Source organism: Eumetopias jubatus, unplaced genomic scaffold, assembly GCF_037043125.1.
Source record: "Eumetopias jubatus isolate StellerSeaLion01/CBP00866 unplaced genomic scaffold, mEumJub1_p1.0 scaffold_6, whole genome shotgun sequence".
Classification (NCBI taxonomy): Eukaryota; Metazoa; Chordata; class Mammalia; order Carnivora; family Otariidae; genus Eumetopias; species Eumetopias jubatus.
The window spans coordinates 116,136,182-116,208,270 of NW_028274812.1; the positions used below are offsets into that span (position 1 = coordinate 116,136,182).

Below are 72,089 nucleotides of genomic sequence, written 5' to 3' on the forward strand. Positions count from 1 at the left end.
CCATCTCTCCCTAAATAATGCCTTTGTAATTCAAAATATAAATTTATAAAGAGGGATTTTTAAAGCCCATTTTTCTTAAGGCTTGAATTAATCGCTTCATTCTTCTGAAAGCTTTTGTTATTTGCCCAAACGTGGTGTCTCTCCCAGACTCCTCCCCTCTGTGGGAGCCTCACACCAGCCTCATTCAGGGCTGTCTGCCATGTGTCTCATGAATCCGGTTGTAACGAGCCTGTAGGCCTGCATCCTGTGGGCCACGGGTGTGTATCTCTGCACCCCAACACGTAATTCAAGAATTATTGGCACACTGGAGGTATCGTGTAACATACAATGTTATATTAAATTAAGCACTTTACACTCTAGTGACTCCAGTAAGAATTTCGAAGGCCCTGTGAAGGCGGCGATCAGGACAGCCCTGTCCTCCAGTCACACTGCTGTGACACTTAACTCCCAGCCAAGCTCAGGAGCCAGGCAGGAGCAGAGACAGGACAGGGGAGGGGATGGGGGGAAACTGTCCCAGGGCCGGCAACGGAGCAGTTTGTCCCTGGGGACTCTCCCTCTGCTCTTCGAGATGTCCCTTTCCAGAAATGCTGAAGCCATAGCCTGTGAGAGAGGGGGGCTGGTACAGAAAAGGCCAGCACAGCCTTGAGATGGTGTGGAGCCCACAGGAAACTCTTGGCTAGATCCTTGTCCCAGGATCCTGCCACCATTACTTGGCTGGCTGTCCTTGGACAAGTCTTTTTTAATCTTGCTGCTCTGTTCGGTCATCTGCAAAATGAAGACCAGGTAGGCGCTAGGATCCCTTCCAGCTCTAAAAGGAGCTAGGCCCAAGTTAGGCCTGTGTGTCCCAGCTATCTATAGAATGGGGACGACAACAATGACAGAGGAGACATGAGCATCCTCTAGTCTCAGATTTGGCAAGCTTGATAAACAGGTGCCAGAGACACGGGCAGACTTCTGCCGCATGAGGAACAGATGCTCCCAAAGGAACAGGGCCACCGGAAGGCTGAGCCCTGGGCAGGTAGGCTGGACCTTCTACAGAATCAAGAGGCTGGTGCTGTTTGGGAGGGAAACAATGTCGGAGCCCATCCTCACTCCCAACCCAGGGGTCCAGGAGACAGACAGAGCCCTTTCCAGCTGGGAGCCTGCAACAGCCAGACAACCCATTCTTAATGGCTCCTGCTTTTTGAGGAGGGGGTGGGCTATAGGAATTAGGAAGAGAGAGATGGGCCCCCACTGATGACACCAAACACAGCACAGCAACTGCTGCCCATTAGAACATTTATTTCTCAGAGAGAAAATAAGTTTCAGACAGTCATATTATAGTAGGTAAAATTAACTTTTGTATTCTTTACAAGCATAGATTTTTCTCTGTTTATTACCTCTCTTATACCATCTGTTATAAACAATTCTAGAAAGCAAATAAAGTCACTTTCTACAATAAATAGAGCATCGTGTGCTTCACAGCAGACGCGACTGAGACACATAGGCCCCATGCCACAGCAGGATCTGAGCCGCTTCCCATTCTAAAAGAGCAGTTTTAAAAATGAGACTCAGAGAGAGACTGAAAGAGTCAAGGAGACTGGAAAAAAAAAGAGACTAAGAAAGAGAAGGTGTTGGAGGGAAGAAAGAGATAGACAGAGAGAAAGAGAGAGAGAAAGCCCCGAGATCTTACAACACAGGTTGAGACAAAGGTCACAGAGTCCACAGCTGACCGACTACCTGGGGAGAGGGGACGCATTGGCTCCTTTAAATAAACCACACTGTGTGCATTTAAAATACTCAGCCACACAACGGAGGACTCAAGTAATGGAAACTATAGGCCTGAATAATTTAGAACAGTATTTTACAATTATATACACCATGTCCTTCCCTAGCCATATGCTGTATTGTATTTTTATTATTGTACAAAATCCAAAACTCCATCCTTTATGTTATAGAGAGTTTTGTTGGTTCCCTTTTAAACTCTGGCTCGTGTCCGAAATGTATAAGAAATTGTGGTGGTTGGTTGGTTGTATTTTTAAAAAGTCGAGTGTGTAAAAATGGCAGTGATCTCCCCAGTGACTTTGTTTTGTCCAAAACTCCCCTATGAAAAATTTAAAACAATTAAAAAGAACGTCAGGATAAAAATCAACACGGCGATCAGTGGCCTGCGACCTGGCCCTGCGACTTTGGTGCTTAAGAGGTGAAAAGAATCATCCAGAGAACAGACACTGAAGCCTCTGAAAGTTGTGTTGGTTTGTCAGTCAGCATTCCCCGTTTCACAGTTTTTTTTTTTCCTTCCATTTTTGAGAAGGTGAAGGTGGGGAAGGGGTTGAAAGGTAGAGAGGGAAGGGGACAGAGGATGTGAAACAAAAGCATGGTGTCCCCTGGGGTTCGGGATCGGGAGCAGCAGAGGCTGGGCAGGGCAGAGCACAGGCAGGGAGTGGCTGGACTGCGGGCACCACCATCCGTAGCTGCGAAGAGTGAGGCCCACGAAGACAGGATAGGAGGAGTGAGCAGCAGACCCAGCTGAAGAGCACGGCTGCACCCCATAGCCCTCGACATCCAAGTGGACGGATGGACACTCGCCTAACCAGCCTGGTCTGACACGAGCCCGCCAAGCCTCAGCCCGCCACTCGGCACACAGGGAGAGGGCCAGAAAGGCCCCGACTCCATTCAAGGGGCAAACTTTCACAGCCTGGCCTTAGCTGTGTGTCTGCAGCAAATAGGGGGTGGGGGGAGATGTGCTGGTGGAGGGGTCACCCGAATGGTAGGCTGCCCTCTGTCCTGGGCCCTGAGGAGCCAGGAGGAGGCACCCACCTAGCATAGCAGCTGGCCTCAAAGGGAATGAGACATAAAAAGAAAAAAAGACCAGTTTGGTGATGGTTTCTGTCCATTTGGCACAAAAGAAAGGAAAGGAACATGGGAAAAAGAAAGATGGCACTGGTGCAGAAGATGGGACAGGGAAGAGGTATGAGAATGCGTGATGGAGGGGAGAGAGGGTGAGCTCTGTGAGCTTCCCCGCGGGACCCTCGTGTATCCACAGACCCTCTGGGGTCAGTGTCAGAGCCTTGCTTGCCCTGAGGTGTAGTTAGCTGGGAGTGGGGAGGAGGGGACCAGGCACACCTTTGAGAAAGAGCCTAGGACCTCTTGCCTTCTGGGCTCAGGTCCATCTCCTTGGCCGGGCCTAAGCCTCACAGCTATTTCTACTTGTAACTGGTTCTTCAGTGGACTAGCCCCGGAGCGAGCTCAGGTGGGAGTTTTTGGCACACAGCAGGCCTACCAGGGGAACCACGCAGTTGGTCAAAAACTGGGGCCTTGCCCGTGGGGAGGACACAGCCCAGTCCCTGGCCTGCCATGGAAGGGGGAAGCTGCCGGCCATACGACTGGCTGGGGCAGGAAGAGGCCTCTGTGCCTCATGGGACAGAGGCAGGGCAGGCCGACGCAGGCCTGGCCCTGCCCTTACAGGTAGCTGGAGGTGACGAAGGAGTGGGGTCCCCGGACCCGGCTCAAGTGGATCATTGCGCGGTCGTAAGCCACCTGCACTGACTTTCGGATGCTGGTCTTGCGGCCTTCCAGCATCTTGAGCTTGTCTACGGTGTCTTCCACACCCAGGGGCAGCACTTTGTCCCTTGGAAGCCACTGCCTAAAATACAAGCACAATAAGAGGCCTGGGCTGTGGTGGGTCGCATGAGGGGGCTCCTCTGGGCCCACTTGCCCAGGACAAGCAAAGCCGGGGGAGGGGATACAGCAGGAGGAGACTGGGACACCCCAGGCAGGAGGCTCCAAGGGACCTGTTTTGCAGCCATGCCCTTCCCTGAGCCCCACAGCACTCACTCTGCTTAGAGGGCCATCAGGATCTGGGAGCCAAGAGAGGCCCATGTTAGCGTTAGCCCTCACCCTGCCTTAGGGCATCAGGGAGCTATGGCTAGGAACTTGGGCTGATACCAGGAGTCAATGATTCCTTGGTGGTGCCCACACCTGGTGTGTGTTTTATTTTTTAAATCCCCACGTGAATCTAACATACGGCTAAAAGCTAGCCTTTGGAGCCTGATCTTGGTTTGTATCCCAGTTCTGGCTATGGGGTCTTGGCTTTCCGAGCCTCAGCTTCCTCAGCTGCAAAATGGATTGGAGGGGATTGGTGAAGATTTAATGAGAATTAAATGAGATTATGTATGTAAATCAATCTGCATAAGGGCACGGAGTAGACAATAAATGGTAGCTATTATTATTTGAACTAGTTAGCCCTACCTCCTCATTCTATAGAAGCAGAGGTGAAAGAAGTCTCCTGCTGCTAAGAGAAACTTTGAAGGGCAAGTAAGCCCTTTGCCATGGACCCTGCATTGCCCAGAACCACCCCACCTCCACATCCCCCCACCCGAGGACTAAGACACACATGCCCACAGCCACAGGGAGGCTCTTGGCTGAGTCCTCTCCAGGAATCACCTTCCACCAAGGGAGCTACCTGGCCCAAGGTGACCCCCCCCACCCCCACCTGGGGGCAGCCAGCATTCAATGACTACTTGACACGAGGGTACAGAGGCACAGACCCAATTCCTGACATCACTAACAAGCCCCCCAGCTCCAGAGCTCCCCTGAGGATTAGCAGAGGCTTCTGTAGCAAGTGTGATGCCATTCAACAGGTCCTTCCGCCCAGCCCTGCACCCCTCATCCCCACAGCTCTCCCCAGTAAGCGTCCTGATAGAAATCTCCATCTTGGTGTTTTCCAGGGAATCCGATCTGAGACACTTCTCAGTTACTATTAAAGTGTCAGGGGCAGGCCAGCTGCTGGTAATGCCTCACCTTAACCTGGGTGAAGGCAGGGTCACAGAGTCCACAGCCCCTCTGCGGACCTCCCCAGTGTGGCAGTGTGTGCACAGCCTCCCAGTCGGGCCCCTCAGCCCACACCCTGATGCAATCTCCTGGCGGTGGCACCCACTCACCAGGTGCGCTTGTTGTCAAAGAAGAGGACAAGGAAGAGCTTCTCTCCAGCCTCGGCCTGTTTCTGCTCTCCCAGCTTCAGCACATCCAGCGGGGGGACAGGGATGGGGACACCATTGTGCAGGAGGCCCTCCCGGGGCATCTTGGGATCGATGATCTGGAGGCAGGAAAGGAGACTGCACTTAGCTGCGGGTGGAAGGGCTGAGCAGAGCATACTGCGCCAGGACTCCCTGCTGAACTGCCCACCACCAACCTATGCAGGGCCTTAGCTAGGTCCACAACCAAGTGATGAAGGGGGCTGACCTCTTCTGTGACCCCCCCCAGGACCCCAAAATAGAAGTCTTGGCTCTCCTTTCCCAGTTCATTGGCCTAATCCTCCAGCCCTGCCCAATCAGTTCTTCCGATGAGGGAGCTTGCTCCACGAACCCTTGGGGCCCAGAGTTGAAACAGAAGCAATGTGAATCCAGTATGGGGGTGTCAGAATTGAGGGGGTTATCTGTGATGTCCAGGCCAGACTGGCAAATTCCTTCTTCCCTACGTCCCATAGAGGAAGGGAGTGGAGGCCATTTTTTTCCCTTGTCAATTTCCCTTTAAAACCTCTGCAATCCACTTCAAAAGCTCTGGGGCCTTCCTAGACACCATGGCTATGAAGGAGGTTCTGTATCAGCAGCAGGGCCCATCTCTTTGGTTCTACCTACCACAGCCCCTGGTTACACACTACTTTCCTGTCTGACTGTAATCTTCCTGCTGTGTGGACTAGGTATATTTGTGGACACCTCCATGTAAGATCAGAAAGAAGCTGTAAAGACTGAACTCAGAGGGTTGCTGGAGACGGGAGAATGATATGGCAGGAAAGAAGGGCCACTGGAAGAATTAATGCTCGAAGCTGCAAGCTCCACAGGGCAGGGGCTCAGCAAAATGTCCGGTGGCATTGACAACCGTGATCTCTAGCTCTAGGAAGCACTGACAGAGTGACCAAAGCTCCTAGTTATTCACACATCGCCATCTCATTTCATCTCCTTGCTGATGTCGAGAAGTCTGCTACAGCTATCAGCTGACAGAGGAAAGCACCAAGCACAGGAGGACATGGCTGGCCATGGCCACGGCGGCTTGAGCCTCTGCTGCCTGCTGCCCTCCACAGCCCCCGTTTCCAAAGCAGTGGAGTGATCATCTCTGTGTGCTGAGGCCAGAGGGGCTTGGAAATGTATTGAGGAAGCAGCTTTCTCCAGAGATGAACAATCTTAGTTTCTATACCCTGTCCCAGGAGGCCTTTTCTCATAATAAACTGCTCTGGCTGTTTACCTTTGGGTGTCTGCCAGCTTCCCTACTTCCCTCTCGAGATAAGCAGCTGAAAGCAGGTGTTCTGGTTCAGCGTTTGCTCTAAGGAAGAACCACCTCTACCCTGCCCCCAGCTGTGTAATCTGGTCAAAACTCTTATCTCCCAGCCTGTCTGTCCCCCCTGGGACTGAAGCTAACTAAGGGTCCTAATAGGAAACACCACACAAGCCCTCCTGAGCTTCCTCAATTGAACAAGATAGCAGGGGCTACTCTTGACTAAGCCATGCTGGTTCCTGCCTTAGAACGGGGGGCAGATGGTGAAAAATGTCTCCCCCACCCCCACCCACCCGGCAGAAGCAAGGTGGGTAAGTTGCCCCTTGAGGAACTTCTCAAGAGAACTTCTCAAGTTCTCTTGAGGAACTCTTCTCCCTTTTTAAAGAAGATACAGGCAAATATGTCCCAAAATAACAAATGGACCACTCGCTCAAATGTTATGCAGACGTAAAACAACATGGCTTGTGATACACTTTAACACATTATCTAATAAATGTGTACATACACTATTATCATGGCTGTACTACATAAACAAAGACAAGAAATGATGCAAAACGCTTACAGTTGACATGCTAGAATGGTGGGGTTCCTGCTGTTTTTCTCTATTTTTCCAAAACCTCTATAACACAGATACATTATTTTATAGGGAAAAAAACGCTTTTTCTTTAAAAGCAAGAGCCAAAAAAAAAAAAATTAAAAACTATATATTCATTATGGACACAATTACATATTTAAGTATGCATCGGAGAACAACTGGGAGAGCACAAACCAAAATAAAAACACAGGCTGTGTTCAGGGGGTGGGTTTTCTCAGGTGGTGGCTGAATTTATTTAATCATGAAAGAAAATGTATGATTAAGAAGATAATTAAAAAGGGGAAAAAAAGACTAGTTTTAGACTTTTGTTGTTGTTGTTGATTTTTGCACTGTGAGACTTAAAAAAAACAGTATCAAACCTGTACAGCTTTAAGCACTTCCTTGACAACTATGTTGGGGGTCTCAGTGACAACAGAGCACAGAGTCGTGTGAAGGCAGACCCCAGGCCCAAACTCCTCAGCAGCTGGATCACAGTGTGCACCCCCCCAGCTGCCACTGCTAAAGGGGAAGTGAGGTAGGCAAAAGGCATTCCAATGTGGCCCCAGCAAGCTGTATGACTTCTTAGAGCTGTAGCTTCCTCCAGTCCAAAAGGGTCAGAGTTCCTGCCCTCTTGACCTTAAGACGCTGCTATTAGATCTGAAAGAGCTGCAAGAAGTCCAGAACTCTTGTATACATGCAAGCAGTTGGCAGAGTAGTTCACAACCCTGACTACAGATCATCTGGGAAGCTTTAAAAAATATTTATAGCTAGGGGCACCTGGTGGCTCAGTTGGTTAAGCATCTGACTCTTGATTTCAGCTCAGGACATGATCTTGCGGTCGTGGGATCGAGCCCTGTGTCAGGCTCCACGCTGAGTGTGGAGCCTGCCTAAGACTCTCCTCTCCATCTTCCCCAACCCCTCTCGTGCTTGCTCACTCTCTAATAAAATAAAATTAAGTAAAATTTAAATTAAAAAAATATTCATTGCTTAGTCTGGCCTTATTCTCACTGGGTTGCTCTGAGATGGGGCCTCAGTATCTGTATTGTTTAAAAAACTCCCCCATGATTCTGGCACACCCCAAAGGTTTAGAATCACTATCCTCCAGCGCCAGATAGACATTACCTTCCCAATACAGAGAGAGTTCTAAGAAATAACAAAGTGGTAAAAATGGAATTTTTAGCTATTGCTACTATGGAAAAAATGAGAAATTTTAGCTACTACTGGTGGGAGTAGACACTAGAACCAACTTTCTAAAGGGCAGCTTGGCAATTTGTATTAGAATTCTGCAGACCTTGACCCAAGAAGGCACCCCTAAGAATTCACTGTACAGAAATAATCATGATTGCACAGAGTAAAACTATAGTGATGTTTACTGCCAGCTATTTATCATAGTGAAAAACTCAAAACAATCTAAATGTGGTTAAATAAGGTGCATGCATACAACTGAGGATAATGTAGTCATTAAAGGGATGTTGATAAAGAATGTTTAATGGCACAAGACATGCGTGTTCATGGTACACCGTTAAGTGAAAGGGAGGTTAAACAGAGTATGGTCTCATATTTACGCATTAAAAAAAAAAAAAAGCTGAGTGGATATACACCAAGAGGTAATCTCTGAACAGATGAGACTATGGGTGATTTTGAACTTAGTGGCTCGGAACACAGGCTTTGACAACACACAAGTCAAACTTTGGGTTCAAATTCCAACCCTACCATTTAATAGCTAGATGACCACAGGCAACAGATAGATCCTCAATTTTCTTCCCCACAAAATGAGAAAAACCGTATCTTCCTCAGTATTTCGAGAATTTAGCATGACAAATGTTTAATAAATTCCCTACGACAAGCATATATTACTTTTATGCATAAGCAAATAAACAAATGCTATTAAATCCTTACAAGCCCTAGTCTCTATCTTCGCAGTCTTACCCTATTTTGAGTGTGCCAAAGCTGGGGACCTTGATGGTTTGACCCACCCAGGCTGGGCTAAAACCTCCCTCTCTTCTGCGGCTAAAGGTACCCCTGACTCCCACCATACTCTGCTGGCTTGATCCAATCAGATAAGCCCCCAAGGCAAGACAGGGGCCAGAACAGCCCAGGGGAGGGAGGAGGGTGGTGTCTGGGGCAGACTCACCAAGGCAGGGTAGGAGGGATAGCCTCGGCACTTGGCCCACACCAGCTCCAGGGGCTCCAGGTCTCCGCGGTCTTCAAAGGGCATCAGGAGGCTTCTGCCTGGGGGTGGGGGAGGGGAGGAGACAGCACCCAAAGGGGACTTGGAATGGCGCCCAGGAGGCCTGCCTGTGGCCTCCATTTCACTGGGGCAACCCAGGAGTGAGTCAGTCACATCCCCTCCACCCTTCCTCTTCCCTGCCCTTTCCTTAATTCTTAGACTAGACCAGGGGTCGACAAACTTGTTCTGTAAAGGGCCAAACAATAAATATTTTAGGTTTTGCAGTCCACGTAGTCTCTGTTGCAACTACTCAACTTTATTGTTGCAGCATGAAAACAGCCATAGATATTCTGCAAAGGAATGAGTATGGCTGTGTCCCCACAAGATTTTATTTTTAGACACTGAAATTTGAATTTCATGTAATTTTCATGTGTTACAAAATATCATTCTTCTTTTGATTTTCTTTTCAATCATTTAAAAATGTAAAAACCATTCTTAGCCTGTAGGCCCTACAAAAAACAGGCCATATGTTAGTTTGCTGACCTCTGGACTAGAACCCTAGGATGGTATTCCTTGGAAAAATATGACTGCTTTATCACCAGGACCCCATGAAGAGAAATAACAACCCAGCTTGACAAAACCACAAACTGCTCTCTGGGCCTCCCTGCGTGGTGGGCCTCATGATAGAGGCTTCATGGAAAAAGATGGCTGGGACAGACATCCCAGTAAAACCACTTGCTAAATGAGTTCTCTTCTGACAGGGCCACGCCTGGCCATCCAGGTCACCTGGATACACAGCACTCAGCAGAGCCAAGTAGGTCTGCAGGTCCTTCATGGGCATGCTTTTCTCAGAACCTTACACTGCGTGTCCTGCCTGGGGCAGGCACCACATCTCTCCAGTTTACTCTGTTCTGCACCCGATGCACTAGCACACGTGGATGGACTTCACAAACACTCCTGAACAGAAAGAGGAACCTTCCCTTCCCCTCCCCACGGCTATAAACTGAGAACTCAAGGTGACAAAGCTCAACCAAGGAAAAATGCCCAAACCCTGAAAAGTGGAAATTATATTCCTAAGGAACTATTACCACCCTCATTTATGATTAAAAAAAAAAAAATGTACTACTAATAATGAGGTATTGTTTCTTTTTTAGGATTTTATTTATTTATTTAGGGGGGAGGGAAAGAGAGCACATGAGCAGGGGGGTGGGAGGTGCAGAGAGAAAGGGAAAAGCACACTCCCTGCTGAGCAAGGAGCTGGACACAGGGCTCGATCCCAGAACTCCGGGATCATAACCTGGGCCGAAGGCAACCGCTTAACCGACTAAACCACTCAGGCGCCCCGAGGTATTGTTTTTTTTGCATTAGGTCAATAGCAATAACAACAAAAAGATAAAATCCAATACTAAAGAGGAAGGCTGCGGGGAAATTGGTGCAATTACACACTGTTGAAGAAACTGCAGACCAGTCTAATCCTTAAGAATGTAATTTGGCGGGGGGCATGTGCGTGGCTCAGTTGGTTAAGCATCTGACTCTTGATTTCTGCTCTGGTCATGATCTCAGGGTCCAGAGACTGTGCCCCGAGCCAGGCTCCGAGCTGAGCTAGGAGTCTGCTTGAGATTCTCTCCCTCTCCCTCTGCCCCTCCCCCTGCTTGCACGTACGCGCTTTCTCTCTCCCTCTCTAAAAATAAATAAATCTTAAAAAAAATATATAATTTGGCGGTATGTCTCAAGAGCCATTAAAAAAAATGTATGAATCATCTGCTTCAGTACATTCCGTCCATGGGAATTTATTCAAAGAAAAATAACTTTAAAAATGAATAAAAGGATTTTGAACAAAAATACACATTTACTACATTATGTATAACGTTAAAAGTTAGAAATAACCAAATGTCTAACGATAAAAGAGTTAAGTAAATTATAATGCACTGATTGAAAGATATATTGTTCCAATAATATGAGATAAATAAAGATTGTGTCAACATGAAAAAAGTGTGAGAGAACGTTGAAAAATGCAGAGAACGAAATGTTCTGGATTAACATTTTGTTAAAAATGTGCCTGAAATAAACAGAAGGCCACACAGAGAAATGAAGACAACTGTGTTAAGGTGATGATGAGACAGTAGAGGGTCGAAATTTTTAAATTTCCTTTCGCATCATTTTATAAGTATGTGCTTTTAAAAATAAGAATAAAATGTCACTACCAGAATCACAATGAACGTGCCAATCCACTGCCAGTTTTGCGCTAGATGCTGTTCCAATTCACCTAGATATGAGCCCTGCTTTCTGGGCACTGACAGTCAGACAACAGTGAAACACGCAGGCATGCATTCCTCAACACACATATGAGAAAGAAAACTGATGCTAAGGGAAAGTAAAGCGCTTGGGAAAAGGAAAGAAGAGAAGCCCTGACGCCTGTGTGTTATACGGAAGCTCCACAGACAGGGAAGCCAGAGCACCCCTCCCCCCACAGGAGGGCTGCACTCGGAGAACAGCCCGCCCTGTCCCCACTCCACCTGAGCACAAACCAGCCCTCTCCTTTGGCCCTGCCTTGTCTGTTCTTGAATCCCCTGGTCCATGTATTTCACTGTTTGGACCAGCTGGAGTAGAATGTCTCATGAGGACAGGGCTGAAAGCACTGGATCCCACGAAATCCCAGGGCAATGTGTGATATTCAGCAATCCAGGCTATCACTGATTACTCCAGTGAGGGCAGACTAGCAATGACTCTGGAAGCTACAAATACACACTTCTCTCAAGTACAGCAACTCCACTTCTCTACGTAAGTGTGTGCTCGCCAGCAATACAAAATGATCTATGTACAAGGTTGCTCACTGCAACACTGATTATAACAAAGAAGTGAAAACAACCTAAATGTCCATCTGTGGAGGGCTGGCACTCCTAGATAATGGGACATCAGGCAGCCAATAAAAAGCACAGAAGGATCTCCAAGATACATTATTAAATGAAAAAAGGCATGGTTTAGAGGAACATGTGTATATTAGCTTCTCTACTCTCTTAAACATACACACAAGTTTTGGCTTATATATGTATAAACTTCATCTAGAGAGACACAAAAGAAACTGCTAGCAGTGGTTGTTCTAAGGAGGGGACTCTTGGCTTTTCATTATGCACCCTTTTGTACCTTTTTGATTTTTGTTATCATGGGCATATATTACTATTCAAACTTAAGATGAACTTTAAAAAAAAAAAAAAAGAGTATGAATGACCTGGAAGGGGGTGCCATCTGCATGCCCAGTGCTTGAGAGTTTGGAGGAGCCACGGGTCTGGCTGCAGCTCACAGAACTGGTTTTTTGGAAGGCCTGGGCCCCCTCAGATCCACCGTACACCACTCCTCACCTGAGCTGCTGTAGTCAGAATCTCCATTTACACCTTCCAGGAAGGGGACGCGAGATAGGGCTGGCTTCCCACGGCTGCGTTTGGGGGGCGTCAGACCACTGCATATAGAGCAAGAAGGCAGAGGGGGCGAAATGAGCAATTTCAATGAATAACACACCCATTGCTGCTCTCCCATCTCTGAGAGGAGCGGAGCTACAAAAACTCTTCAACAAGAATGGTTTCTCACCTTCCCCTAACAACTCGCACTAACCCATGATACGCTTCTGACCACAAAGTTCCCATGAGGCTCTGAGGGACCACTTCATCCACGTGGAAGGACTCTGGAAGGAGATGCCTGCTTCCCTGCCCAGGGACTTTTGGCCTTCATCCAGAGGAAAGGTCACTCCAGGCACTTGTCAATCCTTACAGGGTCTAAGCAGCCTATTCATGAGGAGGGCCAGTCTCACATCTGTCCAGAATTCTTTTACTCTATGGTTCACGCTGCTTCTTTAGAAACCAATTTATTTTTGAGGTACAAAAATGTGCCTCTTTCCCAAATTTTCTATAAAGGACATGTCTTACTTCCTTAATTAGAAAAGACATTTTTTAATTGAAAAAAAAATCTACTTCTCACTTCCACTTTGTGTGTGAAGTGTTTCTTAGACAGAGATGGATTTTTTTTAAACAAACAAGCAGACCATTTTTTTTCCATACGGTTACTGCAGAGACGTAAAAAAAAAAAAAACCCATATATATATGTATTAGACAGAGACTAGAAGGTAATAAAGCAAAAATGAGAATGGTAATACCAGAGTAATGGTATAACTGGAACCCACCCAAGCATCTGTATTTTCAAATAGTTCTCAATGCAATTCTAATGTTACGACCATAGCTGCGAGCCTCTGGGCAAGAATGATGTGGCTAGGGCTTGTTCCCACCCAAACTTTGAAAAATATCACTGCTATACAATTTTTTCAATGAAAAAGAAATGCTTAAAAGATGGGGCAACAATCTGAGGAAGAGCAGAAGTGCTTAGGACACCCCTGGTGGGATAAAAGGAGGCTGGCGTCAGGACTGGCTGGACAGTAGGATACTCCCGTTTTACTGAATCATAGCTGACTTTATTATAGTCTTATTCAGAAAACCTCGCACAACCAGAACCCAAGGAATCCTAATCCTTCAGTAACTGGCAGGTTGGTAGTTTTTTCCTGCTAGTCAAAATTAGGACCTGTTTGGAAAAAAAAAAAAAATTAACACCTGCTTTACATTTCGGTTTCAGTTCCCACTCAACCTATAAAAATCTGCCACTGCACCTAAGAGACTCAGAGGCCTCTCAAAGTTCCTATCACGGATCTGGGGAGACATCTTCAAATATGACAAAAGAGGGCACGACGAAGTGGTTAAGAGGAACTCTGGAGCCAGACTACCTGGGTTCAGAACCTGGCTCTTCTGTTCATGAGTTCTGTGACCTTGAGCAAGTTACCCACCCTCTCTGAGTCTGGTGTCCCCAGGTGCTGCTGTGAGGATTTAGTACATTAATACACAGACAGCACCCAGTACAGCACATACCCAGTACTCAACAAATGGCGGATGGTAGTTATATAACAAATACTATTATATGAGTGGCAGTAAATTTTAATGTCTCACTTTAAATATTATAAACTACTAATATTGTACTATCAAATGATGAGCTCTGAGGAGGAGGAGCTCAACAAAATAAGATGCACCACCACAACTAGGTCCATATACTCCTGTTTCATAGAAAAAGCACAAAGTGACTCAACCTGGCCTGCATTTCAGGCCTCTTTCCAAGTTACGCAGATCTAAGCAGCCAACCCAATCTGTAATTATTTTGTTTACTGGTTTAACATTCATCTCTCCCTTCTAGAAGATAAGCTCCATGAAAATACACCTTATCAGTACTTAGAACAATGCCTGGCTTGAAATAGGTGCTCAATTATTAATAATTGAGTAAGTGACCCATAGAAAGCGGGCACAGCCCCAGTCTGCTCAGAAAATCATCAGGAAATATAAAACCTGGGACAGGTGGGGAGGGGGATGGGATTAGTGAACACAGGTTCTTTCAAGGTTCTTTCTAATTCTGGGATTATATGATTCCAGTCTAATTAGTAAGTAAAGGGGCACCTGGATGGCTCAGTCGGTTGAGCGGTTGACTCTTGGTTTCTGCTCAGGTCATGATCTCAGGGTCCCGGGATCAAGTCCCACATCAGGCTCCACGATCAGCAGAGTCTGCTAAAGTTTCTTTCTCCCTCTCCCTCTGCCCTTCCCCGCCCCCCATGCGTGCACTCACTCTCTCAAATAAATAAATCTTTAAAAAAAAATAATTAGTAAGTAAAATCTTCCTTTATGTACTTACCACCCTCCTGTTTTAAACCCTGCAATTCCACTGAGATCCACTGAGTTAAAGAGGAAATGCCTTTCAAGGGCATTGCTCCCACAATGAGCAGGGCTCTAGAGAAATCGGTGGCATGGACTGGAGTTCTGCACAAAGGCAAACACATGGCCCGACGACAGGCTAACCAGAGGCTGGCCTGGCTTCCCTCCTGTGGTTCATGGCTGGGACGAGAGCCCTTCATGGAGCGAAGGGCCAAACACACCTTCCACTTGACTAAAGTCAAGGGCTAGGAGGGGATAGTTTGATAATCCCACTCCTACCCCACCCCGATGAACTGGGTTTCCAGGCATCATTATCTTTGAAGAGAGTTAGGAATTCCAACCCAGGACCGGGGTGAAAACATCTTGTAAGATTTTGAAAGCTCTGCTTCCTCTATGCCTAATGACTGTGTTTTCTCCCATCCACTGCCCCTGTATCTCTAGAGACCATGGAGGAAGAAAGCTAAGGTGATTCTGAGGCTTGGTGGGAGGAAAAATCTCAAAGGAACCACACGCCACGGCAGGGGTCCTCCTGTAGCCACTCCCCCCCCCCCCCCAGGAGCCCAGTAGCCAGGGTAGAGTGAGTATCTAACAAAACACACACTCAACCTGCCTTGGAAGCACTTCAAACCTAGACGCAGTCTTTTGGTGCTGCCCTGGGACCTTTCCTCCCCTACTCTGAACCCAGGATCCATTCAGTAGCCATGTTGGGGGACCATGAGTTGGCCTTCAGGACAACTTGTTTCTCCTCTGTGGCACTAAGGGTCTCCCATTTCCACGAATCCCACACTTCCTGGTGTCTTGCACAGCACCCATAACACAGAGTAGGGATTCAATAAATTCTTGGACTTGAAAGAAACTTTAATGTTCTGGTCTCAGAAATCCTCCCTTTTGGTAAAAGAATGGAAAAAGAAACCCACCCTTTCCCAACTCAAGGATGGCAGAAGATCTAGGGCCTTTGAATAAATGGCTATTTCAAACTTCCTATCTGCTCATGTCTTATTTGCACACCACACCTCTAAAGACGCCTTTGCTACAATGCCCCAAAAGGCAAAGGGCAAACCCATGTCTGTAACTGGGTTATCAGAGTGGCCCAGCGGGGTGGGTGGGGGATTGACTCAAATGTTAACTTAACTGGGCAACAGAGATCTGGCTATCCCTGTCCTCTGGAGCCAAACTCAGCTCTACAAACCCTGTAAAGCATCAGCAGCACTCCTCCCCTCCCAGTCAGATCAGGCCTGAGAGGCAAGGGTCACCCTGTTTCCTAGGAGCTACCAGAGTTACAGACCAGAGGCCTCAGGAAATAGGAGGGGTGGGGGAAGAAAGAACTTAGATAAGCAGGAGGAGGTTCCATCTGGAGCTGAACAGAGAATAAAGGGAGAGGTGGCAGAGCTGCCAACCAAGCTTTGGGAACAACTGTTCTTACCTGCAAGCTTCAAATGCCAGTCCACCACTGAGACCCAAACTACATTCGGAGTCAGACCCGCTTTCGGTGTGTTTTCCAAAGCCATTGGTCACACCTGCCAAGGACACACAGAGTAAGCTTTGGTGCGGAAACCCCCTTCCCCTGACCCACACTGTCGTCTGAAGCAGCCGCCTCGGGAGGGCTCAGTGAGGAGGAGTGGAAAGTGTGGCTCTTCCTTCCCACGTGGGAAATGGGGCTTGGGTGGCGGAAAGAACCTGGTGAAGATTTGGGGGAAATGTTGCCTAGAGCAATGAGCAGACACTGCATTTTCCTTCCCATCCCACTGGTTTAATTTTAAGGAAAACACAGCACACAGCTCACACCAGTTACTGTCATTTGGCTACAAAAGGAAATACCAAGACATCCCTACTCCAGCTGGCTCCTAAGTCCCTGGATCTGCTTCTAATTTCAAGCCTCAATTATCAGGGAGTCTCCTCTGCCTCTTGGGGAGCCCACCCACCTTGCCTCTTCAGATAAACACTCACACACCCTATCCATCACACAGCTGGCAACAGCTAGCTTCATTCTTTTGGGATGGTGTCAGGAGAGGTTGGGGCAGGGTAAAGCTGTATCAGTCCCACCCCAAGATATCTAGCAAAGCTAGTCAAAGCTGAGGATGGGGGACTTCAACAGATCTAAAGCAGACCTGACCTTGCTGGCATGAGGAGTCAGAGTTCCCAGGGTTCTAGACTGGGATCTGAAATACAGGTCCCTTTTCCTCTTTAACTTCTGTTTCTCCGTTTCCAAAGATAATACCTTCTCACAGAGGACAGTATTACGTATGAATAAGAGAAGGTCTGTTTACAGAAGGGGGCCCTTTGGAGGCAAATGAAGGCTGTCTGGTCATCCCAGGGACATGATGCCCATGAGCTGCAGAGGCTTCAACTCTCCTCTCTATTACCTGATTCCTAATCACAATCCAGAGTCCTACAACTCTGGCAGCTGAGCCAAGAGCTCAAAGCTCTCAGTCACAGATACCTTGGCCAGAGAACTGTGGGGCAAGTTACACCTGTAAGAGCAGGTGCCTGAGCCAAGATATTGGACTCTAACTTGGCTGTGCCTCTAACATTATGGCTTCTGTTTAAATCACGAAGCCAGCTGCATCTCAGCTGCCTCAGCTGCCAAAGATCAACACCTGTTTTTGTGACACTCCACTAAGGTTGTACAGAAATATTCCTGGGTGCCAGGCCTCTGGAATGGTGGTGGATGAATAGATTCTAGCGGGTTCCCCAAGCAGTAGGCCCTCTCAGGTTGGATGAGCCTGACATCCAGACCTATTTTCTAATAGCGGGATTTTTCATTTTTAGAGCACAGCCTTCTCAGTGTTGTCTGGCTGCTCCTCATAGAGCAGAGATGACCACCGTCATGCTACCATCGACTGCTGCCAACCAAGTACTTCATACGGGATATTTCCAATTCTTAGAGCCCTGCAAGGGAGGTATTACCTGCCTCCTACTAGAAGTAAGGAACAAGCTTGAAAGGTTAATTAATTTGTCCAAGCCTACACAGCTCGTCAGAAAATGGGATGTGAACCCTGGTCTGCCTAACTCCAGGCCTCAGACTCTCGATTCTATATACTAATCTACTGCCCTAATACACGGAGGCTTGGGCCAGATGGGGAAGGGAAGGTATTGCTAGAAACAAAGTGTTAGGTGGGAAGCCAAAAAGCATGTGCTAGCCACACAGCCCAAAGCCACCACATAAAAGGACAAAAAGAGCAACACGAAAAGCAAAAGCCAAGAGCAGGCCTCTCCCACCAAGCAAGCTGCCCTCCCCCATCCCACTAAGACTAAACGACACTGTGTGCACCTCCAGGCCCACCTCACCCATCCAGCAGTGGCTCCTGACACGCCAAGAAGCCCCTCTCCAAACTGTCCCTCACAGGCACCCTGTCCTTGTTCCCATGCACGAAGGCCTGAGCCCTTGGCTCCATCTACTCCCTGATATTCTGCCTCCTCTCACAGGACCAGCTCACGCCCCGCCTCCTCGTGGAGCCTTCCCAACTCCTCCAGCTCCTACTCCCTGAACGCCCCCAGCAGTGCTGTCACTGCTGTGTTAGCAGTGCTAACACATAACCACGTACGGTCTGGCGCTCTAACATCTCTGCACCTCAGGACACAATCTGGTCTCCCCCCGGACTGTGGACTCTTCCAGAGCTGGAACTCAGTCTGACTTACTGTATGACCCCCTGTGACCAGCTTGTGCTGGACGTGTAGTAAGAACTCCTAAGGGATGGAGCCCCTGTTACCTACCTCTGGAGCCTCGTCTCCACCCATATCCCAGCTAACTCTGCGCAGCTGCGCTGGTTTCCGCACTGTTGCCCAGGCACGCAGGCGTTTCCACCTCCAGGGCTTGTGCACTTGCTAGCCTATCTTTTTGAAGTGTTCTTCCCCTAGATACCCAAATAGCTGACACCTTCAACTCCTTTAGATCTTTACTCAAAGGTCCCCTCCTCAGGCCTCCCCTGGCCACCCTCTCTAACACCATCCCAGTATCCTCTACTCCCCTTCCCTGCTAGATTTTTCTCCACAGCTTCTAATACAAGATGCAATCCACTCATTTGCTTTTAGTCTTTCTTCCCTACAAGGGAGATTTTTGCCTTTTGTTCATTGATTCCCCGCCCCCACCCCCAGTGCCTATGACAATGCCTGACAGAAATATCTGATGAATGAACGAACTAAAGTGAAGGTAGGAACCACTTTACAGTGGTTACACATAGCTTTGCATCCCCCTCAGGGCCAAAGAGGGCCCCAGACACAATCTGGCCATCTCAAGTTACTTTCTCAAAGCCTTTTCCTCTAGGCCCCTACTCATGTGCTAGGACCAACTATAAGGTATGGAGCCCTCAATGCTTCTATGGGTGTCCAAAGAGGCCACTGGGGAGGCAGCCAACTAGGGGAGGTGCTGGCTGGCAAGGCAAAGCAGGAAAGCAGATGAGAAGTAGAGAAGTCACAGGCGTGGTCACCTGTCTCCTCCTCCTGCCGGGGGGACCTCTCCCCTTCACTCTCACTACAGCTCCTGCTCCTTGGCCGTTTCCGGGAGTGCTGTTCATCCTCGATGCTGGCCGGAGAGGCAGGAGAGCCCACTGCACCGTGGTCCTCGCCATTCTCCAGGGCCCTGTCAGGGCTCCTCTGGAGCTTAACCCCATTCTTGGCCTTCTTGAAGAGGACTGAGGTGCGGCGGCCCACGCCACTGAGTGGGGCACCAGCAGGGGCATCAGGGGCCATGAGAGAGACTCTGTTGATGCCATTGTCACTGAGCAGGCGTTGCAAGGGCTCACTCCCAATCTGCAGAGGTGATTTTTCCAAGAGCTCATCTTCTTCCACCTTTCTGGGCTTTAGGAATCGGCTTGGAGGTTTGCTATCATTAATGGGTTTCAGAGTAGGGGGATCCGGAGGGGAGTCTTGCTCAGACAGGGAAGGTGCAGGCCCAGTGGGCTCCAGGGTTGGTGGGGGAGGCAGTTTGGAGTCATCTGTTAGAGAAAAAGAGAACCTGCTTGAACATTTTAGAAAAAGTCTGCCCCTACAAACCAGATACTGACACTGCTAACCAAGAACCAAAGGCATGGGCTATTATAAACCTTGAGGCATATCCCAGGTCTCCTGTCTAAGGCAAAGAGAATGTAGGATTAAGTTTTATCAGCATTAGTAATTCTAAACCATGTGTATTTGAATCACCTAGGAAGTTTCTTAAAAATTCCAGTGTCAAGGTCCTACCCCAGACCAAATGAAACTAAATCTCTAACGATGGGGTATTTTTTTAAAAAAGCTTTACCAGGTGAGTCTGATGAAATGAGTGTTACAAACCATTACTTCACACCTGAGAAAACTGAAAGGCACCTGGCTTCATCAATACTCAGTCAAGTTCAGCTTTACAGATTAGAGGTGCACAACTCTTACTCGACTCAAGTGTTTTCCCTCTGTCAGTGTATTTTGTCTCCTATCACCCAAGTGAAGCAAGCAGGACAGAAAGAGTAAGTTTACAAATGCGGAAAAATGAAAGCAAGTAAGTTACCTCAGTGGTTCCCAAACATGTCTGTTCGTTTGCCACTGTGAAACTTTTAAAAATTAAAACTTCCAAGCCACAGCCCAGACTTGCTTGAGAATTTTGTTTTGAAACCCTCTGGGAGGAGCTATTGCATCCAGTCGCTGGATAGGACTCTGCACTGCCACAGGCCAGGAGTGGGATACAAGTGGCATGCTGACTGCCACATAGGGAGTCAGGAAGAGTGACTGCCAAATGGGACCTCCCAGCCATGTCCTTATTCTCAGTCAACCTACAATAAAATGGGCCATTCCTTGCAATTTGGCCCTTTACCCTCTGGAGATAACTCTGAACATTTCTAGGCTGTGTGGATAACAGACCATCCCCAAGCTATAGGCTCAGCTCCCAGGACCTGTACGAGGAATACAATTCTGTCCCCAGTGAAGGGGAAGAATGGAAAGCAGCTCAGCTTTAAGGCTGGGTCTCTGAGAATCACCTCTGGATGTCTTTTGCAATCTGGCCTTTCTGCTTGGGATGGGGCTGTAGACTTGGCCAGCTGGGGTCAAAGCCATGAGGTAGCTCAAGAAGCCAGACCATCTTTAGGGTCTTTCTTCCTTTTCTATCCTCCCACCCCACAACCTAATCTGGTCTAAGGGCCTATCTACACGATGGTCTAAGGTGAGCTAATATTTAACTAGTATGTGCAATACGACCATATCACGTACAAGATACTATAAATACTTCTTTACTGGTTAGTAAAGACCTGCTGGGCCCCAGCCTCTAAAACTCCCCAAACCTGTCCACAATCTAGCAACTAAACATCCACGTCAGTGGTTCCCAGGAGCACACTCCAATACCACAGCCAACATCTACTCTGCTGAATTTTGGTCTCTACAGATTATTAAATATTTTGGATATCATCCCTGGATATACATGGAAGTGTGACCCCTCCAAGGGTTTTTGCTTGCCCACAAGGGTCAGACCTAAACTCAGGGAAGGATGGTTCCACTATGGGATTTCAGCTCAACCCTCACTCCGTTACCTTGGCCTCCAACCCCCCCGACTGCCCCTGTCTCTCACCTCTGTCCCCATCGTCTTCTGGCTCCCCCTGTGGGGCCTGCTCCAGCACAGCAGCATCCCCCTGGGGCCCTGCTGGCAGCTCCCCATTAGACACAGTCTTGTTCAGTGATGGTGGCTGTGGTGGTGGGGGTGGCTGCGCCAGCTTCTGCCGAAGGGCATTGATCTCCCTGCGCAGTAGGCGGACGCGGCGGGTCCGGGCCCCACTGGACCGCATGGCGCTCACCAGGTCCAATTTCTCCAGCAGCTCCTTCAGCTGCACCTCCGGGGACAAATGGGCCCGGTTCTCCGGGATGAGGATGTTGTCCACTGCCAGGGAGAAGGGAGGACAGAAGGGGCTGAAGGACCTGCCCAGCCCAAGGCAAGGGGAAGGGACCGAATCCTTCGGATGCAAAATATTCTCCTGGAATACCTGGGCCAGTGGCTTCCAGGAGTGTCACTGTGGGGCCTTGGCCCTGGTAACACCACTGCCCGGAGGGCAGCCACAGGCACAAGGTCAGAATCTGGGAAACATCTGCAGGAAGCAGTTCACAGTCATAATTACAGGCTCCGTGGAGCAGGCACGAGGCAGCTTGGCAATCCCCCGGCCTGAGTGACTGGCTACTGCCATTGAGAAGCAGGCAGAGTGCGGGGCTCAGAGGCAATTCCATTTTCCTGCTCCTCTACCTGCACTCTTCTCAAAGAGCCAGACGTACACGAGCATTGCACTCTCCCTGCCCCAAGCTCCAATGCCACAGAGAGGGCGTCCAGAAGAGGAAGACCCCTGGTAAGCTTTTAGCTTTTTCAAACAGACAGCTAGTACCTGATTCCCTATCCTGCCACTCAAGAAATACTCGGCGAATTAGTTAAACTTTAACTCTTGGAACTACTGCAGCCACAAGCAGGTATATCCCAGCTTGTGCCTACCCTCAGCTCTCCTCCTCGTGTCTACCCTATGTAGCTCCAAGGCCCACCCCGATCCCTGGCTGTCTGAACTCTGTCCCTGTGCCTCCTCCTGGTCCCTCTTCTCCCCACCCACCCAGGCTTCTCACCGTCTTCCCAGGAGAAGCGGTAAAAGTCCTCCAATTTGGGTGACTCAGGCAAGTGGGTGCCCCTCTCGGGGTCATAGCCGATGTTCTCTGCCTGCCGCCGGGCATGCCGCAGGATGGCCCCTCCCAGGTCCCTCAGGCGGACAGCTGCTCGGTGGAAAATTGTGTCTTTAGCATTATACTTCATGCAGTTGGTAACTATAAGGTTAAAGTCCTCCTCAAACTCCTCCAAGGTGCGGTACAGGTGAGACTCCAGCTTCCGCCTCATAGTAGAAAAATCCATTGGCTTGGATATGAATTCCAGGTAATCTGGAACCTAAACATATAAAACCTGTACAATTACAACAACCATTTACTAGCCAAACAGGTGCACCCTTCACCGGCACTCTTGCCTCCCCGTTTTCTGGTTTGGCATGCTGGCTCAGGCAGAGCCCCAGGGCCCTGGCCTTCCCTTGGTCTGCTCACCCCTCACCATGGGCAAGTCTACTAGCTTTGCCAGAAACCCCCAGGTCTTGTCCATCCTGCGGCCCAACCCCTTCCTGGCCTACTCAGACCCTGTTTCTAGTTCAGGAGGGGCTCATTGCTCAGAAAGTGGTGAGGGAACTTGCCTCACTTAGGTTGACAGGTTCGGCAAAGATATGTGCCGGATCCTTCTCCTGCAGCAAGTCCAGTGTGGTCCTCAGCAGAACGTTGAAGGGCATCAGCTCCAGCTCCATGGCAGCCTGCTGGACCTTGACCTGTGGAGGTGGAAAGAGATCAGAACACCCCCTGCAAAGAGGCACCCGACTTCTTGATGACTATCACCAATCATGTTCAACAAATTTTCACAGGATATTAAGCTGACCACTATATGAGGAGCAATCACCCAGCTCTCAGCCTAGAAATAATGACCAACAGCTACCACTTTGTGACTGTTTCCTATGTATCAAGCACCATACCAAAAACTTACAATACTAAGTTAACACTTTCATAGTCCTTCCTAAATGCCAAGTGACATTCTAAACATTTTATGTAATATAACAAGTATATGAGGTAAGTACAGATGAGGTATTTTACAAAGAGGCACCGGCAGCACAGAGAGACAAGGTAACTGGCCTGAGGCTACCCAGCCAATAATGGGCAGAATAGGGACTCAGTCCCAGATAGTCTGATTCCGGTGTGTGCTCCTGACCACTCTGCCACGTTGCCTCTCTACTTAGATTACCTCAGTTAATCATCATAGTAACCCCGAGGGAGAAATGGCTATTCTCCCCATTTTACAAATATGGAATCTGAGGTTTGGAAAGAGTATGAGGAGTCACTAACCCGACAAGACAGAATTTGAACCCAGGTCTGACTTCGTTCAAAGAGCGCACTGATAAGATTTAAAATGTGATTTGGGCCAGAATTCTCACTTAGTATGCTGAGATATTGATCCCATCGGCCCTTGGGGCATCGGGGTTGGCCCAGGGCCTGGAGGCTCACCTCCTCAGGCAGCAGCAGCATTGTGCATTTACAATAGTATGTTGCACAAATGTGATTCTCTACGTATGCCCTAACGTTACAAGGTTGGGAAGCCATGGATTAGGCTATGAAATGTTCCTTCCTCCTGGTGACATCAAAACAGGCCTGCCTGCCTCCTTTTCCCTTTTATTTCTCTGAACCAGAGGCAAGAAGCAAAGCTCAGCTGTGGGACCAGGCCTGGGATGGCAAAGGCAGTTTGAATCCATGGAGAAGGTCCTGAGATGCCCTCCATGCCACCCACACACACAAGGTATGGCAAAAGCTGCCCAGTCTCAGAGGTGGAAATGGAGGCTTACAGGCCTCTGCAAGAAGGACTCGTGCTGGGGCTGAACAGTGAAGGAGGGTTTGAAGAAAGAAAGGAACATCTTTAACCCAGGCCTCTGAGGCATACAAGTAACAGCTGCTATTCCTAGACTAGACAGAACAGTTTTGGCTTGTCATTCATTCCAATTAATAGTATTTACTCTCTGCCACGTGCAGAGTGCACCAGTGGACACTTCAGGGAGGCAAAGACTATCAATAATGATGAGGAGCACAGCAGCTGACATTTCTATAGCCCCTACTTCGTGCCAGGCACTGTTCTAAGCTCCTTATATATAAGACATCTCCTCTTCACAACCTTATGATGTGGGTTCTATTAATACCCCCATTTTACAGTCAAGGAAACTGAGGTATAAAGAGATTAAGCAACTTACCAATGTCACACGAGCACTAAGTGACAGAGCCAGGACTTAAACCCAGGTAGTCTGGTGCCACAGCTCATATTCCTAACCCCTGCATTACACTACCTGCCTCAACATTCCCCATGCTTAGAGGCTTAGACCCTCCTTGGCTAGATTGGAAAATCTGAATGAGTCAAGACCATAAGTGTTTTAAGGGCCAAGTGAAAACCCTCAGAAGCTCCCAGGCCAGCTGTGATGCCCATCAGAATGGCCTGAGAAGCTTTTCAAAATACTCAAGACCAGACTCCGTCTGAGATTTTCTGAGTCAGCAAACTCCAGGGATGAGCCCAGGCATATAATAAGCCTCTGCACGAGGCCACCAGATGCTAAATCCCCGCAGTTAGAAGCCATGTGCAGCATCATACTCAATACAGATTAGCAGGCCTTGGAGCCCCCAGGGTTGGGCAGGAAGGGAAGAAACGGACACCAGGCGGAGGCTCCTGGCTCTCCTGATGCCACACTGACAGTGGGAGAAAAAGACCTTGAACAAGAGCCCTGGGGCTGGGGGCTCTTCCCCACCTGTTCCCGCTTGAGCTTCTCTCTTTTCCGAATCAGCTCAATCAGCAGCCTCGCCCGCTCCAAGTCGTGCCGGAGCTTCTGCCAGTATTTTAGCTCTTCCTTCACTGCACTTGTCTTCTCGTCCTGCTCCCGCTGCAGGAAGAAAGGGAAAGGAAGGAGGAGCTGGAGGCCTGTCTCCTGCCCAGAGTTCTCTCCCTATTTCAGACTCACAGGGTCTCAGCAGGTAAGGGCCCTGCACCCTGGCTGACCCACGTTCCTGAGAGCCCTTCCGCCTCCTCTCCACCCCATGCCTTCCTCCTGTGCTCCCCGAGCCATGCAGCAACATTTCTTAACTGCCCTGTGATAACCACTGCTGGAGTGAGAGCTGGGACTGCTCCCCCTACCCCTGCCCCCGGCCCCGAGGATACCAGGGTGCAGCTGTGCCCCTCAGGGCTGTAAAGAATTTCAGAAGGAAACTAACATACACCTTGAGGTAGAAAGAATTTCACCCTAGAGCCGCCACTTGGCTAGAAAACAAAGTGAAGTTCTTACTACAAGCTTGTACTAGCTGACCTGAACATACTTTAAAATACCACCAGCACCAAAAAATGTGATTCCTGCCCTAGAAGAGGTTACAGTAGAGTTGGGGGAAGAGGCCCAGTTTTGACACACAAGGGCACAGTAGCACAAATATAATAAAAACTCAACAGATAAACTATTGAGAGGATATAAAATAGAGAGGATCTGAGTGGGTTGGGGTTGGGTCAGGGAAGGCTTCCCACAGAAGCAATCTTACTAGGGTTTCACAATGGTGATGGACATAGGTGAACACAACAGTAAGCAAGGCCTCTGCTGGAACCAAAGAGACCACAGGGAAGAAGTGTGAAGGCAGAATTAATGATTCTTTGCTTGGTGAAAAAAATGGCCTGGCCAGAGCAGATAAGCTGGAGAACCACAAAAGCCAAGGAATATCCAGGATTAGCTGATAAGAAGCCTCAAATCCAGGCAAAGGAACCCAGATGTGGCCTGCCCGGAGAGGGGGAATATGTTCTGGAAAAGGAATATATTCTGGCAAATGGTGTGTAAGATAGTATCAGTTGCACAGCAAAGAAAGAATTAGAGGTGGGAGAAATAGAAAAAGCTATTGCTGAAATGGGGGGGGGCATGGGTGAGCAAGGGAGCTGTAGACTGCAGACAAAAGACCATATACTGATACACTCCCCCCAAAATAGCAATAAGGGATGACTGACTGTGGCTTGTTATGGAGGGAAGAATCAAAAGTAACTCCAAGAGTAGGAATGTCTGAGGTCAGGAGGGAGAAGGTTCCATGTCAATAATGGGGAGGGGCGCCTGGGTGGCCCAGTCGGTTAAGCGTCTAGCTCTTGATTTCAGCTCAGGTCATGGTCTCGTGGGATGGAGCCCCATGTTGGGCTCTGTGCTCAGCGGGGAGCCTGCCTGAGGATTCTTATCCTCTGCCCCTCCCCTTGCTCTCTCTCTCTCTCTCAAATAAATACATCTTTATTTTATTTTATTTTTAAAGATTTTATTTATTTGTGAGAGAGAGAATGAGAGACAGAGAGCATGAGAGGGAGGAGGGTCAGAGGGAGAAGCAGACTCCCTGCTGAGCAGGAAGCCCGATGTGGGACTCGATCCCGGGACTCCAGGATCATGACCTGAGCCGAAGGCAGTTGCTTAACCAACTGAGCCACCCAGGCGCCCTAAATAAATCTTTAAAAAAAAAAAGGAAAAATACGTTTACTGAGAGGAAGGAAGATAATGAATTGTTTCCAATATCTGAATTCTAGGAAACAACATCTACATGGACATCTGTGGTTCCCCTGCCCCAGAGGGACTGAGGGCAGAAAAAAGGGATGAAGACAAGACAAGAAACGTGGAGCTACTGCCATACTTATTTACAACTGTAAGAGCGCATAAGCTCTCCCAGTAAATGGGCAGGCAGTGGAGCCCCTGGGACTATTACTACTGAGGAGTAAAAAGTCGAGTCAGCACAAGGTGCAGTCAGCCAGATAGAGGAGGAGGGAAATGGGGCCATAGAGAAGCTCTAACACAAGGTGATCCATGGTGTCAAATGCAGCCTAATGGCCAATACGGTGAGAACGTGAGGTAAGGCTCGCTGGGCTGGGTGGAGGTGGCTGATATTCTATGGGAGCCTACAAGGGAGCAGGCAGACCACTACAAGGAGGGACCAGACGCAGACTTGCACTTCAGGACTTTAGTTACAAAAGGCAAAAGTGAAATCAGAGAACTCAGAGGGCATCAGAGTCATGTAAAAGATTGCTTCATCTCCGGGGTGGCGGTGTGGAAATATTAAAAGGCAGAAGTAATGGAACAAGTGAAGAGGGAAAAAGAACTAAAGATGGTAAAAAAAAAAAAAAAAAAATTCAGGAGGCCTCCAACCAACTCAGAAAACACTAAACATGCAGCAGCTTTCTGTGGCTAAAAGGCCACCACAACTGGCCAGGCTCTGTGCTACAACTTAGATGGCACATTTGTGTGTTTTCTATGAAACATTTTTGGCAGATGTCAGTATAGTGTCTTAAGGAAAGTACTCCTTGTCCTAATTCATTCAACGCAGCCGCCTGGCCCTCATTCAACCCACTTCTTCCTTTCTGCCATGTCTACAAGGTTTTCCCCACATATATGGAAAGCTGGGCTTGATCTTCACTCTCTCCTAGAATTCGCTTCAAAGTCAAGCCTCTCCCATCCAGAAGGAGCTGCTGTCTGGTCCCAAGAGCTCTACGTGCTGGAGGTCGTTCCTGGGAGATGCCACCTGGAGGGGTAACCGCCTATAGGCAAAAGCTCTGCAGAGGACTCAGGGAGGGTGTCCCAACCATCCCTCCTTCTCCTTCACACTCCACGTCCTCCACCACCTTCAATCACTTCACCTACCTGCTCGGCGTTTCTTTGGGACTGCAGGTGGGAGTGCAGGCGCCGGATGAGGGGGACGCCATTCCGTGCCTGCCGCTTTAAGAGCCAGTAGTTGTGAAGCCGCTGTATGAACTGGTTTTTCCTCTGAAAGGAGAGACCACTACAGATCTTGTTCAACCTTGAGCAGAGGCACAGGGAAGTGAAAGACAAGGTCAGTGGGCAGCCCTGATTACAGCCTCCTCTTCAGACCCTGGTTCATTTCCGAACCTTATATATAAAGGAAGATGGAAGAAAGTGGCCAAATGCCTCACCTCAGAGAAAGGCTTAAAAAAAAAAGACAGCAAAGTTAAGCAGCTCAGATTCAGCATGAGATAGATATATCACTTGATTTTCCACATCCTACCTTACAGTCCTGATTCTCCGAAAGAACCCTCTCCCAGGAACTCTGTTTCCTGCGGTCCTGGACTCCTGAGAAACAGGCCTGTGCCCTGAACTCTTGATAAAGGCAGCAAAACAGAGCAGGAACTTGAGTAAACCGTGGGCAATGTGGTCACTCCCTCCTCTGCCCTGTGGCTGGGAGGGTCTCTCCCAGACCAGGGAACAGTCCATAGGCAAGCTGGAAGGGAAACTAGTAGAAGTACACCAGGCTACTGCTTTCTGAGCTCACATGCAACACCCTGGAACTGTCTGACCTCTGGCTTTTCATTAAAGATTTCAGCAGCCTAAAAATGTCTAATTTTAAACCGAATGGAAAAAAAAAAAAAACTGGGTAAGAGGATGGAGAATCTGAAAACTTAGCTGGCTAAACTAACCCAACAGAGAAGTCTTAAGGTCAGGATTTAAGACAATAATACGTGGGGGCTGGAAGAGGGTGGGAGCGAAAGGGGTAGGAATTAATGAGAGCCTATAATCTTTATCCTAAAAGCCCTGTTGCAAGGTGGATAACATTAGTCTCATGGTAACAAAAGATGGAAAGGCAGCTTAGGAACAGAGGCTGGATGAACTGCCAAAGTCACTAATGCAGCTAGAAAGATGGTGGAGCTGAGTGGGATGTGAATCGATGATCTCTCTGCTACACCATCCTGCGTCCCAAAGTTGGTTCTCCACAGAGTAAGCAAGGCCTCCGTGCCCCTGTTGTGTTTCCTCCACTTTTTCTCTTCATCTCATTCCACTGAAAGGAAGATAAATGTAGCTAAACAAGAAAGCAGAAGCTAAGGATGGGCATGGTGGGCTGGGCGTTGCTCACCAAAGCCCTGTGCCTTTCCACAGTCAGACGTTCCTGCCCCAAAGCCAAGCTTATAAAGTCAAGGCCTAGGCCTTTCCCCAAAGAACAGATCCCCCACCAATGCCCATGCCAAGCACACCTGCCCAGCTGCAGGCAGCCCCTCCCTCTACAACCTCTTGGCCATGGAGGGCTCCCACAGCATCTGTGCAGGTAGGGAAAAGAATAATAAAATAGCAGCAGCAGCAGCAGTAGCCACCGTTTATTGAGCGCTTACTATTTACCAGGTACTGTGCTAAGTGCTTTACTTCTACCATCTCATTTACTTCTCACAACAACCCTATGAGGCTCGTTTACGAAAAAAATAAGGCTTAAAGAAGAAATCTGCCAAAGGTCCCACAGGTAGTGACAGGAGCAGGATTCAAAAGCAGGTCTGATTTTTTCTTAGCCAGCATGCTATGCTGGCCCCTGCAAGACACACCTATCAGAGCAGACATGACAACCAAAAAGTCTAGTCCCAGGGTACAGCCACCCAACAGATGTTACTAATCATGGAGCAACTCAACAGCAGGGAAGAGGGTGGCCTACAACAGCTCCGTGCCTAGAAGACATTTCCAGTTGACTGAATTCTAACTCCAGCCATGGCTCGCCACAAAAGCCTCTCCCTCCTGTTCTTCTCCACTCTTTGTCTCGTTCCCAGACTGACAAGTCTGGTTGTCTGTTCCCCTTACAACAACTCATTCCCTGCTACCCTCCAGCACTCTTTTCTCCCCATCCTTTTCAACAAGAGAAACAGACAACAGGAACAGAGCCTGGAGGCATCATGAGCCCCAGCTTGTGGTTAGGTTCTATGCTTCCCATCTGGTTCCAGCCCTTTGAACAGGACTTGGCATATAGTAAGTGCTCAATAAACACCTCATTGAGTGAACAAAAGGAGTGAACAACTTTACCTCCTGTGGCTGCAGTTTCTTCATCTGGGGGTGTGGGAGAAGGTGCAAGGACTACATTAGATCAATAATCTCCAAGATTCCTTCCTGCTCTAACACTGTTTACTTTCTAAAGAATATCACCCTTGAGATGAGCTTCCACTGGAAAATCTTTTTGCTTTTCTGCCCTCCAAGAGCTACTTCTCTGATGGTTAAAAATAGGTCCCTCTATAGACTTAGTAGGGACCAAGGTGGCTTAGTTATACAGCTGAACCGAGTGATCCTCTTTCCCCTAAATCTAAAAGCTTCTTGAAATAGCATGTCTTCCCCACACCACCACCCCCTCACACAAAGCCCCCATCATTCCCAGAACAGAGCTTTCTGGATAGCAGACACCCATACTGACCCCCTGAAACAGTGGTTCTCAGTTCTCTCCCCATGGGGGTTTTTGGTAACATATGTGGGGAGTGTTTGAGTTTGTCACAAAGACCATGCGATGAGGGAGGGGATGCAAATGGCAGTTACAAAGATCAGGGATGCTAAACACTGAGAAATGTATGGGACATTATTCTAATAATGAAGAATTATCCTGTCCCAAATGCCACTTGTACACCTGTTGAAAAATGCTGCCTTAGACACCCTTCATTTGGGTTTCTAAGCACCTTAACTGTTTGTCTCACCTTGAAGCAAAGGAAACACATTGCTCTCAGGGCACCATCGAAACCACAAACCAGACAAGGGTCCAAAGCAGAAGTCTAAATTTGAGGGCACAGAAGAGAACAAACGTTCACCAACCATGCTTGGGGAAGGAGGTCCTGGCTCAGGGCCAACACCAGGCCAAGAAGAAACCATCAGTCCATGGGGAGCCCTCCTGGGCAGGCTTACCTGTAGGAGGGTATCTGTGGGACAGTGACCATGGGGACAGTGGAGGGCGTATCTCGGCCCATTTCCTCCGGCTCCTTCTTGATCTTCTGCTTCAAAGTCATCTTGCTCTTCTTGGGCACCCCCTTAAGGGGGCCACCTACCCCGCCTTGGCCTTCATCTTCCTCCTCCTCTTCTACGTCTTCCTTCTCTTCCTCCTCTCCACAGCCCTCCTTCAGCCCTTCCTCCTCCCCAGCCTCACTGAGGTTCCCGGGGGAGTCACCCTTCCTCCTAGCAGTGGCAGCACCTGGCGGTGAGTGGGCCTCACAGTAGGCAGTCTTGCGTACTGTGAAGATGGTACCGTTGAGGCTGGTCTCACGCATGGGCTCAATCTTCATGAAGAGCCCAGCCCGCTGTGCACATGTCACATGGAAGGCTGTGTAGCAGTTCACCTTATGGCACTGGATGGCTGCCCCCAGCCCCTTCTGCTTGCAGATATAGCAGGTTAGTTTCCAGCGGGCAGGTGGGATGTTGTCGATGCCCTCAATGGGCTCCAGGAACACGGTGTTAGCGAAGCAGACTTCAGGGATCCAGATGGCACACACCACATGCGCCCAGTGCCCATCGCTGGTCTGTTTGAAGGCGCCGCCCTTATTGGGGCAGAGGACGCAATCCACGGGCCGGGAGGGAGACTGTAGGCAGCAGCGGCATAGCCACTGGCCCTCAGGGATGTAGGGGACACCGTAGCACTCCTGGTGTACAGCCAGGTTGCAGATGTCACAGAAGAGAATGACGTTGCTGTTGTGGCATTCATCGTCCAGGCACACACAGCAAAAGGCGTCTTCGTCAATAAGTGACTGCTGGGCGCCACTGCTGCGACTCTCCAAGTACGACTCCTTCTCAAGCCGGTCTACCAGCAGCTCAAAGGTGTCTGCTGACACCAAACTGTGCCCATCTACACGCCGCTTCTCATTCACCATGTCCAGCCAGGCAAGGTCCTCCTCATCCATGTCATACTCTACCTCCGCATCCAGGTCTTCAGGTGGCTTCTCGATGTAGCGGTAGTAGGCAGCAGGCAGCGGGGGTGCTTCTGGCTGGCTGCCTGAGTCCACCATGCGAAAGCTGGGTTGCGGGAGGTGGAAGGAAGTGCCGGATGCATGCTTGGAACAGGACTCCTTCTTCTTGCCCTTGGAGGAGGGTTTTTTGGACTTGCCAGGGAACTGAGGCTGCTCACTGTTTTCCTTGTTGCTATTGCATTCGGTGATATCCTGGGCGGTCAGCTCATCCTCTGTGATGATCTTGAGTGGGTCATAGATGCTGATTCGGTGCAGGCGTCCATCAATGTCCACCTCGACGATCCGCTGGGCCTGGGCATATGTCAAGGTCTCCCGAGTAGGTGAGCACTTCAGACTGTAGGGGGATGGGGAGCGCCGGCCCTCGGCATTCTGCCGCGACTTCCGGCGAGGCTTCCTCATGGCACCTGGGAACCAAGGGGACAGGCCTAAGGAGAAACCAGGAGACTGAGCTGAAGGTTCAGGCATGCACTCATTCACCCATCCATCTGAGCAAGTGGCCACCAGGAAGACTGTCTCTTCCTTCTCTCTGAACATCCTGCCCCTCAGACATCCACACAGCTTGCTCCTTCAAATTTTTTCACAAACATTGCTTCTCAATGAGAGCCGCTCTCTGACCACGCTTATCTAAAACTGCAAACCTCTTTCCGCCGCCAGCAATCTTACATTCTACTTTATTTTTCACTATTAACACTCACCATTTTTTATTATGCTATCTAATTTGCCTATTAATCATGAATGTTTGTTTCCTTCCACTAAAATGTAAGCTCCATGAGGGGAAATATTTTTGTCTATCTTATTCACTGCTGTATCCCCAGCACCTGGAGTGGTGCCTGGCTCCTAAGTAAGCACTCAGTAAGTACTACTTGCATGAAAGGAGAAATCCAACATGCATGATCCCTGCCCTCCAGGTGCTTCATCTAACTGAAGACTCAGAAAAGTAAAAAGATCATTACAATACAACATGGGGAGACATCTAAAGTTCTAATGATGTACAGAAGGCTGTGGGATAGCTAACTATGCAAAAGGAGGGGGGAGGTCAAGGGTTCTGAAAAAAAGAAAACAAGAATAGCATCCACTTTCAAGCTCTGTACATGACCAGCGGCCCCATCAGAGGATCAAAAGCTCACAGGTCTAGAGCCTCTCCCAACCCAACTGACAATGATCAAAACCCCTATCTCCTGACCACGCCCAGGAATGAAGAGGCGAAGGTACCTGAAATGTCAACTATGTACAGTCTACAGACTTCAAACTACAGTATGCAGGGTTTTCTCTGGAAAAGGCAGCATTCAGGATCCACTGGCTAGTACATCGCTAGGCAGAAGCACTGGAAGCTCTGGGAGTGGCCCCCAAGTGACACTTAAGTTTTAAGTGGCCTATCTGGGACCCTCATTGGACCTACGGCCAAGGTGACTGGGGCAATATCTGAGGTAAACTCTCAATGCATTCTGTTACTTCAAAAGTTCCTCTCTCCCCAAATACTTACATCCAGTCTATCCTTGTGCAGCAAGGAGAAAGCCCTAAAGTTTCCCATATCATGACAAGCTCATAAGGAGCTGTGGTAGCAGTTACTACCAGGAAAGTCATTAGGGGATATGGTGCCCCAAGGTGTGGGCAGAGACTTGGAAAAGTACAAACAGTGAGAGGATTTCAAAGAGAAAACAGTTTGTCACCTTGGTTGCAGGATCTACCATCTTTATCTATAAAGCAGAGATGATGATGATGATGATAATTTAGCACACTTTTGCAAACTATAAATCCTCTTTACTTTTTAAAAAAATTTTTAATGAGTCTCTACCCCCAACATGGGGCTCAAACTCACAACTCTGAGATCAAGAGTCGCATGCTCCACCAACTGAGTAAGCCAGGTGGCCCAATCCCTTTTACTTTTAAAATTTCTCTCAACTAGTTTGGGAGGTAGAATAGATATTATCATCTCCATTTTACAGATGAAGAAACAAGCTCAGAAAGGTGTCACTCAACCCAGAGGTAGTTAAATGATAAAGCTGCAACTCAAGCTCGGATGATGTGCTGAACTCCTCCCATTGGGAAGAACACCACAGAGATGCCATGGTCTGGTACAAAACGAGGCTCTGGGGCACTGCTTTGGTTCTAATCTTGGCTCTGTGCGACCTGGAGAAAGTCACTTAATCTCTCTGTGCCTCCAGACTACACCAGTAAAATGAAAATAAAATCTACCTCTTAAGGGCTGCTAAACGTTAATAAGGTATTATTAACATCCTTATTTAAAAGGCTTTCCGATCCCAAAGTGTGACTGAAACAAACAAACAAAAAAACAACTTGGCTGAGCAACAGTGCCAGGCAGGCACGCAACCCATTTGGGACAAAAGGCAACAGAATCATCACAGCAATTCTGTCCAGGTTCCAGAGGCCCTTGGCCACTACATGCCTGACAAATGCCAACTCCCTGGGGGTAGCCCAGGCCAACAGACCTTCTTCATTGCCCCCACGCCCTCATGGGCAGGGAGATCCTTGCAAAGGTGTGGAAATCTACCTCAATACTAACCTGAAATAGTTTAGACAGAGGGTGTGGAGCCTCCTTTGTTAAAAGCGCCGCATATTCTTCCTCCCTACCTGCAACCTCCTTGGCAGCTTTGGTTAGCCCTCACCCAAGCAGCAAGTACCTATGGAAAACCTCTTGGGTCCTACCGGAGCCTCTAGGCACTGGGAGGGCAAATTCTGGAAAGGGAAGGGCTGCTGCTGAGGAAATGAGTTTCGCCCACAAGGAGCTTCCAGTCCAATTTTTTGGCGGGAGTTTCTCAACCCACACAGCCCTTCCCACAAACACACCTCCAAATACCCCCCAACGCCCCCAGGTCTCCTCAGCACTCCCTAAGCCCCCACTCGCCCATCCCACCCACGTCCTCGAAGAACGAGGAGTTTCTGCAATTAAGACTGTATCCCCTGTACCCCACGAGAGACTCATGAGACAGGGGACAAACCCAGCCAAGGCTCCTGCCCCTTTAAAGGGGCACCTCTTCCAGAAGAATCTTGACCCTTCCGAGGAGAAAGGAGGGAAATAACATCACCTCCCCTGAGGGGAGGGGGCGAGCGCGCCAGAGACAGACTGACGCGGAGTCCGACCCTCAGACAGAGAAAGCTAGCGCCAGCGAACCAGCAGGGCAGAGAGGCGAGCGCCCATTGGTCGCCTCACCTGCCCGTCAGGAGAAACCGGGGGGCCAAGGGACGACCAGGGGGTGGAACCCTCCTCTGGTCTGACCAATTGGAGAACATGGCGGGGGCGGGGTTCGGCGGCTCGCCAGCCAGGGCCGGGGGGGAGGGAAGCAAGATGGCGGCTGCGGGAGGGGGTCCTCGTTTTTCAGCTCCCCCCTCACCCGCCTTCTCCTTCCCCGCCGCCGCCCTCGCTCCAGGAGAGCGCTTTCGCGCCGCCCCCGCCCCCCTCGGGAAGCCCCCCGCTTCCCTCTCCCCGCCCCCCCCCGCGCAGTCCCTGGTCCCCGTAGGCCCCCCTGCCCCCGCCCTCGCTCTGTCCGGCCCCGCTGCCACCCCCATTACCTCAGCCGCTGGCCCGGCCCCACCGTTCGGGGCCCCTGGGCGCGGGCGGGCCGGCCGTCGAGCGGGTCGGCGCGGCCCGGGGAGCGGAGCGCGGCCTCCTCCCGCGCTGGCCTCCGCGGCCACCGCCGTGCCCCCTCCTGGCCCGCGCTGGGGCCCCGGCCCGGCCGCCGCCGCCGCTCCCGGGGGAGGAGGGGGAATGAAGCCGCTGCCGCCGCCGCTGCCGCCACGGAGCCCGGCCGAGGGGAGGGAGGGATCAGCCCCCAGGCAGGATCCGCCCCTCCGGCCTCCCCCCCGCCACCTCCACCCCTTCCCTCGCTCCCTCCCTGGCTCCGCGGGCTCTCCCGCTGAACAGGAGCGAGAGCGCGAAAGAGGGGGGAACGGGAAGAAAATCCCCCCGCCCGTGCCCGGCGCGGCGGCGGCCGGGGCGGCGCGGAGAGGAGCGCTGAGCCGCCGCCGCCACGGGGCACCGTCCCCGGCTCGGCCTCACGGTGGCGGTGCGGACGCGGCAGGGGCGCCGAGCAGAGACGGGGTCTGCACCCGCCGTGGCCAAGGCTCACCGTGGCCCAGCCCGCCGCGGGGCGAGCCCCACAAGGGAGCGGGAGACGTTGGGGTCTGGTTGGGAAAGACGGGGATTCCCTAACCGTAGAGTGGTCAGTCGTTCCCTCCCCCTAGCCCTGTGGAGAGGTGACTACAGTCTGGGGCAACAAACCCCCTCCCCGACTAGAGGGCCCCTCCAGAGGTTAAGCCAGGGCAGTTACTAGAGTCAAAACCGGTCTGTAGTTTCTTGGGTGGAGGTACCTGCACTACTCCCAGAAAGTCGCCCTCCTTTCCCGGCCGTGCTCTGTCTGGTCCGGAGGACAAAGGTCTAGCGATGTCCATCCCCTCCCCCAGTGAGGACAGCCGGAAAAGACCCTCTGTTGTGTACAGGTGAGCGTCTTGTTCCTCATAGGACATCCTTCTTAAGAAACAGACCTGACTTTTCGTTATGTGCTCTTCTCTCCCTTATGTGTTTAAAAAGAGTAAACATAAAAGTTTGACGGTCTACTTAAGGACGTCTGGTAACTCGTTTGTCACTGTAGACATGGGAAACACTCTCTCCTTAAACCTGGTTTGGCTAGGAATCGGTTAATTTAATGCAATAAGCGGCTTTCTAAAAGACTCTTGACAAATGGCAACTTCAGACTTTTAGATATAATCAGACTGGCTTTTGTTTCGATAAGTAAATTTAAGAAGAGGAGACGACTTCTTTGCCACCCGCCCCCTTCGCCTATAAATCAGAAAGCTTACCTCATATGACTGAAGTCTTAAGTACCAATATTTAATGATGTGTATAAAAGATGTATGGATAGACTGCCTTTAAATGTGAAGATGAATGACATATTTTGAAAGCGTTTCCTCTGCCCGCGCTGGTGGTGTAGCTTGGTGAGACTTCACAATTTCTTGCCTGGTTCTGATGATCAAGGACACCGATTCTAAAGTCAGAGGATGAAAGATAGTCTTAGGTTGCAAGTGTTCCAAATTAAACGGAGCATATTTCTACTTTTGAAGTATAGATGTTCATTATCCTAAGGAATTTAAAAAATTATGTTTTGAATTTGCAAATTTGGTGAAAGTAAGGAAGCTAATTGTATTACAAAGATGTTTTTCTGATTACATGGTAGCACCTTGTAAAAGTGATAACAGAGTGATAGCAAAATTCTGTTAACCAGTTTTCTGAAAGAAAAGGGAGTGTCTTGTGGAGCTAAGCAAGGGCAGGGCAATGTTTTCAAAACTGTGATGATGAAGGAGTATGAATTAATGTCAAGTGTTCTAAGGCTAGGGGGAATAATCATTTGGAGGGAAGGTGTAGATAAAAGATAATTAATTGTGGAAGGGAAAGCCCCAGGCGCAAGAGAATATTACAATTACTTTTAGTTAAGGGGGAAAAAAAACCCTGAAGACTAAAAGAAACAAGAATACTGAATTTCATTTCTTCTTCTTTTAAAATATGAACTATATCCATTTATACATATGACCAGTGACTTTCATTTCTTGGTAAATGTTCACAAAATTTATTTAGCACAGTTCCTATTTGTGTGATCGGGAGCTATCTTTTTCCACTAAAGTTAATGAATAGATACCTTGGGAAAATGCATTGGTTTTCACTTCCAACAGTTAAGTATAAAATAATGATTTAAATGCTATTGAAAAAGCATGAAGTTAATACATTTGATTTCCAGGTCTTTCTATTCAAACTTTTCATAGTAAGACCTTATGCAACGGAGTGTTTCTCTTCTATTTTCAACTTCCACTTTCTTAATGGTAACATTACAGTGGTCCTCAACTTTTATTTTTTGACATTCATTTTTGACATTTATTTACTTATTTTTGACATTTGGGATTGGTTTCTGTTAGTGTAACTCCACACATAACCAGTTCACAATGATGTAATCTTAAATGTAACATGGGACAATTATGTCATTAAAAACAAATTTGGAACATGTATCAAAAATCCCAGAGGCACTAAATTTAATTAACTTTAATATTTAGCTATTTTAAAGAGCTTAAATTCACTAGCCCTCAGCCCTTCCATTAACCCATATAGCAATTAAGTTCAACAAACACAGGCACAGACCTTTGTTTACAAATAGTTGTTTTTCAAAATTTTGCATTTTTGAGTAGAAACTAACTTATTTGGAGCGGGAGCATGTTTTACCATTTAGATCTAAAAGAGGAAACATGAATATAAAAATTTCCCCCCCTCAAGTTTTTTTCAGCATCTCAGGATATCTTTGTCAATGCTTTCCTATTATCATTAGTTTACCGAGGCAAGAAACCTCTCAAGGGTCAGAAGCAATACTACTGGATTAATAAAATATGTACGATGAGAGAAGATAGGTTTTGATTGATTGTTACATTATTTTTAATAGAATATTCCTTCCTTAGACCTTGGCCAAAAGAAGTATGAAACCATAAATGGGAAGAATGTTTGAGTTTGGAATCATTGTGATATTTTTATACCATAATGAAATGGTTTAAGAATATAATATTTGCTTAGAAAAAGGAAAATGTTTAGGCTAACAACAGGCTTTAAATTGAATACCACACCTTCTAAATTTAATTCCATTCATTTATTCGTCTAGCAGACACTTATTGAACACCTACTGTGTGGCCAACCTGTACAAGTCGCTTTGGAAAATGACAAAATCTCAACCTAAAAAGGTCCCAGTGATCATATTTTTCCTTGTCTTGAGTAATGTACAATCAAGAAGCAAGCTAGAAATAACTAGAAAACACATGCAGGAGAAATTAGATAAGGCAGTGAACAGTGTGGAGCTGCCATTATTCAAATGGAAGATGGGAGGCTTTTTTTAGCCAGATTCTAAATAATGATGGATGTGAATTGGTGAAAAGAATGTAGAATGATGTTATTAGGTTGGTGGCAGGGCAGCCCAGGCAAAGGAACAATATGCAGGAAATAATAAGGAAATTATTCTAGCTGGTCTATATGGGCACATGTTAAGAAAAGAAAAGCTTGAATTGGATATGGGATATGGCAAGGGTATAAGGATAATAAAAATAATACCTAACACTTATGTGGAAGGTAGTATGCTTAGTGCTTTACATACTGTATTATCGAAAATCTTTGTTGTACTTAGAAAACAAATTAGTTTAATAAAGGAAATCTATTGACTCACATAACCAGAAAGTCCAGGAGTATATCTGGCTTTAGGCAAAGCCAAGAGACTCAAATTATGTCATCAGGATACTGTCTCTAGCAGTCTCTCAGCCAACCTGCACTGATAGCTGTGACCAGAAAGACATGATACTCTGATGAAGTCTGACCATTGTCCACTACTAGAACCAGAGGACATGGGCAGGAGACATTTCTCCAATGGTACAGTGGGCATATACAAAACAGGTCCAGTATACATGGACCTATTTCTCATTTATCAATTTATTAACTCAAATTATTATTATTATTATTATTATTATCCCCATTGTATATAGGATAAATTAGAACTAGGAACAGTATTAGGTAAACCAGGAAGAATTTAGTATAAGTAATTAGGTATTAAGACAATAAAAGGGCATTAACCAGAATGATAGATGGGATGGTAGAGAAAGAGGAGGGAAAGGAAAATTTAAATCAGAAATCAGAAGACAACGGTGGCTGGGTGGCTCAGTTGGTTAAGCATCTGCCTTTGGCTCAGGTCATGATCCCAGGTCCTGGGATCAAGCCCTGCATCGGGCTCCCCGCCCATCGGGGAGTCTGCTTTTCCTTCTGCCCCTTCCCTTCCCCTGCTCATGCTTTCTCTCTCTCTCTCTCTCTCTCTCTCAAATAAGTAGAATCTTTAAAAAAAGAAATCAGAAGATAGATCAATAATTTGATGCATTTTAACAGGATCACCTTCACCAATGTAGATGGGCATTATCCAATCTGTTGAGGACCTGAACAGGACAAAAAGGTAGAGGAAGGTCAAATTTACTCTCTGCTTGAGCTGGGACATCATCTTCTCCTGTCCTTGGACTTGGTGCTCCTGGTTACTGGGCCTTGGGACTTGGACTGAATTATACCACTGGCATTCCTGTTTCTCCAGCTTGCAGATGACAGATTATGAGATTTCTGGACTTCCATAATTGCTTAAACCAATTCCTGTAATATCCCCATCTCTATATATGTATATACACATATATGCATATACATGTATACACACACATACAAACATACTATTTCTCTGGATAACCTGGACTAATACAGTCAAAGTTAAGCTGTGGATTAGAGCATATTAGAGAATTCCAGGATTAAAGCGTTTTAAAGTCCTTGAATTGTCTGGGAAAAGCTCAAAGATTAATATTACTCTTTGATTAGTCAAGAATACCTACTGTAACATAAAATATGATTCCATTACATGAAATCCTTAAAAACACAAAATCTATAGTATAGATTTTGTCTATAGACTGTAGTATAGATTATAGTATAGATTATAGTCTATAGACTGTAGCTAGCTGCCCACAGGTGGAAGAGAGGACTGACTATAAAGGGGCATGAGGGAACTTTTGGAAATGATGGAAACAATCTGTAAGTTGATTGTGGTGATGGAGAAACATTTGTCAGAAGTTTTCGCACTACTGATTAGTTGTAGTTTACTTTATGTAAATTGTACCACAATTGAGTTGAAAAAGAATACCCCTGTTATAATTTTTAGACTAACCATTAAGAGAATGAAAAAAAAGGACATAACTCACAAGCTAGTAAAGAGGAAAAAAGGAATAATAAAATAACCAACCACAAAGAAAACAAGGAAAAGGAACATACAAATAAGCAATGAAATGAAGGCAGATTTAAACTCAGTCTACCTTCTACACTGTGGTACTCTATCATGAGAGGGAGACATTTCTGGAAAAGTTTAATGACAGATGGTTAGTATGTATGGATTAAACACATGCATGTATCCCCCAAACTTCATTAATATGTTAGAAAAGGATAAAAAAGATAAAGTCCACAAGAACAAAGAGACTGGAATAGCAGATGAGAATATCAATAAAATTTTGAAGACTGGAAGTAGATGGATGAACAAATCAGAAAAAGCTAAAACAAGTCTGCAAAAAGAGCCAGTAAAAACCTGATTCATATTAGACCACTATAAAGGCTTAGAAGTACGAGACTGCAAATTATCTCTGAAGGAGGGGGTGGGGCATAGTAACTGGGAGAATAGACCTGAAGGTAGAATTGGCTGAAAAATCTGTTAAAGGGGCAGTTAGAGGCTGCCAGATCTCCCCACTACTCCTTGGACATTTACCATCTCAAGAAACTGAAATAAAGAGATCTGGACTTGGGGATGTAGTTTGTTACCAAAGATGGCAGGGCTGAAATGCCATTTTGGAAAATGGGAATTAAAATGAAGCTCTACATGATGAACGGTGAGACAACCCCTTCCCCACCTCATTCCCCTTCTCAGGGCTGCTAAAGAGGGGGAAGCTGGCACAAATTGCTGGGACCTGTGGTCCAGAAGGGGGCTGAGAAAAATAATCCCATGAAAACATTTTTAGCCAGCCCATTTTTTCAGTGGGGAATTGTAAAAAAAAATGTTTTCACAAGGTCAAAATCCTTAGTGGCCCTGCCCTTTCCCCAGCTCATATTTGAGAACACTGGAAGCCAAGTTTATATGAGAGCCATGATAGATACTCAAATTGTTATCCAAGAACCAGTAGTATTGGCATCCTCTGGGAGCTGGTTAGAAATGCAGAGTCTCAGGCCCCACCCAAGACCTAACAAACCAAAACCTGCATTTTAACAGGATTCTCCCAGGTGATTCATATGCATATTAAAGTTTCAGAAGGATATGAGAGAATTCCAGGATTCCTCTCTCAAAATAGAGAAAAGACCCATTTATGAATAATGATGGAGGAACATCTGTAATAAAAAAAATCCAGCTTTCCATTTTTGCCTTATACTGAAGCCCACCAGATATCAAGTACTGTCTCATCCTACCCCATCACACACAATTTTAAATAGCCTTTTTTATTTAAACCTCTTAAAATTGAATAGACAGTCGAGAACCAACAGACAGATGAGAAAAATCTCTTGAGAGAGCCCAAAACAAAGGAAAAGAAGGAAAACAGTCAATGTAGAGAACCAAGAAATCTTGACAAACAAATGAGTATCTTAGCCTCAAAGAGTAACATCCATGAAACAGGAACATGATATTATTAGGGAAAGAGAAACAAAAAAGAAAATAAGAGGAAGGTCTTGAAATTAAAATATGAAAGATTTTTAAATATATAAAGGGACATTTGGAAGGTGAATTTGAGGAAGTCTCTCAGAGAAGAGAAAGAAATAGAAAAGTAATCAGAAAAGAGAATTTGAGGATGAATTTGGGAAGCCTGATACCTCCTTTAGAGTAATTCTAGAAAGAGAAATGACAAATTTTCCCAGAAAGGAAGGTAGTGAGTTTATAGAATGAAGGCTCCCCTAGTGCTCTGGTACAGTGAATGCAAAAAAGCCTAAAATAAGAACACCAGCACTAGAAAAAGGGAGGATCCTAAAAGCTTCTGGAGAAAAGAGACAGATCTCATAGAAAGGACTAAGATCAGAATGATACCAAGCTAGAAGCCAACAGAATAACCCTTTTAAATGCTGAGAGAACATTGTGTTACCTATAGAAGTCTATGCCTAGCCAAAATATCAATCAAGTGTGAAAATAGTATAAAGTCATCTTCAGATGTGCAAATTCTCACTTATCTTTTCTCAGGAAGCAACTGGAAGACACTTTCCACAAAAATGATGGAGAAAATAATCAAGAAAAATAAAAGTCACGGGATCTATAAAATGGGATCCAGTACAAGAAAGAAGCAAAAGGCAACCCCAGGATTATGGTAAAGGGAAATCTTGGGAAGAATTGTGCCCCACCTCTAGAGTACAACCACTGGACTTGGAGGACAGAGGGAGGACCCTGGAAACAACTGGAATGGATAGATTACCAGAAGCATTTGACCATATGACAGGAGGTTTTTAAATACTGATGAAGAGTTTGTAGATGAATTTAATAATATGTACATACAAAATGAAATTTTTAAAACAGGCACTTACTAAATCCAGGAAAGACAACTCACATGAAAAAGAAATGTAATTTCAGTTGAGGCAATGTGGCTCATTTGCAAACATTTATATAATAGTGGAAAACAGAATAAAGAGGTAGCTAAAAATTATGATAAAACAATTTTGGGAATATGAGGTGAGTGGTAGGAGACCTAAGAGGGTTAAATCCTCCTTGTCTATAGTTGAAAGATAATAATGTATAAAATCAAAAGATCAAGAACTAACAATAAATGCATGCTATTTAGAAATGAAAGATAAATACTGGAAGAAACGACCGAAGATTTGAAATAGCTGCTTTTGAATTGGGAGAGCAGGAGTTGGGGTAAAGCAGGGATCTCTGATTTTATTTATTTATTTATTTATTTATTTATTTATTTATTTATTTATAAGATTTTATTTATTTATTTATTTCAGAGAAAGAGAGCACAAGCAGTGCGGGGAGGGGCAGAGGAAGAAGGAGAAGCAGACTCCCCACTTAGCAGGGAGCCTGATGCTGGACTTGATCCCAGGACCCTGGAATCCGAAGGCAGACACTTCACCAACTGAACTACCCAGGCATCCCTCTCTGGTTTTATTTTTAAGCCTCATAATATTATTTGGCTTTTTATAACTGTGTAATTTCATAAAGGTTAATATGAAATATATTCAAAGATAAATGATATTATTCCAGAGCTAAGTAAATGGATTGACAAGTGGCTATAATAAATTAGCTTTCCAATTCAATATGGCAGAAAGAATGCCCATGATAAAGAAAAGAGCTAGCATAGCAGGCCTGACAGCCATCCTTTGAAAGGCCTACTTACAAGGTTGGCGTCTGGGAACTTGGATTTTGTGAAGGTTCTCACCACCCTAACTGATAAGAGTGGCTCACTGTGCCTAAACTATTTGTGCAAAAAATAGTTTATGCTAAACACCTGCTTTCCTTCTGGAAGTCTGGAATTTGAGTAAATTTGAGACGGCAGAAGGTGCCTATGTAACCAGCCCCTGATAAAAACCCTGGACAGAGTTTCTAATGAGCTTTGCTGGTAAACAACACTTGCTTGACAGGTTGTTACTGTTGTCCTATGTTACTCCACAGGGAGAGGACTCATGGAAGCTTGGTCCTGGTTTCCTCCAGACTAAACCCCGTGTGCCTTTTTTCTTTGCTGATTTTGCTCTGTATCCTTTCTCTGTAATAAATCATAGCCATAAATACAGTTGCATGCAGAGTCCTATGATTCCTCCTAGCCAATCATTGAATCTGGGGTTGGTTTTGAGGACCCCTGACACATATTTTATTCCAAGTATCAATTAATATAGCATAAGTACAGGATATGTGTTTGCAAGCAACAAAACTCCAACTCTAGCTGTTTTCAGGCAAAAAGAGAATTTATTGGAAGGGCTTAAGGAGGGCTCACAATTGACAGGAGACTGGAGGACAAGCTAGAAATCAAACAGTTTAACCAGGTCATTGCCACCACTGCCTATATTGTAAATACTATCTTAAATATTTTTCTGTTGGTTGCTTGTATTGGGACTACAATATATTATTGCATATTCATCTCGTATTTAGCGACCTTGCTAAACTTTCTTATTATTTCTAATAATTCGGTATGTTCTTAAGAGTTTTCTCTTTAGATAATTATATTATTTGTGAATAATTGTTTTGATCTTCCCTTTTCAAATACTTTTCTTTCTTTCTTTCTTTCTTTCTTTCTTTCTTTCTTTCTTTCTTTCTTTCTTTCTTTCTTTCTTTCTTTCCCTTTCTTTCTTTCTTTCTTTCTTTTTCTTTCTTTCTTTCTCTCTCTCTCTCTCTCTCTCTCTCTCCCATCCTTCCTTCCTTCCTCCCTCCTTCCTTCCTTCCTTCCTCCCTTCCTTCCTTCCTTCCTTCCTTTCCTTCTGTCTATCTGTCTGTCTTACTGCCCTTCAGCACAATGTGGGATAGAAGCAGTGATCATAGACTCCTTATCTTGTTACTCAATTTAAAAGGAAAGCTTCTGGGGCACCTGGGTGGCTCAGTCATTAAGCGTCTGCCTTTAGCTCAGGTCATGATCCCAGGGTCCTGGGATCGAGCCCCACATTGGGGTCCCTGCTCGGTGGGAAGCCTGCTTCTCCCTTTCCCACTCCCCCTATTTGTATTCCCTCTCTCGCTGTGTGTCTCTGTCAAATAAATAAAAAAATCTTTAGAAATATAAAATAGGGCCACCTGGGTGGCTCAGTCATTAAGCGTCTGCCTTTGGCTCAGGTCATGATCCCAGGATCCTGGGATGGAGCCCCACATGGGGCTCCCTGCTCTGCGGGAAGCCTGCTTCTTCCTCTCCCACTCTCTCTGCTAGTGTTCCCTCTCTTGCTGTGTCTCTCTCTGTCAAATAAATAAATAAAATCTTTAAAAAAATAAAAGGAATGCTTCTGACATTTCCCCATTAAGAATGATGTTTACTTTAGGTGTATGTTAAATACCCTTTAACAGATTAAGAAAGATCATTTCTATTCTTACTCTGCTAAATGTTGTTTTATCATGATGAGTGTTGAATTTTATCAAATGATTTTTCTGCATCCATTAAGATAACTGGTTTTCTCCTTTACTGTTACTGTGAAGAATTGGTTCTCTAATAATAAACCATTCTTGTATCCCCAGAATTAGCCTGACTTTGTCATGATTTATTACCTCTTTTATACATCACTGATTTTATTTGCTAATACTTTAATATATTTGCATCTAGGTTCACTTGTGAGATTGGCTGTAATATGATTGCTTGGAATTAAGCTTTATTAATCTCATACAGTGAATTGGGAATATTTCCTCTTTTTCTGTTTTCTGGAAGAGTTTATATAAGATTGAAATGGACCGCTTCTTGAAAAGTTGGTAGAATTCATCTAATAAATTATGTAATCTTTATGATTTCTTTGTAAGAAATTTTAACTATCCTCAGTTTCTTTAATGGGTATGGAATTATATGAGATTTTTATTTCTTGAGTTATATTTCTCTAGGATTCTCTTCATTTAAGTTTTGCAAAATATTATCTTTAAATCTCTGCTGCATCTGTACTTTTGTCCCCCTTTGCATTACTAATATTTTTTTTCTTTTCTCTCCCCTTCTTGTCAATTTTATTAGTTTTTTTCCTCCTGGATAACCAGATTTTGACTTTGTTGATCTTCTTTATTCTATTTACTTGATGCTCTGATTATTTTTATTTGCTTCTTTCCACTTTCTTTGGGTTTATTCTGTTATTTTTCTAATTAAGTTGAGTGTCTAATTCTTTAATTTTCAGACTTTCTTAATTTCTAATATAAACATTCAAGCCTATAAGTTTACTTGAATCATCACTATTATTTGTTTGTTTCTCAAGCCTTGGTACATAGTATTTTTATTATTGCTCAGTTCTAAATATTTTTTACACTTCTATTATGATTTCATCTTGGACCCAAGAGGTGTTTTTCTCGTGTGTGTGTGTTTCATTAAATTTTTTATTTTGAGATAATTATAGATTCACATGCAACTGTAAGAAATAATATAAAGAGATTCCATGTACACTTTATCCAGTTTCCTCCAATTGTAACACCTTGCAAAACTATAGAAAATATCACAACCAGGATATTGACATTGATGAGAATTCAGCTATTAATCTTACTGAGGCTCCCTTATATGTGATGAATCACGTCTTCCTTGCTACTTTCAAAATTCTCTCTGTCCTTGGTTTTCAACAGTTTAATGTTGATGTGCCTAGGTATGGATCTCTTTGAATTTATCTAACTTAGAGTGTGTTGAGCTCCTTGGATGTGTGGATTAATGGTTTTCACCCAGTCTGGGAAGCTTTTGGCCATGACTTCTTCAAATATTTCTTTCTCTTTCTCCTCTCCTTCTGGGACCTCCATTATGTATATATTGGTATACTTCATGGTATTTTATAGATCTCTGATATTCTGTTCCTTTTCTTCATTCTTTATATTCTTCAGACTGGAGAATCTCAATTGACCTGTCTTCAAGTTTGGTGATTCCTTTTTCTGCCAGCTTGAATCTATAGTTGTGCCCCTCCAGTAAATTTTTGATTTTAGTTATTGTACTTTCCAATTCCAGAATTTCTATTTGGTTCTCTGTTATACTGTCTCTTTACTGATGTTCTCTATTTGGTGAAACATTCTCAGACTTTCCTTTAGTTCTTTAGGCATGGTTTCTTTTAGTTCTTTGAACATTTTTTTTTTTTTTTGAGAGAGAGAGAGAGAGAGAAATCGGTGGGGGGGGCAGAGGGAGAGAGAGAATCTTAAGCAGGCTCCACACCTCAATAAAATTTATTTTACTTTTTTTATTTTTAAAAAAGATTTATTTATTTATTTTAAAGAGAGAGAGAGAGAAAGAGCAGGAGGAGGGGCAGAGGGAGGAGAGAGAATCTCAAGCAGACTCCCCACTGAGACAGAACCCTACACAGGGCTCAGTTTCACAACCCTGAGATCATGACCTGAGCTGAAATCAAGAGTCAGATGCTTAACCCACTGAGCCACCCAGGCGCTCCTCTTTGAACGTGTTTATAATAGCTGATGTAAAGTCTTTGTCTAATGAAGTCTATCCCTCTGGGCTTCCTGAGAAACAATTTCTATTAACTGCTCCCTCTCCTCCCTTCATATATGTCATATGTTCCTGCTTCTTGGCGTGTCTCATAAGTTTTTGTTAAAAACTAGACATTGTAAATAATATAATGTGGCAACTCTGGAAATCAGATTCGCTTCACTTCCCAGAGGGTGTTTTTGTTGCTGTTTATTGTTTTTACTGCTGGTGTTTGTTTAGTGACTTTCCAGAACTAATTTTGTAAAGCCTATTCTTTGTCATATGTGGCCACCATAATCTCTGCTTGCTTAGCTTAGCAATCAGGTAATGAATGGACAGACACTTCCTTACATGCCATTCATTACTAGGTCTTCCAGCCTTCGCTAAGTGTGTGTGTGTGTGTGTGTGTGTGTGTGTGTCTTAGGATATATCTTCAAGACTCCAGCACACTGTGGACAACTCTGCTTTAATCTTTACTTCCCGCCTCAAGGTCTGCCAGCGGTGAGAGAAATTATAGTCTTCTCAGGCCTTTCCTAGGCATACACATAGTCCTGTACATGCATGTGTTCTTCTAGATTTCCAGGAATATGTTGGAACTTTTCTAAGGTACCCATAAATATCTTATTCCCAAGTTTTTCCTTTTAAGTTCTTGTCTACTTCTTTGCCCCACCCAATTGTTATCCCCTCTAAAACACCAGCGATGTTAAACAATTGCCACTGATTGTTTTCCATAAATGTTCCAGGGGAAAGGGTGTTCACATTGAATGAGCTCTGAGTCAGTTCAAATAAATGCAAGCCTTGAGTGAGGTGCTTTACCTAGAACTTCCAGACAGGTCAAATAATTACTATTCTTCGAGGATGGGGCCTTTGAGAAACTCCAAAACCCATTCTGTCCCCTTTAGTGATTACCAGGCTCCTGGTTTTCATGGGTACCGTTATTGCAGGGCTGTTGGTTTCCAACACCACTGTGAAACTGAGGAAAGAGGGATAGGAATAGAGAAAGCTAAAATGCCACAAATTCTCTTGTTTACTGAGATACAGCCATTTTCCATGAATAAATATTTAGGTTGTTATGAGCCTTTGGTTAATTTCCAGAGTTCTGAAAATGTTGATTTTGATAATTTTTGCCAGTGCTTCCATAGCTTTTATCAAGAAGCAAATTTTTGATGGTCCTTACTCCACCATTTTGAAAGTGGCTTCTATCATAATGACATCAATACAGTCAAACTAAAGAACTATTTCATCACCCCAAGGATCCCTTATGTTGTTCTTTTATAGCCACACCTATTTCCTTCCCAAGGAGCCCTCCTAAATCCTGGCAAGCACTAATCTGTTCTTTATTTCTATAGTTTTGTTATCTCTGGAATGTTTTGTAAATGGAATCATACAGTATATAACCTTTTGGGATTGGCTTTTTTTCATTAAGCATAATTCTCTGGAGATCCATCCAGATTGTTGCCTTTATCAATAATTTGTTCCTTATCATTGCTAAGGAATAATCCATGATATGGATATACCACAGTTTGTTTAACCATTCACCCACAGAAGGACATGTGAATTGTTTCCATTTTGAAGGCTTTACAGATTAAGTGCTATGAACATTTGTGTACAAGTTATTATGTGAATATGTCTTTATTTCTCTGGGATAAATGCCCAAGAGGGCAATTGGTGAGTCATGTGGTAATTTCATGTTTAGTGTTTTTAATAAACTGCCAATCCAGAAAACAAAAAAAATAGACAGATATTCCATGTTCATGAATTAAAATAATTAATATTATTAAAATGTCCATTCTACCCAAAATGATCTACAGATTCTATGTAATCATTATCAAAATTCCAATAGCAGTTTCCACAGAAAATAGAACAATCCTGAAGTTTGTATAGAATCACAAAAGACCCCAAATAACCAAGGCAATCTTTTTTTTAATTTAATTTTATTATGTTATGTTAGTCACCATACAATACATCATTAGTTTTTGATGTAGTGATCCACGATTCATTGTTTTCATTTAACGCCCAGGGTTCCATGCAGTACATGCCGTCCTTAATACCCATCACCAGGCTAACCCATCCCCCCACACCCCTCCCCTCTAAAACCCTCAGATTGTTTCTCAGAGTCCCTAGTCTCTCATGGTTCATCTCTCCCTCCGATTTCCACCCCCTTCATTTTTCCCTTCCTTCTCCTAATGTCCTCCATGCTATTCCTTATGTTCCACAAATAAGTGAAACCATATGATAATTGACTTTCTCTGCTTGACTTATTTCACTTAGCATCATCTCCATGTTGATGTAAAAGTTGGGTATTATCCTTTCTGATGGCTGAGTAATATTCCATTGTATATATGGACCACATCTTCTTTATCCATTCATCTGTTGAAGGGCATCTTGGCTCTTTCCACAGTTTGGCTATTGCGGACATTGCTGCTATGAACATTGGGGTGCATATGGCCCTTCTTTTCACTACATCTGTCTTTGGGGTAAGTATCCAGGAGTGCAATTGCTGGGTCATAGGGTAGCTCTATTTTTAATTTTTTGAGGCACCTCTAACACTGTTTTCCAAAGTGGCTGTACCAACTTGCATTCCCACCAACAGTGTAAGAGGGTTCCCCTTTCTCCACAACCTCTCCAACATTTGTTGTTTCTTGCCTTGTCAATTTTTGCCATTCTAACTTATGTAAGGTGGTATCTCAATGTGGTTTTGATTTGAATTTCCCTGATGGCTAATGATGATGAACATTTTTTCATGTGTCTGTTAGCCATTTGTATGTCTTCTTTGGAGAAGTGTGTGTTCATATCTTCTGCCCATTTTTTGACTTGACTATTTGGTTTTTGGGTGTTGAGTTTGAGAAGTTCTTTATAGATCTTGGATACCAGCCCTTTATCTGTAGTGTCATTTGCAAATATCTTCTCCCATTCCGTGGGTTGCCTCTCTTTGTTTTGTTGACTGTTTCCTTTGCTGTGCAGAAGCTTTTTATCTTGATGAAGTCCCAAAAGTTCATTTTTGCTTTTGTTTCACTAGCCTTTGGAGATCTTCAGAAAGAACAAAGCTGGAGGCATCACACTTTTTTTTTCAAACCATATTACAGACTACACTAATCAAAACAGTATGGTATTGGGGTGCCTGGGCAGCTCAGTTAGTTAAGCATCCAACTCTTCATTTCAGCTCAGGTGATGATCTCAGGGTCATGAGATTAAGCCCTGGGTCAGGCTCCATGCTCAGTGGGGAGTCTCCTTGTCCCTCTCCCTACCCGTGCTTGTGCTCTCTCTTTCTCTCTCTCAAATAAATAAATAAAATCTTTAGGAAAAAAAAACAGTATGGTATTGGCATAAAGCAGACACATAGGTCAATGGAACAAAAAAGAGCCCAGAATAAATGCACACATCTATGGTCAATTAATTTATGACACATGAGCCAAGATATACAATGGGGAAAGGACAGTCTCTTCAATAAATGGTGCTGGGAGAACTGGACAGCCACAAACAAAAGAATGAAACTGGAGCACTATCTTACACTATACACAAGAATTAACTCAAAATAGATTAAAGACTTGAATATAATACCCTGAAACCATAAAACTCCTAGAAGAAAACATAGGCAGTAAAATCCTTGACATTGGTCTTGGCAATGAGTTTTTGGATCTGACTTGAAAAGCAAAGCTAAATAAGCAGGACTACATCAAACTAAAAATCTTTAGCACAGCAAAGGAAACCATCGATAAAATGAAAAGAGAATCTACCAAATGGGAGAAAATATTTGCGGATCATAGATCTGATAAGGAGCTAATATCCAAAATATATAAAGAACTCATACAACTCAATAATAAAATACCCCAACAATCCAATTTAAAAACGGGCAGAGGAATAAAAAGGAATGAGATCTTGCCATTTGCAACGACATGGATGGAACTGGAGGGTGTTATGCTGAGTGAAATAAGTCAATCAGAGAAAGACATGTATCATATGACCTCGCTGATATGAGGAATTTTTAACCTCAGGAAACAAACTGAGGGTTGCTGGAGTGGTGGGGGTTGGGAGGGATGGGGTGGCTGGGTGATAGACATTGGGGAGGGTATGTGCTATGGTGAGTGCTGTGAATTGTGCAAGACTGTTGAATCACAGATCTGTACTTCTGAAACAAATAATGCAATATATGTTAAGAAAAAAAAAAGAAGATAGCAGGAGGGGAAGAATGAAGGAGAGTAAGTTGGTGGGGGAGACGAACCATGAGAGATGATGGACTCTGAAAAACAAACTGAGGTTTCTAGAGGGGAGGGGGGTGGGTGGATGGGTTAGCCTGGTGATGGGTACTAAGGGGGCATGTTCTGCGTGGAGCACTGGGTGTTATGCACAAACAATGAATCATGGAACACTACATCAAAAACTAATGATGTAATGTATGGTGATTAACATAACAATAAAAAAATTTTAAAAAATGGGCAGAAGATCTGAATAGACATTTTCCCAAAAAAGACATATAGATGGCCAAAAGGCACATGAAAAGATATTCAACATCACTAATCATCAGGGAAATGCAAATCAAAACCACAAAGAGATATCTCTTCACACCTGTTAGAATGGCTATTAATCAAAAAGACGAGAAATAACAAGTGTTGGCAAGGATGTGGAGAAAAGAGAATCCTTATGCCCTGTGGGTGGGAATGTAAATTTGTATAGCCACTGTGGAAAACAATAAGGAGTTTCCTCAAAAAATTAAAAATAGAACTACCATGTGATCCATTTCTGGGTATGTATTCAAAAGAAATGAAAGCAATAGTTTGAAAAGATATCTGCATCCGCATGTTCATTGCAGCATTATTTACAATAGTCAAGAAAAGGGGGTGCCTGGGTGGCTCAGTAAATTAAGTATCCAAATTTTGATTTCAGCTTAGGTCATGCTCTCAGGGTCTTGAGATTGAACCCTGCATTGGGCTCTGCTCTAAGTGTGAAACCTGAATAAGATTTTCTCTCTCCCTCTCCCTCTGCCTCTCCCCCAACCCTAAAAAAAAAAAAAAAGTCAAGACATGAAAACAACCTAAGTGTCCATCGGTGGATGAATGGATAAAGAAAATGTAGTATATACACACAATGGAATATTATTCAGCAATAAAAAAGAATGAGATCTTGCAATTTGCAATAACATGGTTGGATCACGAGGGCATTATGCTAAGTGAAATAAGAAAGACAAATTCTGCATGATATCATTTATATTGGAAATCCACCAACTCATAGATACAGAGACTAGATGAGTGGTTGCCAGAGGTGGAGGTTGGGGTAGGGGACATGAGTGAAGGCAGCAAAAATGTATAAACTTCCAGATATAAAATAAGTCCCGAGTATATAACATACATCATGGTGACATGGTGACTAATAATACTATATTTTATATTTGAAAGTTGCCAAAAGAGGAGATCTTAAAAGTTCTTATCACAAGAAAAAAATGTTATAACTGTGTATGGTGATAGACATTAACGAGACTTACCGCAGTGATCATTTTGCAATATATACATATATCGATTATGTTGTATACCTGAAATTGCTAGAATGTTTTATGTCAATTGTAACTCAAATTAACAAAAAAATATTTCCCCAGAGACTTATTTTTTCACCCTGTAGAGCAGGTACTAAATCAAGAGAGAGTTGCCACCACAATATGAAATTTATTCAAAATTGGTGAGGAGGTAATAAAAATGTATCTTTTAAGTTAAAAAATTTTTAAGTCAAAATTACATTGTCTTCCTGAACCAAAACGAGTGTTTAGATAGAACACCAAAAGGACAATTGATAAAAGAAAAAAAATGGTAAATTGGATCTCATCAAATTAAAAAATTTATATACTTTAAACACCATTAAGAAAGTGAACAGATGAGTCACACTGAAAAAATATTGAAAAGCCTTGTGTCCTTGCAACTCAGTAATATCTAATTAAATAATTACCAAAAGATTTTTTTTTAAGATTTTATTTGTTTATTTGACAGAGAGAGAGAGAGAGAGCACAAGTAGGCAGAGAGGCAGGCAGAGGGAGAGGGAGAAGCAGGCTCTCTGCTGAGCAGGGAACCCGATGCGGGGCTCGATCCCAGGACCCTGGGATCATGACCTGAGCTGAAGGCAGCCACTTAACCAACTGAGCCACCCAGGCGCCCCAATGACTAAAAGATTTGAATAGACACTTCAGCATAGAAGATATACAGGTGACAAATAAGCACACGAAGAGATGTTAATATCATTAGGCATTAGGGAAACGCAAATTAAAACCATAGGAGATGGGGCACCTGGGTGGTTCAGTTGGTTTTAAGCATCTGCCTTCGGCCCATGTCATGATCCCAGAGTCCTGGGATCGAGCCCCACATCGGGCTCCCTGCTCAGTGGGGGAGGCTGCTTCTCCTTCTTCTGCTCCCTCTGCTTGTGCTCTCTCTCTCTCTCTCTCTTTGTCAAATAAATAAGTAAATCTTTTTAAAAAATGTGATATACCACTTCACACTCACTAGAGTGGCTATAGTAGAAAAGACAGACGATAAAAAGTATTGACAAGGAGGTGGAGAAACTCCCATATATTGCCAGTAGGAATGTAGAATGGCTCAATTACTTTGGAAAACAGTTTCAGTCTTACAAAGGATTTGTTTACTTGTTTTAATTTCTTTGAATATTGAAATGCCATTTTTGTGGTATATTTCACACGCCATTTCTTTTGATGTAAAAAATTTTCTTACATAAAAAATATTTTAAATCCTTTAAAAAGTGAAAACGTTAGGCTTAGATCTTGTTGTCGTGCAACAACTAAAAGAAACTGCCAGTCTGTTTTCCAGAATAACTGTATTATTTTACATTTCCACCAGCAATGTATAAATGATCCAATTTGTCTGGATCCTTGTCAACATTTGATATTGTCAACATTTTTAATTGTAGCCATTCCAATAGGTATACATGTTGATATTTTAGTGTGGTTTCAATTTGCATCCCTGTGGTTAATGATATTAAATATTTTTCAATGCACTTATTAGCCATCTGTATATCCTCTTCAGCAAAATATCTCTTAATGTCTTTTAACTATTTTCTAATTGGATTGTTTGGTTCTTACTGATGAATCTTCTGAGTTCTTTAAATATTCTAGATATTAGTCCTTTTTGATATGCATTTTGCAAATATTTTCTCCCAGTTTGTAGCCTTTCTTTTCATCTTCTTATCAGGGTCTTTTGTAGAGCAAAGGTTTTTAATTTGGGTAGTGTTCAATTTATTTTTTTAAAGATTTTATTTATTTATTTATTTATTTATGAGTGTGTGCTCGTGAGTGGGGAGAGGGGCAGGGGGAGAGGGAGAGAGAAAATCTCAAGCAGACTCTGTGCTGAACGCGGAGCCCCATGCAAGGCTTGATTTCAGGACCCTGAGATCATGACCTGCGCTGGAACCAAGAAATGGACGCCCAACTGACTAAGCCACCCAGGCACCCAGGTAGAGTTCAATTTATTAATTTTTACTTTTGTGGACTGTGTTTTTGGTGTAAAGTCTAAGAAATCTTTGTCTAGAGCTAGATCTTGAATATTTTTTCCTTTTTTCCTCTAAAAGTTTTGTAGCTGTATGCTTTGTATTTAAGTCTGTGATATATTTTGAGTTAATTTTTATATAAAGTATGAGACATCAAGATTCATGTGGGGTTTTGTGCACAGATGTCAATTACTTGCACCATGTGTTAGAAAGGCAGTCTTTCCTCCCTTGAATTGCTATTGCAACTTTGTCCCAAATCAGTTGGACATTTTTGTGTAGGTCTATTTCAGAGTTCTCTATTCTGTTCCATTGAACAGAATACTACACAGCCTTGATTAGTGTAGCTCTTTTATAGCCTTAAAATTGGGTAAAATGATCCTCCCACTTTATTCTTCTATTTCAAAATTATTTTAGCTATTATAGTTCCTTGGCCTTTTCATACAAATTTTAGGATAATCTTGTCTAGTCCACATAAAATCTTGATGGGATTTTAATAGGAATTGCATTAAACCTATATATCAATTTGGAGAGAATTGACATCTTTAGAAGTGTGTTTTTAAATTTCTGAATACGTGATGGAGAATTTTAAAAAATCTTTTTGTTATTAACATCTAATTTAATTCCATTACAGTTACAAAATGTGATCAATGTAGCAGTTCTTTGAAATTTGCTGAGACTTGCTTTATGAACTAGTATTTAAGTTTTATAAATGTTCCACATATGCTTGAGAAGAATGAATATTGTCTAAGTTTTAGGTTCTCTTGTGTGTTCAGTTAATTGTATTCTTCAGATCTTTTTTTAAAAAGACTTTATTTATTTGAGAGAGCATGCACGTGCTAGAGAGAGAGACACAGAAAGAGAGTGCACGAACAGGGGCAGGGGCAGAGGGAGAGGGAGAAGCAGACTCTCCGCTGAGCAGGGAGACCCTGGAATCATGACTTGAGCCAAAGGCAGATGCTTCACCGACTGAGCCAATCAGGCACCCCTAATTGTATTCTTTAGATCTTCCACACCTTCATCAATAGAACGTGTTAGCAAACCTTTGGAATTTCGCCAATCTAACAGGTTAAAAAAATAATTTGGTGTAGTTTTAATATGTATTTCTATTACTATAAGAGAGTTTGAGCACCTTTTCATATGTTTAAAGCCATGTTACTGCCTTTTCCCTGGGAATTGACAAGGGTATGAATATATCAGTGATTGTATACATTTGTCGAAACTGGTGGAACTGTGCACTTAAAATCTGTGCATTTCATTGTATGTAAGTTATATTTCTAGTATCATTTCTTAAAGAGTCTTTTTCTATTTAATGACTTTGTCAAAAATAATTTGACAACGTGTGTGTGGGTCTATTTCTTGAGCGATTCTATAACACTGTATTTGTCCTTTTGCGAATACCACACTGTCTTGATTTTCTTAGCATTATAGTAAGCCTTGAAGGCAGGTAGAATAATTCCTCCAAATTTATTTCCCTTTCTCCAAGGTTATTTTGAGTGTTCTATGTCCTGTGCAGTTTCATATAAATTTTGGAGTCAGCTTGTCAATTTCCATAATAAAACTTGCTGGAGATTTTGGTTGGGACTACATTAAGTCTATGTATCAGTTTGTGGGGCATCTTTTTTTTAAGATTTTATTTATTTATTTGACAGAGAGAGAGAGAGAGCACAAGTAGGCAGAGCGGCAGGCAGAAGGAGAGGGAGAAGAAGGCTCCTCACCAAGCAAGGAGCCCAATGTGGGACTCAATACCAGGACCCCGGGATCATGACCTGAGCCGAAGGAAGACACTTAACGGATTGAGCCACCCAAGCGTCCCTGTGGGGCATATCTTAATGAGTCTGATAATCCACTAATGGAATATTTTTAGCATGGATGTGCATCTTTAATTTCACTCAAATTGGAATCCCTGGATGGCACAGTTGGTTAAGACTCCAACTCTTGATTTTGGCTCAGGTTGTGATCTCAGGGTCATGAGACTGAGCTGGAGGTCTGGCTCCCCACTCAGCAAAGAGTCTGCTTAAGTTTCTCTCTCCCTCTCCCTCTACACTGCCCCTGCTAAATAAATAAATAAATCTTTAAAAAAATGTTTTCTAGATTCCAGTTCAGGGGTTTTGCACATTTTCATTAAATTATCCTAAAATATTTTCTATTTTTAGATGATCATACAGATAACATTTTGATGACTATTCCTATTTGTTTTCCATGCCAACTTTGGGATGAAATTGTTTTAAAAAAGAAAGAGACTTTTTTTAAGATTTTATTTTTAATTAATATTTTTTAAAGATTTTATTTATTTGACAGAGAGAGAGAGAGAGCACAAGCAAGGGGAAGCAACAGGCAGAGGGAGAAACAGGCTCCCTGCTGAGTGGGGAGCCCAATGCAGGACTCAACCCCAGGACCCTGGGATTATGACCTGAGCCGAAGGCAGATGCTTAATGGACTGAGCCACCCAGGTGTCCCAAGACTTTATTTTTTTAAATAATCTCTACACCCAATGTGGGGCTTGAACTCACAGACCTGAGATCAAGAGTCGCATGCTCTACAGCCTGAGCCAGCCAGGTGCCTCAAAGAAAGAGATTTTAAAAAGAAAAAGGAAAACATTTTAAAAAAATATTTTTAAAGGAAAAATTGAAACCTCTTTGATATTAAGTCTCACACTTCAAGAAAAGGTCTTTTTGCTCAAATCTTTTGTGTGCTTAATAATGTTTTAGGCCCCATCCTCCTCTGCACTAGGACTTACAAATTTCTTATTAAGGTTATCCTTGGGTATTTTATATTTTTGTTTCTATAACAAGTGGAGCCTTTTTTTCAGTCTGTCTTCGATTATTGTTTGCATATATAAAAACTACTTCTATTCATATGGTTTTTTTGTACTCTACCTTACTGGATTTTATTATCGTTTGTAGTAGTTTTCAGTTGATTATCTTGCATTGTCCATGTATACATAGTCAAACTGTGTACAAATAGTAATAACTTCACCCCCTCCTTTCCAATGTTTATACTACTGATTTTTTTTCTCCTCCAATTGTATCGGTAGTATTTCTAGTATAATGTTAATAACAGTAAAGGTAGTAGACATCTTTGTGTTTTCCTGATTTCAGGGGAAATACTCCTGCTGTTTTCTCATTAAGCAGCATATTTGATTTGGGGGTAAAATAAGTTTATTTTCTAATGTGAAGGAAGAATCTATTCTTACTTTTAGAGTGTTTTTAAATCAAGCATGGTTGTTGAACCTTACCAAAGCTTTCTTAGTATTTGTGCAAATGATATTCTTGAGAATATTTCTGAAATAATCACCATCATAATGTGTTGTCTTTCACGTTTTTGTTTCATGTTTAATGTTTCCTAGTTTTTGTTTGTTATATTTTAATCAGTGAAGTAGGCAGCATTCTATACCCTTGTATAACCCCCTTCCCTTGAGGGTGGACAGGTTCTATGAAAACTCCCATGATTATGCTATGTTACATGGCAAGGGGGAAGAGATTTTTGCCAGTATAATTACGGTGTCTAATCTGTTGACTCTGAGTTAATGAAAGGGAGATTACTTTGCATGAGCCTGACCTGATCAGGTAAGCCCTTTCAAAGAGGTTTTAGGACCTGCCCTGAACTCAGAGAAGATTTCCTGCTGGCTTTGAAGATACCAACTGCCCTGAGTTTTAAAGCTGCAAAGAAATTAATTTCTGTGAACCACCATGTGAGCTTGAAGACGCTGTGAGCCTCACATGAGACTAGCTTGGCTGACCTCATGAGACTCCGAGAAGACCCAGGTAAGCTATGCCCAGACTTGGGGTCCATGGAAACTATAAGGTAGTAAGTGTACATTGTTTTAAGCTGCTGTATTTGTGGTCATTTATCACACAGCAATAGACAACTAATACTCAATATTTTTGCATCAATATTCAGAAGTGAGACTGGTCTGTCATTTCCTTCCTTCCTTTCTTCCATTGTCAGATTTGGATATTAATGTAATACTTGTTTTATAGAAATAATTTGGAAGTTTTCTTCATTTTTCATTGCCGTGAAATAGTTTAAAAAGCTTTTGGGAAAGAAGCATTGGACAGTTGTCTGTTTCTTAAAGGCTTGGTAGAATTTTTTTTCTGAAACCTGCAACTGAATTTTTTAGGAAGGGTGTTCTTTAAAAACTATCATGTTTTGATTTTCTTCTTATTTGGGAGTTTGTTTTGATAAATTATGTTTTCCTCAGAAGTAATATGTTTCATGTATGTTTTCAAAATGGCTTGCATAAAGTTACAGTGATTTTTAAATGATTCTCTAAACTTTTTTCTGTTTGTTTCTATGGCAATTTCTTATTTTGTGTATTCGTGCTTTCCTCTGTTTTGGCTTCATTAGGTTAGGATTGTTTTATTTTTCTCCCCACACCTTTTCCATTTATCTATGGTTTCTTTTGTTTTCATTTTCTAACTTATTAATTTCTGCTTTTATTCTCATTTTTTCTATCTTCATTCCTTAACTTATTCCTTTGTTATTTTTCTAACTCTTGAGTAGGGATGCATTATTTATTTTCATTCTCTTTCACTGATAGAAATATGTGAGGCTGTGAATTTTCCTTTCAGCTTTAGCTATATCCCTCAGATTCTAATATATAGTTTTATATTATTGTTTTCTAGAAATACTGTAATACCAGTTTTGAGTTTCTCTTTGACTGAAATGTTGCCTAAGAGAGTGTTTTTAAGTTGCCAGGAAGAAGAAGGCTTTGTTTTCTGATTTCATTGTTAATTCCCACGTTTGAATTCAGAGAATGAAGTTTGTGTTATCTTTATTTTTGAGAATTCAGTGAGGTTTCTTATGTGTGTTTTTGATAAGTATCCATGGTCCCTTGAAAAAAGAGTATATTCTCAATATGAGTATAAAATTATGTGTGTGCACACACTAGGTGTGAGTGTGTGTGTGCGTGTGTTTTAGCCTTGTTTTTATCCATAGGGATCTTACAAATACTGAAAAGAATGAAAGTATAATCCTGCTAGTATATTTCTTTCCATCTCTCCTGACATGTCTGCCTTATTAATTTGACTACTGTATTATTTATTACAAAGATATTCAGAATTGTATCTTTACTGTGAATTGTGCCTTTTAGAATTATGGAGCAATCTTCTTTGCCTCATTTAATTCTTTTAGTGCCTGGATTCCACCTTTCTGACATTAAGAGCAAGACCCCACTTTTCAAAAATTTGTATTTACCTATTATATTTTTAAAATGTACTTTTTGTATGTCCTTTTACATTTTACCTTTCTGAATTATTGTTTGGGTAAATAATTTTCTTTTCATGGGTGATTTAAGCTCATTTATATTTGTTGATATGATAGGTATATTTGGTTTGAGTTGTCATGTATTTTATATTATATTTTTCTGTTTAAGTCTTTCAGTACGTTCCCCATGCTCTGCTTTTTGTTGTATGGCTGTTCTGATATTTAGAGAGGTTTTCACTTTTGTTCCAATGTACTTTTTATGATTATAATTTTATATAATATCCTTAATTCTCTATTTCTTTAGATAGTATGAATTTCCTACTGTGACTAATGTTAAAATCAATGTGTTTTGTCTTCTTTCCCATTGCCCTCCTTTTCTTCTACAGTCCAATATTATTTATAAAAAAAAAAATACCTTTCTATGTGTTTACCTTTGAAATGTTAAATATGGCTCTACTCTGTTACTTGATTTGCCAGCTCCAAACGGTATTATTTGACCCCCAGCTGTTACAGATGAAGCAGTTACCCAATATAATATATTTGCCATCTTCTTTTCCCCTTCCCCTCCCATTTTTTGTTCGTCCTATCACGTATGTATTGTCAGACCACATTACGTTTAAATACTGAAATGCCATCCTGATCTCCACATTTACCTTAATATTATTCCAATGGTTATATATTAGGTTAAATGTTCACTACCATACTATAGTCAGTCTTTGCAATCATCTTTTAGTTGAGTAAAGTTTATCCTTTAGATGTTTTCTCAAGGAGAGCTCATGTGAACAATATCCCCTCAGTTTTTGTTTGTCTGTTGTCTTTATATTGAAAGACAGCTTGGCTGGATGGTAAATCCCTGACTCACACTTTCTTTTGAGTGTTTTTCAAGTTTTGCCCCACATTCTGCTAGCAATGAGTGTTGCTATGAAGAAATCTGAAGGCAGTCTGAATTTTTTTTCTTCTATAAATGACTTTCTTTGGAGAAAGGAGAAGATACCAGGCTAAACATTTCTTTATTCTTAGGATCCAGTAATTTTATTAAGGTGTTGAGTCCATTTTCCCTGGCACATGATATATATTTTGATTCGAAAAGAAGATCCAAATCTTCTTTTATTTCAGGAAAGATCTTTAAATTTATGTCTTGAACTAGATCTTCAACTAGATCATACATACTTAAGTCTCCATTGGTTTGGTTTTCTTCTTCAGGGATTCCAGTTACACGTGGGGTCCTGTCCCTTTGCCTATCTTCTACACCTATCATTTTCTCTCTCGTCCTGCACTGCCCAGTATGGTAGCCATTAGCCACATGTGGTCATTTAATTAATTAAAATTAAATCAAATTAAGAATTCAGTTCTGCAGTCTCACTGCTCACATTTCACATGCTCACACATGGCTAGAGGCTACCACATGGAACAGCACATGTATAGATCATTTCCATCATCACAGAAAATTCTAGTGGACAGGGCCACTCGTTTGAACTTTATTTCCATTTGATTTTGTTTGCTTTTGTCACTTTTGTCCTCTATGTCCCTTCACTGTATTTTGTATCATGGCTCTTCTCCCTTGGGTCCTTACTAACTAGATCTGAATTCAGAGATGGTCTATTTTTCCTCTTCTATTTCTTTCTTAAGTTTGGCCAATTCATATTCCATCTTCTGTTTTCTTGCCATCTCTTTCCTGATTTCTTGCATTTCTGCTATGAAGGCTTTCTCCATTGAGGCAGGTACTTGTTTTGTTTATAGTTAACTTTTTAAAAAATTTTATTTATTTTGGAGGGGGGAACAAAGGGTGAGGGAGAGGATCCTTAAGCAGACTCTTGGCTGAGCACAGAGCCTGAGGCAGGGCTCGATCCCAGGACCCTGAGATCATGACCTGCACTGAAATCAAGAGTCAGATGCTCGACCGACTGAGCCACCCAGGTGCCCTTATAGTTAACTTTTGATCAGATTTTAATCTGTTCATTGTCTGGTTTTTCATCTCTTAACTTTTACTATCCCTTCCTACCTTTTTTCTTACAGTATTTTTGGTAATGCTGATGTGCCAATTCCCTTTTTATTACGCTTTATGCAACGACAGGAGGTTCCTTCAGTGAATGTATGATGTGGGCATTTTCTGAGATCTGCCACCTCTGGGCATTTCTCTGTTCTCCCTTCATCTTTATTGTACTTCCACCCACACAGCTTCTGATCAATTGCTTCCTGCCTAGTGGTTTCCAGCTCTCTCAGTGCTTGCCGTGTGTAAAGGATGCAGATTGCTCATTTCAAGGTGAGTGCTCTTTACCCACAGGAAGTGTAGTTTTACTAATATTTTCTGAGAGCTGTCACCTCTGGCCTCTTTCTGTTCACTTAATCAGCTCTAGTATCTATTGTACTTGATCTCTGTGTAGGTTCTGTGAAGCTTTTTTAAAAAATTTATTTGTTTATTTGAGAGAGAATGAGCAGAAGGGGCAGAGGGAGAGAATCTCAAGCTGATTCTGCACTGAGCATGGGGCTCCATCTCACAACCTGAGCCAAAACCAAGAGTCAGATGCTCAACCAACTACACCACCCAGGCTCTGCATCTTCTGTGATGCTTTTGGCAGCACTTATGCCTTTTTGAGTGTGCAGATGATATCTGCCCCTCAGTCTTGCTGAACATGGAGTTTACTGGTTTTTAATCTCCCATATATCTTGAGGTTTATGCAAGACATCTTTAAGAAGAGAGAAATTGCTCTCACCAATCCCCTTTTACCATGTCTTGACCTTTTGTTAACCCTATGTATTAGACATTTTCATTATTATCATTTTACAAAATGCTTGTTCAGATTTGCCTACATGTTTGCAACTTTTTTTAGCCTTCAATTATTTCTTGCATCCCAGAAGTTTTTTTTTTTTTAAGGATTTTATTTATTTATTTGGCAGAGAGAGAGAGAGAGCAAGAGAGAGCACAAACAGGGGGAGTGGCAGGCAGAGGGAGAAGCAGGCTCCCCGCTGACCAGGAAGCCAGATGTGGGGCTCCATCCCAGGACCCTGGGATCATGACTGGAGCCAAAAGCAGATGCCTAACGACTCAGCCACCCAGGCGTCCCACATCTCAGAAGTTCTTACTGGGATTATTTTCCCTCTTGCTGAATTATACCCTATATAAATTCCTTCAGAGAGGCTAGTTGGTTTTGTTTATCTCAAAATACCTTTAGTTCATAATTTTTCTTGAAAGATGATTTTCTAATGTATAATTTTAGGTGGATAGCTATTTTCTCTCAGCATTTTGGGCACTATTCCAATATTTTAGAATTTGCTGTTGCTATTGAGAAGCCTGCTCTTAGTTTGTTTCACTTTGTAGGTGATCTGCCTTTTCTCTTTAGCTGCTGTTAAAGCCTTCTCTTTGTCTTTGATGTTCTGAATTTTACATTACTGTGTTTAGATGTTCTTTTTTTAAAAAAATTATCATGCATGGTACATTCTGCATCCTAGATCTAAGGATTCATGTCTTTCATCTGGCCTGGAAAAGTCTCAGTGATCACTTTTCCAAACATTTCCTCTCTCCAGTCCCTTTCTTCTCTTCTGTAGCTTAATAGATTATATTAGACCATCTCATTCTATTCTCCCATATCCCTTAAACTCTCTCAGAGTTTTTCAACTTCTTAGCTCTCTGTGCTCCATTTTGGGTCTCTTGTTCACTTATAGTGTGATTGCCTTTTTACTTCTTTAAGCATTTCATACACTTAAAAATATTCTCTGCCAAGTGAAAGATGGAAGACACCAGGGGAACATAGTGTGCAAGTCCATATATGTGACATTTTATAAAAACCAAAAGTTTAGTTTCAAAATTCAGGTCAGTTGTTGCCAAGAGCTGGGTGTTATGGAAGAAAATTGACTTCAAGAAGTCATGAGGGAATTTTGGAGGTAAAGGAAATATTTGATATCTTGATTGTGGTTATGGTTATATGACTGTACACTTGTCAAAATTCATTGAGCTGTATACTAAAAAGGATGAATTTTACTGTCCAAAATTAGACCTCAATAAACCTGATATTTAAATAGTGTATAGTTTTTTTTTGTTTTTTGTTTTTATTTTATTTTATTGTGTTATGTTAGTCACCATACATTACATCATTAGTTTTTGATGTAGTGTTCCATGATTTATTGTTTGCGTATAACACCCAGTGCTCCATTCAATACATGCCCTCCTTAATACCCATCACTGGGCTAACCCATTCCCCCGCCCCCTCCCCTCCAACACCCTCAGTTTGTTTCTCAGAGCCCATAGTCTCTCATGGTTTGCCCCCCCTCTGATTCCCCCCCTTCATTTTTCTTTTCTTGTTTTTTTTTCTCTAGGAGATTTATTTATTTATTTATTTATTTGCACTCCTGGGTATTTACCCAAAGACACAGATGTAGTGAAAAGAAGGGCCATATGCACCCCAATGATCATAGCAGCAATGTCTGCAATAGCCAAACTGTGGAAAGAGCCGAGATGCCCTTCAACAGATGAATGGATAAAGAAGATGTGGTCCATATATACAATGGAATATTACTCAGCCATCAGAAAGGATGAATACCCAACTTTTACATCAACATGGATGGGACTGGAGGAGATTATGCTAAGTGAAATAAGTCAAGCAGAGAAAGTCAATTATCATATGCTTTCGTTTATTGTGGAACATAAGGAAGAGCATGGAGCACATTAGGAGAAGGAAGGGAAAAATGAAGGGAGGGAAATCAGAGGGAGAGATGAACCATGAGAGACTATGGACCCTGAGAAACAAACAGGGTTTTAAAGGGGAGGGGGGAGGGGGGATTGGTTAGCCCAGTGATGGGTATTAAGGAGGGCACATACTGCATGGAGCACTGGGTGTTATATGAAAACAGTGAATCGTGGATCACCACATCAAAAACTAATGATGTATGGTGACTAACATAACATAATAAAATTAAAAAAAATAAATAGCGTATAGTTAACCACTACTTATATGCCAAATATAAACAGTGGAAGTGGGGACTAGGAAGACAAAAATTTATTAAAATGTAAAAAACATTTATGCAATAAGGAAAGAAATATGTGTAGAGGTGACAGTCTTTATTCTGTAATGACTTATGAGGATGTAGTTGGTATGTATGACTTTCCCCGTCTGTAATTTGTGCCATGTTCCCTTTGCCTTCACACAGGCACTCAGGAAGTTGGGGTTTCTTATCAAACTTCACAAGGGATCTGAGCCCTTGATAATTCTGTCCTTATAGGGGTAGGGTAATCTGCCACTAATTTTTTCCACTGGAGGGATGCTTGGGTGGTACAGTTGGTTAAGTCAGACTCTTGGTATCAACTCAGCTCGTGATCTCAGGGTCATGAGATCGAGGCCCATCACGGCCTCTGTGCTCATCGGGGAGTCTGGTTGAGATTCTCTCTCTCTCCCTCTCTCTCCCTCTTCCTCTCCCTCCTGATCTCTCTTTCTCTCTCTCTAAAATAAATAAATCTTTAAAAAATTTTTTTAAATTTGTTTCCACTGGATGTGGTAGCATAAGACCTGCTCCAGAACAACGTATCTGAGTTCTGTTAAGATTCTTCCATGCCCACCTTGAAGCTGCAGTATATTTTGCCCTTGATAGTCAAGACTATTCAGGGTCAGTCACTCCAGTTAACACTATGACCCCCTTTTTTTGCCTGCTCATTGTGGTATAAAAGCCCAAAATGACCAGCAGTGGAAAGATTTTTTTTCCCTTAAAAAAGCAATCATTTCTTGTATGCCCAAAGCCCAAGTCAGCAGATTCCCAAGTCACAGAGAAGAGATGCAATTATTTGTTAAGTCATTTGACTTAATCATGAAAGGTACTGTTCCACTTTCACTTCATAGTTCCCATACTTGTATATTCTAATTATAGGAGAAGCAGTGCTACAGATATATTGGTTCATGATTCTGAACATATAATACGTCCTATAGGCCAGCATGCCAACCTCATGAGGTGTTGTCCCATTTGGAGGATAAACTGGATCTTCAATAGGCCACTCGGCTGTTCTGTAAGGCAAGTTGCTGGTCTGGGCATGGAGGGAGTATGAGTAACACACTCATACAACTTACTATGTCTTCAGAAATGGCTGGGGCCTAATCCTGTATATTATACCTATTCTAGATAATGATAAAGTATTGCTTAGAATGCCCAACTTTGTAGCTTGGTGGCTCAGATATCTCATAGTGGGCAGCTTCAATATATACACCAACATTTGAGCTCCCCAAGTACCCTGGAGCACAGCTAGAGCAGTTTCTCAAAATGAAAATTACTCGCCTGAGAGGTCAGAGTTTTGCTCCATGACTCTAGGGGCTTCTGCTCAGGCTCCTATTGAGGCCTGCCATAGACTCCACATGGCATTCTCATCTGCCACCCATTCATGGAACACCAGTGGATCCATTGGGTCATAAAATCTAAGTGAAAGAATTCTCTGCCTCTTCACTAGGGTTTTTCAGCAGGACTCGAGTATATTGCCCACCTTCTTCCATCCCAGGGACTCATCAGAATGCTTTTGACTATAAGAAAAACTCCAATTCAAACTGTCTTAAATGATAAGAAAAGTTACAGTCTTACATAAAGTGGAAGTTCAGAGGTAGGGTGAGTTGTGAGTCAGTATGGGGTGTGATTTAGTGGGGTTCGTTATGATCAGCACTCAGTATTGTCATCATAGAGGTTCTTTCCTCTACTTTCCATTCCTCTGCATGGTGGCCTTGCTCAGTCTGGCTTCCTTCAAATTCACAAAGTGGGTATGGTAATTTGTGTGTCACATCCAGACATAAAGTCCAAGGGAAAAAGAAAGTTCCCTCCTTGCCCCTTCCTGTGTTTGGGGTAGGTATCTTATTTTAGGAAAGAGGACACATTTTACAAAATGTGGACACATTTTCCAAAATTCCAGGAGAATTCCCTTCATATCTCATTGTCCAGAATTGATGACCTGTCCAGTCCTAAACCAATCACTGGCATAGGGGCTAAGAGTACCATAATTGACTTGGAGACTAATCATTTGGGGTGGAATGGATGTTGGAAAGTCAAACACCATGACAAATATAGACTCAAACGAAACACCTCTAAGGTCTTCACTGCCTATTTGAGTAATATACCCACTTTGCCTCTGATGGTTAAGTGCCACTGTATGATGCCTGCTACCCTGGAAACTCCCAACCCCATTAAAATTAGATATTCCATCTCATTTCCATGTTCCTGCAGCATTAATGGCTCCCAAAAAGAGACATTAAAGTGCTTTTCAAAAATGGTGGCACTCCTTCACCAATGTCTTAAACCTTTGGTGAAGAGAATATCTTCTCTGAGAGCCCATAATTGTATGTAAATGGTGGTGGTGGTGGTATTTACATAGGATGAATTGTTCCAATCTTTCTGTCTTCCTAAGTCTTGAGGTTTCTTTTAATGCATTATTTCAAGAAACTTCTGGCACCTCAGTTTGGTGTGATCCATTGTTAAGTGAAGGCCAGAGTGGATTAGGGTTTTGGTTAACCAGCTGAGCAAATTGTTAGAACTATGCTCAGCTGCTAGCACAATGAATATAAAATCTTGAGTAAGGACACCTACATCAATAAATTCAGTCCCAATCTGAAATTACATTGCTCCTTACTTGGTGGGCAGACAGAGAATCCAGTCATGCTATAAATCAGCAAAATCCTTATAATTAATTTTTGTGTGTAAGCCTCTTCTAAGATTTGACTTGAATTTTTCTCTCTGAGCATGCCCAGAACTGACTCTAGCTATAAAGGATTGTTCTTCTCTTGCAAAGGAAGGAGGTAGAAGTGTTTTCAAGCAAGGGAGAGACAGGTTCATCAGATAAGGAATGAGAGATTGTTTTAATGGGTATAAAAGCAGAAGTGAATGATGCGGCTAAACAAGGAAGGTAATCGACAGTCCCTTCCACCCAAGTCCTAGCACAAAGAGCACAGAATAATTCTCTAAAAAGAACTGAACACAAAGTCAAGAGGGACCTAGGGCAGCTAGTGTGATTTTGGCACCCCAAGTAAAGCCCTCCTTATTCTGGAATTTGAGGAGTTCACTCAAAACAAGAGCCCAACACTTTACCCAAAGGAATGCAGGCCCCCCACATACTTCATTGAGATGTTCTCTTTTGTATTTTTACAGTATGAACAGAAAACCAAAGATCACCCAACATTGAGAAAGGCCTATAGCATGAAAGGGGGAAAACCAAGATAAAAAAATGGAAAAAAAACATCTGAAAACAGAGACAATTCAAGAAATAGAATAGAAACAGTAATAGCAACAACAGATGATTAATAGTCCCAAAGATACAGCTTTTTACAAAAACAAGTCATAATACTATGAAGAAAGGAACAAAGAACAGTAAAGAATCTTGAAAATTAAAAATATGGTTGCTGAATTTAGGACTATGATGATAGCATCATAGTATTTTTTTTTAATTAAAGCTTTATTGTGGTGTAATTGATATAAGCTATACATGTGTAAAGTATAAATTTATAAGTTTTGGCTCATGTATATACTCATGAAACCATCACCACAATCAAGATAATGAATATCCATCACCTCTAAAAGTTAGGTCAGGCCATTTTATATTTCCTTTCTCTTACTCCTTTGTCTCCGCTCCCAGGAAACCAATGGCATATAAATGAAATGATACAATATGTACTCCTTTATGTCAGGTTTATTTCATTTAACATAATTCTTTTAAGATTTATCTACCTGTGGCATGTATCAGTAGTTCATTTCTTTTGATTACTGAATAGTATACCATTGTAGGGATATACCATAGTTTGTTTGCCATTCACTTGTGAATGGACATTGGATTATTTTAATTTTTTAAACATTACAAATAAAGCTTTACTATGAACACTTGAGAACAAGTTGTTTTGTTTTGTTTTGTTTTTTTAGAAGACAGAGAGTGGGAGTGAGCAAGCAGGGGTGGGGGGTAGGGGCAGAGGGATAGGGAGAGAGAGAATCCCAAGCAGGGTTCATGCCCAGCACAGAGCCCCATGTGGGGCTTGATCTCACAATTCTGAGATCATGACCTGAGCCGAAATCAAGAGTCAGACATGTAACCGATTGAGCCACCCAGGTGCCCTGAGAACAGGTTTTTGTGGGCATATATTTCCTTTCTCTTGGGTAAATTCCTAAGAGTGGCATGGCTGGATCACATAGCAGATTTATGTTTAACTTTTTAAAGAAACTGTCAAGTAGTTTGAAAAAATTTTTCACATCCCACCAGCAGTGTATTAGAATTCCAGTGATTCTACATCTTCACCAATTCTTGGTATAGCAAGTCTTTTTAAAGAGGCTTAATTGAGATATAACTTACATACCATAAATTTCACCCATTTAAAGTATACAGTTCAGTGATTTTTAGAATATTCAGAGTTGTGAAACCATCACCACTATTTAATTTTTAGAATATTTTCATCACCCTCCAGAAAGCCTCATATCCATCAACAGTCACTCCATACTCTCCACACACACGTCATTTTAGGCAGCTACTAATCCACTTTCTGTTTCTAGATCTGTCTATTCTGGACATTTCATGTGAGTTGAATCATATAATATGTGCTATTTTGTGACTGGCTTTTTTACTTAGCATAATGTTTTCAAGGTTTATCCACATTGTAGCATGTATTCATCCCTCTTTTCAAAAATTTTAAACTGTGAAATAATTTTAGGTTCACAGGAACTTGCAAAGATGGTACAGAGAGACAGGTCTCTTGTATTCTTCACCCAGTGACTCCCAATGGCTACATATTACCTAACTATAGTACCATATCAAAGCCAGGAATTTGACATTGGTACACAATGTGTGCATAATCTTATCACATGTGTAGATTCATATAACTACCAATACACTCAAGATACAGAACTATTTCATCACCATAAAGATCTTCCTTGTCCCTCCTCCTATCATGCCTAACCAGGGGCAATCACTAATCCATTTTCCATCTCTTTAATTTTGTTATTTCAAGAATGTTATGTAAATGGAATGACACAATTTGTGACCTCTTAAGATTATCATAATGAATTTCTCCTAATGTTAAAAAAAGAAGTATAACTAGATAGTGAAACCAAAATCTTTAGATAACACCTATTACAAAATTCAATGACAAACCCCAAAATAACAGGGATTGGGGCCAAAACGACAACACCAAACCTGCACAATATCAGCATATCTGTGAGAGGAAGCAGAGGGAATAATGGTGTGTCTGGAGGACCTTAGAAAAAGAGAACCCCAAAATAGTCCAAGGAAGTATTACTGGAAAGTGAAATTGGGCACTCTGAGAACAGCAGCAGAAACCAGGAGTGGTTTTGCTCACTCCAGTAGCTTGTCAGTGCAGGGCCATCCCCAGGAAGGTCTGAGGGGGCTGGAGAATTCTAGCACTATACATTCCTGAGATTGACCACCCAGGACCACCAAACTGAAGAGAAACTGGAGAGTGGAGTCACAATTGAGCAGAACAGGGACAATATAAGTAGCAAAGGAAACATAAAGACAAAATAAAATTCAGTGGGGTAGGGAGGAGGAGAGATAGAGCCAGGAAATCCCAGAAAGTAAGCTGCCATTTATTTGAATGCTACACAAAAACAGAAAAAAGAACTCTGTAAGGTTAAAAAAGCTGGCTACACCTCCTTTTAAAAGTTCAGGAAAACTAGTTTCCCATAAAAATGAGCAACAGAAAGAACAAGGCAAGGATGCCTGTTTTCGATACTTCTATTCAACATAGTGTTGGAAGTTCTAGCTGGAGAAATTAGGCAAGAAAAACAAATAAAGGCATCCAAATTGGAAAAGAAGTAAAATGATCTCTGTTTACAGATGACTGATCCTATATGTAGAGAATCCTAAAGATTACACACACACACACACACACACACACATGCACACACACACACACTGTTGGAACTAATAAATTTAGCAAGGTAAGAGGATACAAAGTCAACACACAAAATCAGTTGTTTCTCTAACATTAACAATGAACAATCTGAAAAGGAAATTACAAAGATAATTTCATTTACAATAGCATCAAAAACAATAAAATGCTTAGGAATTAACCAAGGAGGAAAAAGATATTGAAAACCACAAAACATTTCTGAAAGAAATTAAAGAAGACATAAATAAATGGAAATACATCCTATGTTCATGGATTGGAAGACTTAATATTGTTAAAAATGTCAATACTACACAAAGCTATCTATAGATTCAGGCAATTCATATAAAAATCCCAATGACAGTTTCTGCAGAAATAGAAAAACTCACCTTAAAATTCATATGGAATCTCAAGGGATCCAATCAGCCAAAACAATCTGGAAAAAACTAAAACAAAATAAAACCAGAGGACTCACACTTCTTGATTTCAAAACTTACTACAAAGCTACAGTAGTCAAAACAGTATGGTACAGGCATAAAGACAGATATATGGACCAATGGAATAAGAATGGAGAGCCCGGGAATAAACCTTCACATATATGGCCAAATGATTTTTGACAAGGATGCATTCAGTGAGGGATAGGGCAGTCTTTTCAACAAATAATGCTGGGATAATTGGATATCCACACATAAAAGAATGAAGTTGGACCCTTACCATTTACAAAAATTACCTCAATATGCTTCAAACACCTAAATGTAAGACCTAAAACAATAAAACTCTTAGAAGATAATATAAGACAAAAACTGCACAACATGGGATTTAGCAATTTTCTCAGGTAGGACACCAAATGTACAGATAACAAAAAATAGGCAAATTGGACTTCTTGAAAATTAAAAAAAAAACTTTTGTGCATCAAAAGACACTGTCAACAGAATAAAAAGGCAAT

General features: G+C 43.3%; 1 protein-coding gene across 4 annotated transcripts; it reads right to left on the reverse strand.

Annotated features, from left to right (window-relative positions):
- Positions 1-1,261: 1,261 nt before the first annotated feature.
- Positions 1,262-35,753, reverse strand: BRPF3 (bromodomain and PHD finger containing 3). 4 transcript variants are annotated; one of them, XM_028120555.2, is made up of 13 exons: positions 35,511-35,750; positions 30,928-32,383; positions 27,916-28,072; positions 25,027-25,158; positions 22,891-23,019; positions 22,286-22,598; positions 21,258-21,563; positions 19,159-19,665; positions 16,155-16,248; positions 12,356-12,453; positions 8,961-9,058; positions 4,923-5,077; positions 1,262-3,625 (listed from the first exon to the last, which is right to left on the reverse strand). In XM_028120555.2, exons 2-13 carry the CDS (start codon positions 32,376-32,378, stop codon positions 3,442-3,444), a joined length of 3,624 nt encoding a protein of 1,207 aa, XP_027976356.1. In that variant the 5' UTR covers positions 32,379-32,383; positions 35,511-35,750; the 3' UTR covers positions 1,262-3,441. The 4 variants fall into 4 exon arrangements, with proteins under 4 accessions (XP_027976356.1, XP_027976355.1, XP_027976357.1 ...); XM_028120554.2 differs by having other exon boundaries at positions 30,928-32,404; XM_028120556.2 differs by lacking the exon at positions 8,961-9,058 and having other exon boundaries at positions 3,536-3,625; positions 30,928-32,404; positions 35,511-35,753.
- Positions 35,754-72,089: the final 36,336 nt, after the last annotated feature.

What these genes read in the sequence shown, in the direction of transcription:
- BRPF3 (XM_028120555.2), bottom strand. Translation starts at nt 32,378, where the DNA reads ATGAGGAAGCCTCGCCGGAAGTCGCGGCAGAATGCCGAGGGCCGGCGC. An exon ending in CCGCTTCTCCTGGGAAGACG is followed by an intron (nt 21,564 to 22,285) that starts GTGAGAAGCCTG and finishes TCTCCCTGGCAG; the next exon opens with TGGACAACATCCTCATCCCG. An exon ending in AGAAGACGATGGGGACAGAG is followed by an intron (nt 19,666 to 21,257) that starts GTGAGAGACAGG and finishes TTTCTCTAACAG; the next exon opens with ATGACTCCAAACTGCCTCCC.